Source organism: Euphorbia lathyris, chromosome 3, assembly GCF_963576675.1.
Source record: "Euphorbia lathyris chromosome 3, ddEupLath1.1, whole genome shotgun sequence".
Classification (NCBI taxonomy): domain Eukaryota; kingdom Viridiplantae; phylum Streptophyta; class Magnoliopsida; order Malpighiales; family Euphorbiaceae; genus Euphorbia; species Euphorbia lathyris.
In genome coordinates this window covers 29,069,495-29,141,583 of record NC_088912.1, presented here as the reverse complement: position 1 = coordinate 29,141,583, position 72,089 = coordinate 29,069,495, and the positions used below count along the sequence as shown (strand labels likewise).

General features: G+C 36.0%; 4 protein-coding genes across 12 annotated transcripts; 3 read left to right on the top strand and 1 right to left on the bottom strand.

Moving 5' to 3' along the window:
• The first annotated feature begins 34,088 nt into the window (after positions 1-34,088).
• LOC136222108 (uncharacterized) lies at positions 34,089-40,047 on the top strand. 2 transcript variants are annotated; one of them, XM_066009598.1, is made up of 7 exons: positions 34,089-34,658; positions 35,529-35,628; positions 35,944-36,006; positions 36,944-37,058; positions 38,423-38,505; positions 39,203-39,310; positions 39,515-40,047. In XM_066009598.1, the coding sequence occupies exons 1-6, from the start codon at positions 34,468-34,470 to the stop codon at positions 39,299-39,301; spliced, it is 651 nt and encodes a 216-aa protein (XP_065865670.1). In that variant the 5' UTR covers positions 34,089-34,467; the 3' UTR covers positions 39,302-39,310; positions 39,515-40,047. The 2 variants fall into 2 exon arrangements, with proteins under 2 accessions (XP_065865670.1, XP_065865669.1); XM_066009597.1 differs by having other exon boundaries at positions 34,091-34,658; positions 39,203-39,264.
• Positions 40,048-40,167: 120 nt separating this feature from the next.
• LOC136222107 (ankyrin repeat-containing protein ITN1-like) lies at positions 40,168-44,506 on the top strand. Of its 6 annotated transcripts, XM_066009596.1 has the most exons (6): positions 42,260-42,308; positions 42,427-42,929; positions 43,081-43,230; positions 43,307-43,510; positions 43,715-43,785; positions 43,886-44,506. In XM_066009596.1, the coding sequence occupies exons 1-6, from the start codon at positions 42,286-42,288 to the stop codon at positions 44,498-44,500; spliced, it is 1,566 nt and encodes a 521-aa protein (XP_065865668.1). In that variant the 5' UTR covers positions 42,260-42,285; the 3' UTR covers positions 44,501-44,506. The 6 variants fall into 6 exon arrangements, with proteins under 6 accessions (XP_065865665.1, XP_065865666.1, XP_065865667.1 ...); XM_066009593.1 differs by lacking the exon at positions 42,260-42,308 and adding an exon at positions 40,168-40,846 and having other exon boundaries at positions 43,307-43,785; XM_066009594.1 differs by lacking the exon at positions 42,260-42,308 and adding an exon at positions 40,168-41,558 and having other exon boundaries at positions 43,307-43,785.
• A 1,258-nt stretch (positions 44,507-45,764) lies between these two features.
• On the top strand, positions 45,765-47,789 carry LOC136224573 (uncharacterized). Of its 3 annotated transcripts, XR_010686491.1 has the most exons (3): positions 45,765-45,900; positions 46,103-47,271; positions 47,371-47,789. XR_010686491.1 is itself a non-coding variant. In XM_066012936.1 (2 exons), exon 2 carries the CDS (start codon positions 46,132-46,134, stop codon positions 46,708-46,710), a length of 579 nt encoding a protein of 192 aa, XP_065869008.1. In that variant the 5' UTR covers positions 45,765-45,900; positions 46,103-46,131; the 3' UTR covers positions 46,711-47,789. The 3 variants fall into 3 exon arrangements, 2 of the variants coding, with proteins under 2 accessions (XP_065869008.1, XP_065869009.1); XM_066012936.1 differs by having other exon boundaries at positions 46,103-47,789; XM_066012937.1 differs by having other exon boundaries at positions 45,806-45,986; positions 46,103-47,789.
• Positions 47,790-49,410: 1,621 nt separating this feature from the next.
• On the bottom strand, positions 49,411-55,543 carry LOC136224572 (uncharacterized). Its single transcript, XM_066012935.1, has 4 exons — positions 53,663-55,543; positions 52,775-53,086; positions 51,908-51,999; positions 49,411-50,662 (listed from the first exon to the last, which is right to left on the bottom strand). Exons 1-4 carry the CDS (start codon positions 54,617-54,619, stop codon positions 49,801-49,803), a joined length of 2,223 nt encoding a protein of 740 aa, XP_065869007.1. The 5' UTR covers positions 54,620-55,543; the 3' UTR covers positions 49,411-49,800.
• Between the last annotated feature and the right edge of the window lie 16,546 nt (positions 55,544-72,089).

The window sequence follows — 72,089 nt, the reverse complement described above, 5'->3', positions numbered from 1 at the left end:
GATGGAGGAGGTGGAGAGAATTTCTCAAGGTGGAAGCTAGGTTTTTACAAAGATAAAAGATATCTATTTTACAATTGAAAAATCCTATTTATAGACGCGGTTCGGGCCCTCTTTCCGACCTAATTTGTATCCTTTTGCAGGTGGGAAGACGTGGGGTTGATCGTGGCGTCGGAAATTAGTCTTTTGACTGATTCCCGCAGGGCAGCTCGCCGAGCTGGACGAGCCAGCTGGCCAGGGGCCAGCTCGACGCGAGTTGGCCATGCCAGCTCGCCCCTTAAGGGCCTGTTCGACGGGCTGGCAGTGCCAGCTCGCCGATCTGGCCCCAAAAAGGCCATTTCGACGAGCGGGAATGCCCAGAACGCCTTGCGTGACTGCGGGATGTCCCAATACGCAACTTTCACCCGAACTCGTTCCTGTTTTAGCCTACACATGCACGAAAGCTCCAAATAACATTAGTTCCGAGACTAAATTGACCCGCCAATCGCTTATTTTTAGTGAACACTCCGTTTGGTGCGACTTTTAGCGGATCAATTTGCGATAAAAGGTGATGAAGATTTAACGTACATGCTAATTTGGCCATATTTATCTAAAATAATCAAAAAACGAGCCTAAACAACGAAAAGTAAATAGAACATATACAATTCCTAACTAACTCACACAAAAGCATATAAATGCGAGAATTGTTCGCTTATTTATAAAATAACACTAAAAACCGTCTTAAAACCGTACCCAAAGATAGGGGTCAAACCCATATCAAACCTCCTCGCACTTAAAACTTTACTTGTCCCCAAGTAAACTAAAGAACTAAACCCGCAATCACAAGGAAGCTAGGAAACCTCCTGGTTTTACTAGGTGCTTGACACAATTTCGAGCATCTGTAGTCACATGCATTCGGAATTACAAAATAGAGACACGATATCCAAAAGCCGCATTTCAATTATCACAGGTCATATGTTTAAGAAAAAGGACACATGTTTAATTAAACGAGCTTAAGGGGATAGCTAAGTAAAACACCTCACCATAAGTAGTTCACTCGATTCACATAATTTTAGTGAGTAAAGTGTTTACTCTCGGCTTATGTTCTTGCTTAGGATTACGATGACTTTGCACGTTCATTCGAGTTCCCCTACTATGCTATATGACTCCGATGATATCAAAAACAGCCTCGAATTGGGGTTGTAATGTGGTTAGAGGGTTAAAGGTACAAAAGGTTAGGAGTTCTAGCACTAGAAAAACAAAGTTCAAAAATGACTTTAGCAAAATGTGAAGTGATTGAGCATTTTATTCATTATTTTTTCTGAGACGTTCTAATTTTAAGAACTGGGAGATAGAGTTCTCCCTCTTTTGTTCGACTCTTTTTTTTTCTTTTGGATAGTAATGCTCATTCACTTCTTAGCCTTTTGACTTGCTACTATGATGCTATAGACAAAGATAAAGCGCTTAGAAGAAAACAAATGCCCAAAAGCTCTGCAAAAACTCGGGTTAAGTAACAAACTAAGTGATAGTTTGCAAAAATTGGGTAAGAACGAAAGAAAATCTAGAAGATACAAAATACAGGCTCAAATGGGCTTCCTAGAGTAGATGAAAAAGATAAAATAAGGTAAAGAAAAGGTTAATTCTAATGAGGCTGATTCATCGTTTATCATCTCAAATCAATGCATGCAGGTTCAACTCAGTATTAGGTGCAAAATCTGTAATCTTTCCACAAGTCAAAACATTCACACAAAAATGTCAAGAAAAAGAGTTTTTTAATATTCGCTCTTGGGCTCAAATTCAACTCACAGTTCTTGGGTTTCAAATTTGTGCTTACTAGTTTTTCCCAAACTCAAGTTTAATATCACATACCTTCTTAAGTTATCTACCTAAGTAATGATTTTAGCATTTCTTCAAAAGTATGGTCTAAATGCAAACTTTAGCTCATGTTTTTTACATATACAGGGATTGTGTCCTACACCTAAACTAGTTGTCATGCAATCTTAGATTCGGTTTTCAGCCTTCAAAAACAAATAACGAAGTTTAGATTCGAAGGAGGTTCACGGCTTTAGGTCCTAAACATGCAAATGCATAAATAAAGTCTAAATAAAACCCGAAAACGTTAAACTATACTAGACACGACGCAACAAAAATTTAAAAATTATACAAATTTTTGTAAGTTTGTCTACCCCTCCCTCCTCCTCACACTTAAATTATGCAATAAGTTCCAACATTGCATCTAAAACCATAAAACACATGTGCAAAAAGTTAGGGTGGAGAAGACAACTTACTGATCGGCCGGGGGATACGGCCATGACATGTTATAGCGCTCGCAGTAGTCTGCCGCTATGTACTCGAGACCAGTGAGCCTCCGATCCATGTTCTGTTCAAAATTGGTGAACCATTGGTCCATCTGCTGAACAGTGTTGAAGGTTCAGAGGTTGAGATCCCGCATTTCTGCCATCATTGTGTTCATAGCTTGGAATTGAGCGTGTGCCCCCGGCTCTTGGTACTCCGCTCGGTACCCTTCTGCTGCAGCTCCTTCCCACTCAGCTCCTACTTGCGCTTCCTCTCTTTGTTGTGGTGGTCTTCGTGCTCATTTCCACGTCTGGCCGCTTGAGCTTGCTCCTGCAGATAGATCTCTATGCAAAACTGCCTGAAAAGTAGATCTTACTAGAAAATTGGCGTTAAGCAGTGTAGGATGGAAACCGTCTTCGTTAATGACCAAGTCTTTAAACTGGTCGTCAAGGAAGTGGGTCACCAAATAACCAAGCCAAATGGAGCCGCATTTCTTACTTATTTGGCTCCGGAAACCCTAAAAAATAGCCTTAACATTGTCAGCATGTTTATTATTTGCCACACACCACAATATAAGCAGTTCAATGCTAGAGACCTTGTTACTCTCGTGCTTGCCTAATAGGTTATGTGCTATAAATTTGTGTGCAAGATTTAAGAGTGTGTCTCGAAGAGATCTTGGGCTAGCAGTGCCGGAATCATACTTTGACGATCCAGTCAATTCGTACCAGGCGTCTTTCGTAGTCATGGGTTTTTCGAAACCCGAGACTACATCACTTGGGCTATAAACCCTCATGCAAGCCGCTATCTGTGCCTCACCGAGGCGATAAGGTTTACCGTTCAGTCGGAAGGAGTATTTATCAGTACCTATGGGTAGTTCTTTTTTCAGGGTACTTAGAAACTCTACGGTATAGTTGTCATAAGCGACAGTCCTTTTTGTGGCTAGGTGGTACCAGCCTTGGAACTTCAGGATTTCTTTGAAATCCTTATCCAACCCTATAGATGCTAAGTATTTTTGGTCAATGATAATTCGGGGGAATGTTCTTGCTTGGAAAAACGATCATATTTTTCCCCCTCGTCCTCACTAATCGACCCGAAATGAAAACCATACTTATCTTGTAAGGCGTCAATGAATTCGACGTCGGAATCGGCTTCATTTTCTACGACAACCTTAGCCTTGCCTTTTCTGCCCATAGTTCCTGAGAATCAGAAGGGAAACCAAAACGGACTAGTCAGAACACGCCTAGATACATAATTATACAAAAACCACCCAAATAATCAACCCATAAACATGATTAAAGGCAAGATTAGAGACTTAGGGACCCAAATGTAGCTTTTGGTCCCTAAAAATAGAGTAATTGACCCGTAACTCTCAACCCGTGCAAAATCAACGAGACCCAGTGACCAAAATGTGTTAAGAATGTGAAAAGGGGTCCTATTAACCAGTTTTCAAAGACTTGGTCATTAACGAAGACGGTTTCCATCCTACACTGCTTAACGCCAATTTTCTAGGAAGATCTACTTTTCAGGCAGTTTTGCATAGAGATCCATCTGCAGGAGCAAGCTCAAGCGGCCAGACGCAGAAACGAGCACGGAGACCACCACAACAAAGAGAGGAAGAGCAAGTAGGAGCTGAGGGGGAAGGACCTGCAGCAGAAGGGTACCGAGCAGAGTACCAAGAGCCGGGGGCACAGGCTCAATTCCAAGCTATGAACATAATGATGGCAGAAATGCGGGATCTCAACCTCCGAACCTTCAACACTGTTCAGCAGATGGACCAACGGTTCACCAATTTTGTACAGAACATGGATCGGAGGCTCACTGGTCTCGAGTACATAGCGGCAGACTACTGCGAGCGCTATAACATGTCATGGCCGTATCCCCCGGCCGATCAGTAAGTTGTCTTCTCCACCCTAACTTTTTGCACATGTGTTTTATGGTTTTAGATGCAATGTTGGAACTTATTGCATAATTTAAGTGTGAGGAGGAGGGGTAGACAAACTTACAAAAATTTGTATAATTTTTAAATTTTTGTTGCGTCGTGTCTAGTTTAGTTTAACGTTTTCGAGTTTTATTTAGACTTTATTTATGCCTTTGCATGTTTAGGACCTAAAGCCGTGAACCTCCTTCGAATCTAAACTTCGTTATTTGTTTTTGAAGGCTGAAAACCGAATCTAAGATTGCATGACAACTAGTTTAGGTGTAGGACACAATCCCTGTATATGTAAAAAGCATGAGCTAAACTTTGCATTTAGACCCTACTTTTGAAGAAATGCTAAAATCATTACTTAGGTAGATAACTTAAGAATTGAAGGCATGTGATATTAAACTTGAGTTTGGGAAAAACTAGTAAGCACAAATTTGAAACCCAAGAACTGTGAGTTGAATTTGAGCCCAAGAGCGAATATCAAAAAGCTAGTTTTCTTGACATTTTTGTGTGAATGCTTTGACTTGTGGAAAGATTACAGATTTTGTACCTAATACTGAGTTGAACCTGCATGCATTGATTTGAGATGATAAACGATGAATCAGCCTCATTAGAATTAACCTTTTCTTTACCTTATTTTATCTTTTTCATCTACTCTAGGAAGCCCCTTTGAGCCTGTATTTTGTATCTTCTAGATTTTCTTTCGTTCTAACCCAATTTTTGCAAACTATCACTACTTAACCCGAGTTTTTGCAGAGCTTTTGGGCCTTTGTTTTCTTCTAAGCGCTTTATCTTTGTCTATGGCATCATAGTAGCAAGCCAAAAGGCTAAAAAGTGAATGAGCATTACTATCCAAAAGAAAAAAAAAAGACGAACAAAAGAGGGAGAACTCTATCTCCCAATTCTTAAAATTTGAACGTCTCAGAAAAAATAATGAATAAAAAGCTCAATCACTTCACATTTTGCTAAAGCCATTTTTTAACTTTGTTTTTCTAGTGCTAGAACTCCTAACCTTTTGTACCTTTAACCCTCTAACCACATTACAACCCCAATTCGAGGCTGTTTTTGATATCATCAGAGTCATATAGCATAGTAGAGGAACTCGGATGAACGTGCAAAGTCAACGTAATCCTAAGCAAGAACATAAGCCGAGAGTAAACACTTCAGTCACTTGTGTGACTCGAGTGAACTACCTATGGTGAGGTGTTTTACTTAGCTATCCCCTTAAGCTCGTTTAATTAAACATGTGTCCTTTTTCTTAAACATATGACCTGTGATAATTGAAATGCAGCTTTTGGATATCGTGTCTCTATTTTGTAATTCCGAATGCATGTGACTACAGATGCTCGAAATTGTGTCAAGCACCTAGTAAAACCAGGAGGTTTCCTAGCTTGCTTGTGATTGCGGGTTTAGTTCTTTAGTTTACTTGGGGACAAGTAAAGTTTTAAGTGCGATTGCGGGTTTAGTTCTTTAGTTTACTTGGGGACAAGTAAAGTTTTAAGTGCAAGGAGGTTTGATAGGGGTCAAAAACCCCTATCTTTGGGTACGGTTTAGGACGGTTTTTAGCGTTATTTATGAATAAGCGAGCAATTCTCGCATTTATATGCTTTTGTGAGTTAGTTAGAAATTGTATATGTTCTATTTACTTTTCGTTGTTTAGGCTCGTTTTCTTATTATTTTAGGCAAATATGGCCAAATTAGCATGTACGTTAAATTTCCATCACCTTTTATAGCAAATTGATCCGCTAAAAGTCGCACCAAATGGAGTGTTCACTCAAAATAAGCGATTGGCGGGTCAATTTTGCCTCGGAACTAATGTTATTTGGAGTTTTCGTGCATGTGCAGGCTAAAACAGGAACGAGTTCGAGTGAAAGTTGCGTTTCGGAACATCCACCAGTCGCGCAAGGCGTTCTGGGCATTCCTGCTCGTCGAAATGGCCTTTTTGGGGTCAGCTCGGCAAGCTGGCATGGCCAACTCGCGTCGAGCTGGCCCTCAGGGAATTAATTTTGTTGTGAATTTTGGTTTGGGTTTGATTGTTGGTCTATTAATTTGATTTTGGGAAAGTTAGGGATTTGCATGTTTTAGGAGTTTACACTTGCTAATTCTTCTAACTTGTTTTTCATTTTGTTTTACACTATTTGTGTTAGGGGTTAATTTTTGCTTGTTTATTGTGGCAATTGAGTTTCTTGTTGTTAAATTAGCTTATCTTGAGCAATTTCACTAATTTCATTTTTAGGAGTTTTTTTGTTTACTTGTAGAAAACCAATTTAGCTGTTTTTGTTATTTTTGTGTGCTTGTATTTTCTTTTTTTGTAGATAACAATGGTAGATCCGACCGGAAGACGCCTCTGCCGCCGCATAGATACACTCCCCGAGGAGTTGGAACCAATTCCAGGATCAGTTCGTGCCCGAATTGTTGAGGAACCACCCCGCCCTCCTCATGTCCACGCACAAAACGCCAACCGACCTCACCCATGTGCGCTCTCACAAAGGTATAAATGTCCTTTCCTATTACTTTCTGTAGACGAGGGGAAACTGTACAAGAAAATTAAAAATTACCAATGTTCGATCCCTCGCTTCTTTGATTGGGAATGGTTAGAAACATGTGGGTTAAATGAGCGTGTTAACGCTCTCTTACGAAATATGGGGTGGCATGTGATTGATAGACGTCGTCGTCCCTTGTCTCCTTTCTATATCTTAGAGTTCAACACAACTCTTAGATATGAGACAAACGATGACGGGGACAAAATTTTAGAATTTCGTCTTAATAATACTCAGTATGCTTGGGATGAGGAAACATTTAACACGGCCTTCGAATTTAAGGAGACCGACGTTACTAAATGGGAAAACGATTTATCCCATAAAGAGTACTTCACTGAAATATCTAGAGAGGTTCGTTACAGTAAATCCACTGCCACGAATAAGAGTCTGACGGACCCAATGGACCGTCTAATGCACAAATGGATCTCATTTAATATGTGTGGTCAGAGAGATGCTGATAAGGTCAATGAAATGGACCTCCTTTTTTCGTGGTGTATGAAAAAGGGTTGTCCTGCGAGGATGGCCCACATCCTTTGTAGCCAAATGGCTAATTTCCGCTTCACTAAGCGGACTGCATTCCCCTTCGACTCTATCATTTCACGCATGACATTTTGTGAAAGGCTTACAGAGGAGTTGGACCAAAAGTCCAGCACTCCATTTTCATTACTTAGTCAATCTTATCTGCATAGGGCTGGTATTATTCACAACTCTGGTGTGTGGACTAGAGATTTTAACGCAGGTGCAGGAACAACTGGAGCCAGTTCTTCTGGTGCAGGTTCAGCAAATCTGATGCAGTCCAGTTCTGAGGAGGAAAACGAGGATTACCAGCCGGGTTATACTGGTGATTTAGAGGAGCGGGTGGAGCAGGCCATTGCTGTTGGCGAGCAAAATAGAGCGGATATCCAGGCGCTCAATTATGATTTTCAGGATTTCCGCTTAGATTTCAACAGCTTGGCGAGCGATATTCGGGGTTGGATGGACCGCCACCCCTAGGGAGTATTTTCTATCCTATTTTCTTTCTTGCACTTTACTTTATGCTTTTCTGGAATAAATGCATGTCGTAAGTGTGAGGAGGAGCGCAATAGGATAGAAAACTTTGGATTTCTGCCATTTTGCGTGAGTTTGCATGTTTTTACTTTTAGTTTACTTAGCATGGTTGTGTGTGTGTGTTTATTTTTAGAGTCTTTGCCTGTTTGCTTTCAATTTTTAGGATTTCTGAGATTTTTGTTTTTGCTTTTAGTTTTTAGGAATAAAAAAAATCTTAGGCAGTTGAATTTGATGCATTTAGCAAACATGACAATACAGTTGAAAATGCGCTTAAAAATTTGCACATTCTAAATGAAATTTATGCATGCGAAAAATCTTGAACAACGTTTGAGTCTCCAAAGAATATTATTTGTCTAAAATTGACATGGAACGGAACGTTAGTTGAGGCTGGAGTTGATACAAATAACCCTTAAATTGTGAGTTAGAGCCATAAAAATCAATATTTTAGACTCATAATTAGGAACAATTGATCAATTGATCTCTTAGGTGTGGGATTAGATTTATTGTCTTTGTGCTCATAGGAATTGCATCCAATACTGGTTGAATTTTGTGTTTCTATTAAACTTGAAATGATTAGACAACCTAGGTATAGCCCTTTGTGAAATTTAGCCTATTTATTTGTTTAGCCAAAAATTTCTGAACAAATCCACTAGATAAGCCCCTTTGAGCCTATATTTACCACTTTCTTTGATCAACCCTGTTACAAACTTTAGCCTTCTTAAATACCCTTTCTCACCCAAATTAATTTACTCAATTTAGTTTTGATAAATCCTTAGACACACCTATCCTTCAAATTCCCGCTAGCAATCATTAAAAGGTTGTAATTTTAATAGAAGAAGCAACCTGTACTCATTTGAATTTCACTCTTTTTCCCCTCTATTCAAAAGAAAAAAAAAAGGTTAAAAACCAAATCAAAAAAATAAATTATAGAGGAAATGATGAAAGACATGCTTATATTTTAGTTGCTTCCTGAATACTTCATTGAATCACAAAAACAACCTTGAGCTTAAACCTTCTTATACATAACGGAAAACGTGTCCCTTTTGGATTCTGACTTGCTTGAGGACAAGCAAGATTTAAGTGTAGGGAGGTGGTTGATAGCTCCCTAATTAGTGGAAAATGTGTCCTTTTTGCAAAAATCTTAACTATTTGAGTCAACTTTTTGCCTATAAATTCCATTTTTCCTACCCTAACCTTTAGAATACATTACAACCCTTAAAGACCTATGATTTTGTTTAATTTTAATGCATTAATTTCGACCGGATGGATGATGCAATCCCAACGTGACCACCTTGTGCGATGAATGTAAAGTGTTTACTAGATAAAATATTTACACCCAAACACTTAAGCGTTAGAGTGACCACTTGTGAGCTATCAATTTTAGTCAGCTTCTTTCGTTTTCATGAAGTGTTGATCGATAAAACCAATTAATCAGTTTGGGAGACTCATCTGAGGCTCATTATGTTTTTTTATTGCAAAATGAGTAGTATGAACTGTTGTGGATAATAAAGTGTCGTAGATTCTTGTCTTTGTACGGGAGTTATTTGTTGATTTTTCGCTGTTTTGGATTCTGTCTTGCTTGAGGACAAACAAGATTCAAGTGTGGGGAGGTTGATAGCTCTCTATTTTATAAGAGTTTTTAGGATTAATTTAGATGTTAATTTGATAGTTTTTAGTTAAATTCAGTATTTTCCATTATTTATGGCATTTTCAGTGTTTTCAGGGATTTCCAGGGACTATTCGAGCATTTCTGAACCAGACCAAAGCCCATTAGAGCATTTCCGGACTATTCAGGGATCATTGGAGCACTTTTGGGATTCATCAGGGACCATTAGAGCATCTTTCGGAAGCCTGGGGACCTAAACAGACAAAAGTCGGAGCAAAATCGGCCCAACTGGGACCTGTCTCATCGAGACACTCCTTGTCTCGACGAGACGAGGCCGGGAAAGGCACACCAGCGCCTTCCCCTTGCTGAAATCCGGGTATTTAGGCCCTGGAGCCCACTAAAACACTTTATAATTGCCTAAAATACCCTTGTTGCATTAGGGTTTCTCCCTAACTCTATAAATAGGAAGCTAATCTTAATCTTTGAGGCATTGATTATTCATTCTTGAGAGCCATCATAATGTAGACAATTAATTTTAGCTTTTAATTTAGCTTTATTTTCCAACTAGATTAGGTTTATTTCAGTCTTTATTTCTTTTATTGAAGAACAATTAATGGGAGAAACGCTTGATCTTCTACTTTGTAATTGAATCAGACAAACGGGTTCTAGATTTCTCTCTTTCCTTTTTATCTTTTGCTATTATATTTGATTGAAGATGTTTTCTATTAATCATATTTACCTTGCCTCTCTGATTAAGTTTGTCCATGAACTAATCTCCATCCAATCTGGGATGGGGATGAGATTGATTATATGATTTTGTATGATTAGGGATCTAAGGTTTATGTGTTTACCTTTAATTGATCAGATTATACATGCTTAATGTTTTTAAATTGTCAAGAATAGGATTATTGCTAGAATGAGACTCGATGACGATCAATTAGCCTGTTTTGTATATATATTTGTGCTTAATGCCTCTAACCTGACAAAGATAAGATTATAGATAGATAAGAACCTGACCATGGAATTATCTATACTGAACTTGTATGATCCCACCTCGCTAGAGACCACTAGGAGTGCGGCTTCGTGACTGGGCTACGGCTTTAGTCTTAATTGCCAAGGAACCTACGGGGCGTTTGGTATTCTATTGGGATATGGATATGGATAAAGGTTGGGATAGGGATAAGGATAAATGGTTGGGATAATGATAAAAATATGATAGTGGAGAATTATTATTCAATGTTTAATATGTGGGATAGAGATTGGGATAAAATAATACATTTTACTATTTTAACCTTATTTAAACTACACAACATTAATTTGAGGGATAAGATGGACTTTTCCATCCTATAAAAATCGCATGAGCTTATCCCACCTCCTTATACCACCCCTCTCCTGGGTATAGGATTTGAGGGATAAGAAGCTTATCCCTCATCCGTCTCACTCTTCTATCTCGCAAACAAACACGGGATAACTTATCTCGTGTTTTTTATCCCTATCCCACCTCCTATATCCCTTCTAACAAACACTCCGTTATTGCTTTGCATGCCCTAAGTTATATGCCTAATCAAGCCGTTAGCTGAATGCATGTGAATATGTTAGATAAATCTTGATCATATTTGTCTTTCTTATTAGGGTAATTACCGTTAATCACTGGTAAAACATAAATCTGAACTCCCTAGACCCATACATAGGATTTAATCAAAGGATTCCTCATCTTGGATTGTACCTTCCATTAATTCACCTTCTACCCTGTTAATTGTTCGCTTTATTGCTTATTTGTTGTTTCATTTAATTAGTTAATTAAACAAACACCAATTATTATTCAACCCTCTAAATAATTAGATCAGCCTAGGTAGATTTACTAATTATAACAAATAGTCTTTGTGGTTCGATCTCGTGCTTAGCACATTACTACTTGTTGCGATAGGATACACTTGTCCTATTAACTGCCATATATTTTGCGAGCATCGGTTGATAGCTCCCTATTTTATAGAGTTTTTAGGATTAATTTAGATTGTTTTAGTTTAGTCTTTAGTTAATTTAGATGTTAATTTGATAGTTTTTAGTTAAATTCAGTATTTTCCATTATTTATGGGATTATCAGTGTTTTCAGGGATTTCTAGGAACTATTCGAGCATTTCCGAACCAGACCAAAGCCCATTGGAGCATTTTCAGACTATTCAGGGACCATTAGAGCACTTTTGGAATTCATCAGGGACCATTATAGCATATTTCGGAAGTCTGGGGACCTAAACGGACAAAAACCGGAGCTCTGCCCCATTTTGGCACTTGTCTCGTCGAGACAGGCACTCGTCTCGTCGAGACACTCACTGTCTCGACGAGACGAGGCGGAGAAAGGCATCAGCGTCTTTTCCTTGCTGAAATCTCGAATTTTAAGCCCTGGAAGCCTCTCGTCGATTCGGGGGGAGTGGCCCTGTCTTGCAAAGCGGGCATACTTAACCCCCCTCTTCCTCACAAGTTAAACCAAAAAGGGGATTCATACTCATCTTGTAGTGAGTCGATGAATTCGACTTCGGACTTAACCTCGTCTTCCGCAATGACCTTGTCATTTCCTTTCCTTCCTACGGCTTCCTAAAAATAAGAAAGGTAGCCAAAAACAGACTAGTCAGAATATGAACATTTACATATTGTTAGTTAATAACACTACATTACCAAAATAATCAACTCACAAAGCATGATTAATCCTAAGATTAGAGACTTAGAGACCAACATTGCTGGGATGTTCTCCACCTACCCTTCCTTGCTTATCAATCTTTAATAAATAAAAAAAGACTAAGTTGGTAACTTTTTCAAAGTAGGGGACAATGAACTTTCTTAGACAAGTAGGGGGCTAAAGATCTACTAAGCCTTAATTTGAGGATTCTCTGTAATGCATCTTTAACTAACTTTGTCTAGTCACTTAATATATTTCATAGTTTCTTCTTTTCTGAGTGATCTAATAATTATATATTTATTAAAGATATTAAACTATAAAAGGTTGCTGATAAAATTTGACCTAGTATTTACTACAATTTATCAATTTGGCCCATGTATTACAATTTTTTTTGACACATTTTACTTATATACTTCAATTTTTCTCAGAATTTTATCTATCAATGGCTCTGTTAGCTGTGTACAGAGCGGCATATACCAAAATTAAAATAGAAGAGGCTAATGACAAATTGTAGAAAGTTAATGGTCCAAATGTGGCATTTGAAGTGCAGGAGATAGATACTATGACAAATTCGATCAAGATCCAAATCTTTTTATTTTTTTTTCAGGTAGAGCAGAAAAATGTAAATCACAGACCTACCTTTGTACAGCATTAGGCCTTTGCTACCATGACCAGGAAATCAAGCTTCAGATCGACGGCTGGGAAACGGCGACCTCTTTCTGGTAATCATCGCTAAATTGTTCCTCAATTCATCATCGCCGAATGGGCTTGTAAAATAAAAAAATTAAATTAGAACTCATTTAGTAAAGAAAATTCGAAATAAACTGAACAGAAATGAAATTGGTGCTAAAATGGTGAATAAATTGAACAAATCAAAACCCTAAAACCATACCTGGATTGCGACCTAGAAGAACCTGAGCGTTATCGGCGTTCTCTTTCTCGTGAGGAGCCGAGATAGCTAAGCAAGATCTGCACTTACAAAGAGAGCAGAGATAGCTAAATGTTTCTCTCTCTCTTTTAGTCGGTGAGAGGGGGGCGCTTGAAACGAGACTTTAACTTTGAAACCGCTCTCTGAAACAACAACGGCTAGTTTTCAAGGAATCCTTTACAGGAATATGCATTTGCTACTGATTTTTTTTAAAGAACTAAATTATGGGCCAGTAAATGCCAGTCAAGGGGTAAGCTGGGCTCAAGTCCATACCACCTAAACCATATTTTCAATTTTCTTTTTAAAAGATTTTTTTTTTTCTTTTATAAAAATTCATGCTAAATAAAGTAAACACGTCAATTTAAACTTAGGAGGTTTGATTCAACTTTGGAATTGAAATCGAGGGTGAGCCTTAATGTAACGGTAAACGTTGTTGTCGTGTGATTGGGAGATCATGGGTTTAAGTTTTAGGAGTGGTCTCTTGCCAACCAAAAAATGGTAGGGGAATGCTTACCCCAATACACCTTTATGCTGGAATCCCTCTCCGGATAATTAGACCGGGACACAGGTTAGCGGGTTTTACCGGTCTAAATGTATTCATTTTCTTCTTCTCTTCTCTATTACTCTACTTTTTCAATTATTTCTTTACAATTTCTTCTTCTACTTATTCTAAAGCTTTTAGTTCATAATTATTCTCTTTGTGAATTTGTGGTTTTCTAGTTTTATCTCAGGAACATTAAACAAAATTATTGAAAAAAAATTCAATCCTTGATAGTTTTAGCAATTAACCCTGAAGATTGAATTTGAATTTAGGAACATATAAGTGTTAATTTCCTTTTCAAAACCATGAAAGCAATATGACTCACAGACTGTAAAGTTTCATCAGGCAATCTAACACTTTGATGTCTTGTTACATGATGAAAAGTTGAGAGCGATTTATGTTGAGCACTTTGTGAAATTGCTCAATCATCAATAATCATTTAGGGGTGAGCATTGGTTCAGTTCGATTACTAACCAAACCGAACTTTCAGTTAACCGAATTAAAATTTGTGTTATTTTCATAACCGAACTGAATAAGATTGGTAACCGAATTTTATTTAACCGAAATTTTTTGTTCGGTTCAGTTACTGACTGAATAACCGAAAACTCATAATATTTAATTTTTGTATATTTTTGTTTAATTGATTTTCAAATAATGCTCTTATATAAAAGTTACAATTAAAGACTAATGAATCAAAATTTATATATATAAAGATAAAAGTATATTTTTTAGGGGTTGGATTTTATATTTTATAAGTTATTTATATATCTAAAAATAAAATTATATTTTTTATATTGATATAATAAGTTCAGTTCGATTATCGGTTATACCGATATATTTTTTCAGTAACCGAACTGATAACCGATTATCAAACTAAGCTAAAATTAAAACCGAACCAAACTAAAATTTTGGTTCAGTTATTGGTTTGGTATCATTATTTAAAAATCAAGATAGACATTTACCTTAATATCCAACAAAACAATTAAAGTATGTTCCATGAATAGGAGAATCTATAATTACATTCTTCCTTTTAACATACATCACTTGCCCCATGCTCGTCATTTGTTTCATGTTCCTGCTTTTATTTCATACTAAGGCCCCGTTTGTTTGGGGAAAAATATTCTGCAGGAAAATGTTTTTCCAATTTTCCACTGTTTGTTTGGACAGGAAAATAAGTCAAAGGAAAATAAGTAGTAAGTCAATGGAAAATGAATGAAGAAATAAGGAAAAATGTTTTACCATTTTCAAAAGGATAAAACATTTTCCCCAAAACATACACGTCTAGAAAAAAATGGGAAAAAAAGTTAAGAAATATAAAAAAATACAAAAATATGAAACACGGAAAAACATGAATAACGTGAAAACGTTACAAAACATGAAAATATGGAAAAAATCCCGCAAAAAAATGAAAAGGTGAACAAACGTGAAAAACACAAAAATGCAAAAAAAAAGCAAATACTTGAAAGCACAAAACATGAACAACGCGAAAAAGTGAGAAAACACGAATTATACAAAAACATGAAAAATACAAAAAACACGAAAATGTGAGAAAATATGAAAAATACGAAAACGCGAAAAATGTGAAAACACAAAAACGTGACAATAAGTGAAAAACGCGATAAACATGAAGAGACAAAAAATGCAAACAAAACACGAAATTGTAAAAAACACAAAAACGTGAAAAATACGAAAAACATGAAAACGTGAATAACACGAAAAAGTAACAAAATGCGAAAAATAAAAAACGGGAAAAAAGAAAAAACCGAAAAACTAAACGTGAAAATACGAAAAAATGAAGAAAAAATGTAAAAAAACACAAGAATGTTAATAACACGAGAAAACGTATAAAAAATGCTAAAAATGTGAAAAAAAACGTTTTTTCGGGTTTTTAACATTATTTTTTTTCACATTTTCATGGTTTTCCACTTTTTCCCATGTTTTTAATATTTTTTTTACTTTTCGTGATTTTCGTATTTTTCCACTTTTTGTGTTTTTAACAAAATTTCACTTTTTTTTTGTGTTTTCACGTTTTTAGTGGTTGGAAAATATTTTCCAGTGTTGTAGCCAAACACCGTAAAATATTTTTCAGTGTTGTTACCAAACACAGAAAAATATTTTATTTTCCTGCACAATATTTTCCCTGCATAAAATTTTTCAGAACACAATATTTTTTCCCAAACAAACGGAGCCTAAGTATCACTAAATCTTTATCTTCTTTAATTTTTCCTCAATCTTTAGATTATGTTGCATATACTCTAACAGTTGGTTTTTCCCTTTATATTGATCATTCTTTACTTTTACTTTTGACTCGTTCCACCAATAAAAATAACCAAATTGAAACATGTTACTTTAGTATGACCATGATTTTGGCAATCATCAGATGATTCATTTTCCTTCTTGCCTTCCTTTTTACCTTCATACGCTTTGTCAAGATTTCTTTCAAAACCAGTTATTTCAATGTGTTTTTCAACAACTATTTCATTTTGTTTTTCGATATTTTGAATAAGCTTTGTTTATATCTAGTAGGGGATCCATAAGAAATATTTGACTTCTTACATGGTCAAATGATCTTCCAATCCCATCAAGAATTGAATTTACTTGTCTTCCTCAATCAAATCAACAATTCTTAGAAAGGCATTACATGCTCATGGCCTTATTGCATTACAATGGCAACTTGGAAGTGGTCCAAGTAAAGATAATTCATCCCAATATCTTTTCAGCTTATCAAAATAGATCATGAGTGAAAGATTACCTTGATTGAAAATAACTATCTCTGGTTTGATCTTGTAAAGCATACGACAATTTCAATCCCTAAAAATTTGCTTCAATTCTTTCAAGCTTTCTCTTATTGATGCAGTGTAAACAAATCCTTCTCCAACATCCTTGGAAATGGTATTGATCATACAAGAAGACACGAGGAAATCATTTTTCTTCCATCTTTGATACTCTAGAATACCATTTGCTGGAATATCTTCATCTTTAAGAACATAATGAATTTTCTCTTTTGTCGTCAATACATTTCTCCATGACAAGTAATTGTTGTTTGCCAAAGCTATGTTGATTAATACTAATCCTCGATTCTCTGAAGATGAATTTGAAGCATTCAAAATCTGATTACTTTCTAAACTTTCTTCTTCTTCATCATCAGTGAAGACATCATTTTGTCTTAGTTCATGAATTATATTCCTCCTTTGTCATCGCACTATATTTAATTAAAAAATAAATAATTTAAGTGTGATTTGGTGCTCTAATATCATATAAAACTTACGAAGAAATTGTTCAATAATATTATTGAATTATCTTGAAGAGTACAAATAAGCTTAGCTCTTGCCTTATATAAAATGAAAACAAGAAGAAAAGAGACTTGAAAGATCAGGATGCAATTAGAGTTTGTTATAGAATTGGCGGAAAGAGCAACTGTTTGCTAACCAGCTCTTCTTGGAAAGAGCATATGCTAGTTGACCTAACATTCCAGAGTAGTTCAATACTAAAAAACGTTAGAGTTAAAAAAAAAAAAAATTTTGAATCAGAGTTAAAATTATTATTATCCGTCAACATCACGACTATTTTTTATTTTATCCAAAAATGAAAATTTAACAATTAGGAAAAACTCTAATTTGTGTAAAAAAAAAACCACCACCCACCGGAACTTGAAATTCTTATCCTCCTTCTTTGTTGACTATAATCCGCCGCTCGCGGCTGTCCTAAATTTACATGGCAGAGGTGAATTACTGGTTCCGCTCCGCCACTGGTTGCTTGGCAGTAGTGTTCACATGGACCCTAATGACCACGGTGAATTTGGTCATTCACCGTTAGATATAGGCTGATTAAATCTAAGGGCTTGTTTGGATGGGGGTTAAATAAAGTAAGGTAGAGTAAAGTAAGGTAAGTGAGGTTTAAAAAATAACTTGTTGTGTTTGGATAGAAGGTAAGGTAAGTGATGGTTAAATAATGTAAATGTGTTTGGTTTGAAGGTAAAATAAGGTAAGGTTATATACAAAATTACGCATATATCCTTAGTTTTAATTATAATTTTTATTTTTATTTCTCTATTAACTAATCAATAAATTCTAAAGTTAATTAAATTATTATATATTAATTTTACTAAATATGGAAAAACTAAATCCACATTATTATTCATCTTATTTACCCCCTAGAGAATAGTTTCAGCCATTTAACAAAAATTACAAAATTATCTTCATTTTGCTTAAAAAATTGATGTTATAAAAAATTATAAAGTTTCAGCAAAATGAACCAAATATAGTCAACTAAATTATAAAATTGTCTTCAACTCAAGTTGGGGCAGATGAACCAAGAAAAAGAAATGGAATAAAAAAAAAACATAGAAAGAAAACCCTTTTATTCTCTAAAAAATAGTCAATCAGCTCTTATGTTTGGATGAGGGCACTCTTGGAAAAAAAATTATTTCACCTTGCTTCACCCCCAAATTGGGGTGTATGAAAAATAAAGGAAAATTCACCCTCATCTACCCTCACTTACCTTACTCTTCCATTACACTTCAAAACAAACAAGATAACTCCCATACACTTACTTTACCTTACCTTAAATAACCTCCATCCAAACAATGCTTAAGTCTTACGATACTTTGAATCTCCACCTTAGAATTTTAATCAGTCTACATCTAACGGTGAATGATCAAATTCACCGTAGTCATTAGGGTCCATATGAACACTACTGGATTACTTGGATATGATTACGCCAAACATATGGAAAAATAAAATATTTATTAAATTAAAATGTTGAGACTCGAAAATGTCCGAATTAACAAAAATAATGTAGAAAATGTCAACAATGATTAAAAAAGAATCAACTTGATAGTTGAAAATTAGTGTTTATAGACATTACATAAAAATCAAATTTGCAATTGATCTGATCCACTACGAAGTCGCAGACAACAAACATTGATCGGCGATGTTTATCCTTTTGGCATCATGAATAAATAATTATAATATGCAAGTAATGAATTTGAAACTATTATTTATATATAGGTATTTTTCACGATTATTTCGTTTCCATGGTGTATTTATATTTGTTATTAAATTAATTTCTTATCATCCTATTATTAATAATAGCATTTGCAGGGGATAGAGTGTAAAAATATGTCTAGGCATTGACACTTTGGAGTAATTTAACTCTTAGGGTCCGTTTGGTATGCCGTAATGCAATGTAATGTAATCAAGATCGTAATGTAATCAAAGTTGTAATGTAATGGAATGGAATAGTGATTCTATTACCATGTTTGGTTGATAATTATGATGTAATGTAATAACCATTACAACACTTGTATTTTCCTAATTAAATACAATCATCAAATTTTATTTACATAATTAAAATCAACGAAAAATGTGAAAAATCGAATCGAAATCAAATACAAAATTAGATTAACCGAAATCAATAAATTAGTATATAGTTTTTCGTTTTTTCGTATTTTTTTACATTTTTCTCGTTTCTTTTAATTTTTATTTTCAACATTTTTCACCGTTTTTCTATTTTCTCATTTTTCCGGTTTTTCATTTTTTTTTCATTTTTCGCATTTTTTCAGTTTTTCATTTTTTTTTCATTTTTCTCGTTTTCATTTTTCATGTTTTTCTACTTGTTGCGTTTTTTACAAGAATGAGAGGTGAGATTTGAGAAATGAGAGGTTAGATGACAATGTAATGAGAATTCAATGCATTTTTTTTATGTAATGGGGATTACAAGATTTCTTCAAAAAAATTCAACTCAAGGTTTTCTCATTCCATTACAATGAAATTGTAATATGCAACCAAACGTGGTAATTAGCCTTCAATGTAATGGTCATTCCATTACGAAGGTCATTACATCTTACCAAACGGCACCTTAATGTTTAAAATTTTGCGATTTTACCTTTCAATAAGAACAAATTTATCTATAATATTGGCAAGTTGGGCCGATTTGAAAAATAATATCAAATTTTCTTTTCAGTTGTGAATCGTACCATTTACACTTCATATGTACGTAATTTTATTACTCATTATAGTAAGAGATCACAACCATATGAATAGACCTGAAAAAAATTAAAAATGGATGTATTTTGTACGAGTTAGATAAAAAAAAATCTAAATGTTTCGTCGAATTCAAAAATATTAATTTCCAATTATATTATTAAGTTATTTTTTTATAAAGCGACTGATGGACAACTAGTGTACGCTAACGAGCATAATATTTGTATTTTATAATAATATCTGAAATTGATCTACCTTACTAACTTTAACGGTAAAATTGTTCTTAGCTGCCAATCTTAGAATTAAAATTGCACTATTTTAAACGTTACGGGTGTTCTTATTGTCAATTTTAGAAGTATTTTTGCACGTTATCCATACTTTATAAAAATAAAGTAATTAATATCATGATATACTAATCTTGTTGTACGTGACCCAATGAAAGTAATATCTTTAAAAAAAGCAACTATCAGTGTCAGATAGACGAGTCAAGAAAAACTGTGAGGTCACAAACATTCAACTTCAGTCTTGCGCATTACATTATGGAACAATGATATTTGATACCACGATATACTAATCACGTGGCACAATGAAAATATCATCTCTCAAGGAAGTAAACGTCAGTGCCACGTGGACCAGACAAGAAAGACAGTAAGGTCACACACATTCAACCCTGGTCTTGCACCTTGAATTGCAGAACAATGGTGATGGCTGGTACAACTATTTCATATTAATAACAAACCTCTTCCATTCAGAAATTGACACATGAATCCAGCTCATCTAGGACTTACATGTCACTCTATAAATAGAAATGTACAAAGTGTAGAAAAAGATAACATTCTCTTTGCATATTCAGACCACACACATTTTTCAGTATTATTCCCTAGTTGAGCTTTTTTTACTTAAGCATCAGAGTGGAGTTATCACTCCTCAGTCTCTCCTTAATCCTTTTTTTTTTTTGTCTTATCTCAAACATTAGCAGGACACTAGAAAGCTCCCCTCAAATTATCCCACATCAAATTCGTGTGGTAAGCGTGGATGAAAAAATATAACCTTGACTCAACTAAACAACATCTTGATCCCTTCATCTTCAAACCCTCCGCAGCAAGGGTCAAAAACTCTTGTGGTTGTAAGTGGAAATCCAACCAATCTTTTAAAAAGGAGATATTAAAGCGGTGGATTCTTATCTTCTAAAAAGGAGATATTAAAGCGATGGATGTGAGAAAAGTTAATAATCATCATGTCATTTTGAAAAGATTCTAGATTCAAACCGATAGTTGAAACATGCTCATTAATTACACCGTTTAAAGAGAAAAGACATGCCCATTGACACTCGGGCGGAATTCAAAATTGGTCCTATTAAAATACTATAGTGACATCACACCTCAATCTTATGTGACGTGTCAGTATTAAAAAACAAGTTCTCTTATGTCTCCAACTTTTCCCTTACGTACTTTAAACGAGAAGTAGAACACACATACTAACATAGTCATAAAGATCACAAGGATGATTTGATAGGGAAATTGCTTCATTTCATACATTGATCAAAGCATTTCTTTGTCACACGTATAATTCGAAGCTCGACACAAAATTCGTTCCTTCAGTCATTCACACTAACAAAGCCATATAACACTTTGGTTATCGACTTTGAGGGGAATCAAAAATAATTTTTTCAAGTTTGAATTTGTTCATTTGAATTTGGGCTACATTGTTAAAAGCTTTTTTTTAGTAAGAATCGCTTTCGGAGCTAGGAGCAAACTCACACTATGGTGGAGGAGGGCAGATAGCGGGAATCAAACATGCGTCTTCTCCTTTAAGGGGCATATAATATCATAATATAATAATCACGCTACATGTGGCTCAATGAAGATAACATCTCTCAATGAAGTAACCACTAGTTCCACGTAGACAAGTCAAGAAAGACCATGGGCAAACATTCAACCCCGGTCTTGCATCTTGAATTACAGAACAATGGTATCTAATATCACGATATACTAATCACGCTACATGTGGACATAATGAAGATAACCTCTCTCAAAGAAGTAATAGTTAGTGCCACATGGACCAACCAAGAAAGTCTGTGGGGATGACACACATTCAACCCTAGTCTTGCGTTTTGAATTGCAGAATAGTGATTAAGGATGATACAACTGTTTCGGGTTGACAACAGACCTCTTCCATTAAGCAATTAATACATGAAATCCAACTTACTTATAGCGCACATCTTGTCACTCTATAAATAAAAAGGTATACAATGCATAAAAATGCAACATTCTATTTGCATATTCAAACTATATAGTTTTCAATACTATTCATTCTTTTATACCTTTTGTAACTTAAGCATCATAGTAAGGTTGCCGATTCCCGACTCCACTTTGATCATTTTTCCATTTTATATCAAATTATCCCACATCAACAACGATTTTGAAATTGAATGTTAATTTGATTGTAAAATTGAAAGGTCAACATTTCAATTACTAACCATTTAAGTAATTTTTTTTAAATAAATGGTCAAATTAGCTTCTTAAATTGGCATGAAGAGTCAATGTAATATAAATCAATATTTAGATATCAACTGAGTCAAAAACTTTATAATTTGATAAATTGGCCTAAGACAATTTGACAAATTGGCCTAAGACAAAATGAATCCTATAAATGCAATGTACCTTAACTTTATTATTTTGATATTTGAAATATGTTTTTACACTTAAAAACTATGATTTTATTTTTTTTTATATAAAAATGATTTTAAATTAAAAAATACACTTTTATATTTTTAATTTTGTTCTCAACATCTATTATCTATTTTTTTAAAATATATACAACTGTAATTCATAGATCCTTCATTTTCATATTTAAACACCAATTTGAATATAATATACTCTGATTAAGTAGTGTGATGTATGAGATTCACCATGCCATTTTTTATATTGTTATTTTTACAACCTTAACATATCATTTTTTTAATCTCACTCGTCGAAAAGATCAATAAACTCAATCAATTGATTATGACAAGTTGAGAGACATTTTACATTTCAATTCCTAAATATATATATATATATATATATATATATATATATGAAGATTGATATTTTCATGCAATATTCTTCATATATATTCATTGATTTTGCATCAAAATACCAATACTCATATGCATGTTTTTCGATATTTAGGAATTGAAAGGAAAAATGCCCCTTACTTTTCACTGGCAATGAATTGAGCTTTATTGATCTTTTCGAAGAGTGTGATTAAAAAAATGACATGTCAATGTTGTAAAAATAATGAAATATAAAAAAAAAATGGAATGATGAATCTTATACACTTCTTTACCTAATCAGAGTATATTATTTTCAAATTGGTGTTTAAGCATGAAAATGAATAATCTATGAATTATAATTGATATTTTAAAAATATTAAATAGTAGAGAAAGAAATGAAGTAAAGAGAGAGATGTCGAGAATTTGGACTAAATTGAGTTTTCATACTAATTTAAGGAGCTAATTTAACTTTTTCTTATTGATTTTTATTCAAAGAAATTTATTTAATTCTTATTTCGTACAAATTCATAGTTTGAAGTAATCACTAGATTTTATTGGTTGGCGGAGCAGTTCTGTGCTCTCTAAAAACTTTCTTCTTCTTCTCTTCAATTTTCCAAGCTTTTTACCAATTTTATCAAGGGTTAATTACAAAAAACTACCCTGTAGTTTCGCCGATTTACGATGTGGTACATGTGGTATTTTTTTACAAACAGGTACTCGTGGTTGACACCGTTACCAAAATCGCGGAAACGACAGAATTTTCGTCAGGGGCGATGACGTGGCCGAGGGTATTTGCGCCATTAAGAAAAATTGACGATATAAAAGGGCATAAATCGAAATTAAAAGCCCAAATTCATTAAATCCCCAAAATCCATTCGAAACCTAATTCCCGATTCTAGCAAATCCCCAAAATCCTTAAACCTAAATCGTTAATCGCAGCTATAATTCTTCAATTTTGTTCGCAGGAAGAAAAATCGACCCTCAGAAGTTGCAGGAAAACAAGGTAATTTGCCTTCGCCATCGTCATGAGCTCATCGTCTTCTTCGTCGAGCTTAAACACACGAAACACGTACTGGAATGGAGTTCACTGTTTTTGCGGGCATAGAGCTCGGAGAAGAACGGCTTGGTCTTTGATTAACATGGGTCGGAGGTACATAGGTTGTTCTAGATACCCCAATGAAGATGCATGTCGTTTTTTCGACTGGATTGATCCACCTGTATGTGCTAGAGGAAGAGACGTTATGAAAGAGATGAAACTGACAATCAACAAGTTCGAGGATGAAATCGAGCAATACCATGGTCGTGAGGTTGAACTGCAAAATGAAATTAGTAAATTAGCAGAGAAGAATAGGGAGTTGGAGGAGCTTAATGCTTGCAAAAATGCAGAAATCGTCTACTTGCAAGGCATGTTAGACCAGTACAAGAACACAAAATACCATTTCTCAAAGGCTTGGATAGTAGTTGTGATCTTGTGTTTCGTTGCTTTCTTGTGGTTTAGTTTCACAAATGTTAGGGAAAAAGATGAGCTAGCCAAGATTGGCATCATGCCTTGATGTAACTGTTGATTGAATGAATGAAAATGGGTTTTTTTTTGTGTTTATTGTGTGCTAATTGTCACTTTCTTTTTCGATCATTTTTTGTGTAAATTGCTAATTCAATTATTGTTTCAATACGATAAACTAGAGATGTAATTGTTGTTTCAATATAGTTTTGAGTTAATTGTCACTCATAAGTGTTGGTCCCGTGTGATTGGTTCCAAGGGGGGTTAGGAACAAATATAACTTTTTCGTGTTTAATTTGATAAGCTGACTTATAAATTTTTATGAGTTGGTGAACTCAGCTTTTGGTCAGCTTGGTGAGAAATGTTTCAAGACAGCTTTAGTCAGATGTTGACTAAGGTTGTTTTCTTGTAAGTTAGGAATTGACACTCTTGGAGGTCAGCTTCTAACTCAGCACCACTTATTTACTCAGGGTCAGCTTAGGCAATTTATATGCTGAGTAAATAAAACAAACAACACATGCAATTTATATATATATTAAGAGAGAGTTTAGAGATTACTCAGTATCACTTATCCTGGTTCGGCCTATCTGCCTAAGTCCAGTCCTCAGAGTCCTCCGGGCTTTTTGAATCCAATACTGAGCTCTTTAACGGTAGAGCACAAACCGATTACAAGGCAGTTGAATATGCAAGAGTACCTTCCTCTATTCGTCTACTCAACTCCTACTAAGTGCTACAACCCAGCACCTAGATTTCTCTACCACTGAATGCTTATAACCAAGCACTCAGCACGACACTCTCAATATTACAATTGATAAACACTTGTTCTCTTTTCAATAAAGAACACTTTAGAAGATTACAAAGAATCACTCTAGCATTTACACAGGGAATAGAAAGTTTGGTGTAAGATCTTTCTTGTATTTGAGTGCTTTGAAATTGTTTCTTTCTCTCTTGTATTTTTCTTTTTGTTGATCGGCAATGATCCAAGGTTCTTGATTGTCCTTTTATAGATGAAAATCTGCAGATGGATCATTTGAATTGTTAGGGAACATCTTCTGGTCAGCTAGGCCATTCCCTTCCTCTGTTTTCTTCAGGCGTCAGGCTTTGTCTTCTTGCGTCGGACTTGTCTTTTTGTGCCAGTTGTCTTTTACCAATAATCCATTGACCCATACATCTCGGAATCTGTCTTCTTTATATTTCCAAGATTTCAATTATTGGTACAGAGGGGCGGTAATCATTGTCCTTTAGCAAACGACTCTTTCATGCTGTCCTGAAGATACACTCAGCTTTGTTAGACGAACGTTAACGCGGCTTCTTATGCTGAGCTTGATTCTCTTGATGTTGGGTTGTTATGACTTGGTCTTTTGGTGCTAAGGTTAATTTCACTCAGCTTGATATTTTAGGCTTCCATGCTGACCTTCATTTCACTTAGCTTATTCTGTTCATCTCATGCTGACGTCGTCCTGTCCTTATCTTTATATATATATTTGTACTCAATATTGAACAAACAGATTAGTATAATAAAATCAAAGCACTTAAATTTAGTTATCCCTTAATCATGGATGATTTTGTCAAATCAAAGTCTTGTGGAAAGGTGTTTCAACAATAAGTTTGTGGTAATTGTGAAGTAGTTTATGTATTAGTTTGTGCCCTGTAATTGACACAGATGTAATGGTAAAACTGAAGAAGATCTGTAAACCACAGATGTAATAAAAAGAGTCAATAATACGTGTAAACCATTTTGTCATTCATGGACCTGATAAATACACAAAGATCTTGTCCAAAATACACAAAAACATGTCCAACTCTGCAGGACACAAAAACCTATTACCCATATACATGACACAAAAACATGTCAAAATTTGACAATCACAAAAACATGTCCAAATTTGACATTCACAAAAACATGTCCTAGCCTTCACAATCACAAAAACATGTTCACCATTTACATCACCCTAATACTTGTGAAACATTTACATGACACAAAATACATGTCACTTCTTATTAACTGGTGCCCCCGCACCCAATCTTGTTGCCATTCCTTCTAGGCATGATGTCCTCCTATAACGCATAAGCCTACTTGTCCCTGCTTGTTCAGAATCATTACTTATTGGTGGTCTAAAATGATATGTAGGCACTGATGTGGTACCATCTTGAAAATGGTTTGTCCGTCCTCTACCACGACCCCTACTTGTACCTCGTCCCCTACCACTGCCTATGTTTGATGTCGGTTGACTTTGAGCAATCCTTGCTCCTGCATCTGAATTCACCTGTTGATGTGGGTTGGTTGACTAGCACTTCCACCCTGTGCCATCCTCTGTCTGCCACTCCTATCTGGACTCAACTGTAACAACCAATGCAGATAAGTCAATACACAATTTGAATTGGGAAGCATAAGAAACCATAATACAACAATTACCTGTGCTCCAGTTCTTCTAGCATTTTCTCTTCGCATCCTTCTCTGCCATGGACTCTCACCAGTTACCCCTGCTTTACAACCTCTAGCATTGTGGCCAACTTGGTTGCATTTACCACACTTAACAACACCTCCAGCCCTAGACACCTTAAATGGATTTCTTGGCTCATTAACCCCTCTAATTCTTCTCTTTCTTGGCCTGCCAGGTGGTTTTTGAACTATCCATGGATGGATATCAGGGTAATTGGTCCTATCCCATTCTTCATGTGATGGGACTGGCCTGAATGGATGACTGTACACTGCTATATACGTTGACTTCAAAAAATATTTGTCAACATATTTTTCTGGTTGCTCCATGTGCATGTAAATGGCAGCAATAACATGCTGACACGGAATACCAGATAATTCCCATCTTCTACAAGTACACGTATGAAGATTCAGATCAACAGCAACTGTCCTATCAAAAGTGGTCACCTCATACAGTTTATCCCCAGCAGCAATGCAGAAGCAATTCCTACTTGCAACTTTCAATTTCTCCAAATGCTCTTGATATTTTGGACAAATGTCCCCTTTATATTTCAGCATTCCACACAATTTGATGTAATGTCTCTTCATACATGCTTTCCTAATGGTTTCCAAACATGAGACTATTGGCAAACACCTAGCTCCTTTGATAAATGAATTGAATGATTCAGCCATGTTGTTTTGAAGGATATCAGACTCGGTCCTTGTGCTGAAATGGCATCTAGCCCATGTTTTTGGATCATGCTTTTGTGCAGTCAGCCTGTAGTATATGTACTTGAACACCACAATCTCCCTAGGCATGCTCCTGATACCATTTGAAACTGTATTCTCATCTTGAACTAGTGTCAAGTATGTCCTTAGTACCACCTTGCTGTCTGGGTTGGATGTTTTGATTGTCTGTGCATAATCGTATAGACGATGATATTGTTCCTTTACCTCACCCTGGATAATATCACTTGCAATCTTCTTTGCTTTGTAACATTTGGCCATATTGACATTGAAACCCAGGTCTCTTTTGATCTTCCTCTGAACAACCTGAACTTTCCATTCTTCATCATCCCTAAATTCTTCTAGGTACTTATCAGCAATGAATCTTCTTGTAATCAAATGGTTATCATACTCCCTCGGACAACTGTGAACTGGTTTAAATGATTTTATCATAAAGGTACGGCTATCACCAACTTTAGATGCCCTTATGTAAAAGTCACAAGCTGGGAACTTGCACCCAACCACCATAAAATCCTTGCAATTCTTCTTGAAGTGATATGAATACCCTTTAACAACAGCCCATGATCTTAAAGCCTTTCTAAACTAGTCAGCAGAGACAAACCTCATACCAAGACTTAACTCAACATTCATGTTCTCCCTGTATTGAGCACTTGGATCAGGCCTCTCATTGTCTGAGCCATGTGGACTTTCCAATTCATCGTCCAAATCAGGAGTTGGTTCATTAAATTCTTTGAGGTGCTCTTCGTCCAGCTATTCGCCTACTGTAGATTGTGGCTCACTCATTGGTGCAGATTGTGGATCATTTTCATTTTGAGGTTGTGGCTCATTTGTTGGTGCAGGTTGTGGCTCATTTGTTGTTGCAGGTTGTGGCTCATTTGTTGTTGCATATTGTGGCACATCAGTTCGTGGCACGGATTGTGGTTCATCAGCAAACAACGAGCAATCCTCATACTCAAGTGACACATCCTCACCTAGACTAACAACATCATTTTCTGAACCCTCAACATAATCACTGTCATCGGAATCTTCAACATCTCCAAAATTCATTCTTGTCCCCATATACATATCATCACTAACATATTCATCTTCATCAGCATCACTAACAGACCCATTGTCATGCATCATTTGAGCCCTTACATTACCCTACATCATCTCATCCTATTCCTCAGCATCCCCTTGAGCAGCAACTCCATCATTAGCCCCTACATTACCCTGCATCATCTCATCCAATTCCTCATCAACCCCTTGATCAGTAACTCCATCTTTAGCCCCTACATTATTCCTCATCATCTCATCCAATTCCTCATCAACCCCTTGATCAGTAAATCCATCCTTAGCCCCTACATTATTCCTCATCATCTCATCCCATTCCTCATCATCCCCTTGATCAGTAACTCCATCCTTAGCCCCTACATTATTCCTCATCATCTCATCCCATTCCTCATCATCCCCTTGAGCAGCAACTCCATCCTTAGCCCCTACATTACCCTGCATCATCTCATCCCATTCCTCATCATCCCTTTGAGCAGCAACTCCATCATTAGCCCCTACATTACCCTGCATCATCTCATCCAATTCCTCATCAACACCTTCAGCACCAATTCCACAACTATCAGCCCCTTCCACAACCTACGGTGCAGCATCAGTCATATCCACATTGAGTGGTGGCCTAAGGGATTCAAAATAGATCTCCCATTCTGAATGATCCTTGTTTGCTATACACATGAAGGCTACGTTCTTATCATCCACTATCTCTTCATATGAGATCTCACCAGTTAAACCAATAACATGATACCATATACGACATCCATGTCTACACCCCAAGTCCCTGTAATACCCTAAAAGCTGAAAAAAGGACAACAAATCTTTATCCACATCAACCTCTACCACATCCCCTCCAACATACTCCATAGAATCATCATACGATGACCATTTCCCCCCGTAATGAAGTACCAGGGTTATAAATTCAGCCATAACCTAAAACCAATAACACGTACACACATTCAGTAATCGTACTAAGCATACAAAAACATAAATCACAACTTGCATCAATGACATGCAATCAACTAAAAGGGAATGGAAAGAACAAAAAAAGCTGCTCAACAACTCAAAAAATACGATAACTTTATCATCCAACACAGACGAAAACCCTAAATCGAACAATAAAAGCAAGAACGATAAGTTATAGAAGGAAGAATTTACCTTGTCTGGCACGTCAACTCAATCAAGCCCCCTCAACTTCCCTACTTGCGATGCAGGAACGAGGTAAGAACCATGCCCTTTAACACGAAATTACGGCGTAAAGCCTCTCACTTGATGCTTTACTACTCGCTTATAGTAATTTACTTCAATAATTTGTTGTCATTCATGTTTGTACTAGGGCTGGAGTTCGTAATGTTAGCTGGTTTTGTAGAGAAGATGAAGAGGAGTTAGAATATCAAAGGATAGGTGTTTAATGGGTTTTTAATTTCGATTTATGCCCTTTTATATTTTCAATTTTTCTTAATGACGCAAATACCCTCGGCCACATCATTGCCCCTGACGGAAATTCTGTCGTTTCCGCGATTTTGGTAACGGTGTCAACCACGAGTACCTGTTTGTAAAAAAAAATACCACAGGTACCACATCGCAAATCGGCGAAACCACAGGGTAGTTTTTTGTAATTAACCCTTTTATCAATAGATCTTCCCTGTTGATTGTATTTCTTCTCTTTCAAGTTGCAATTTTCTATTTGAGGAGAAAGAAGGAAGATTGTCTTTCTTTTTCCTCATTGCATCGTTCTGTTTTTTCTTTATTTTTCTTCTTTTCTTTTTTTCTTTATTTAGTAAGATTGTTTTAGTTGAATTGAATATATTTTTACCGAATCTCTTAATCTGCTTCAATTGCATTTGTTGCTTATTATTTTTTCATTTGTAACATTTTCTGTTTTAGCAAGAGCAGAAATGATAGATTTTATACGTAGATCACTACATCTACGTGGTTACAAAAGAAAGGACCCAGATCCGAAGATTCAGATAAATTTAAATGTTAAAGATTGGATTACAAGTGCTTATCTGCAAATTTGAAGTTTCAAAAAGTATATGTTTCATCGGTTGTTTGTTTTTCTTGTGCTTTTAATGATTTTTTTTTGTCATTGTAGTTCTTTTCTTACCTTTATGGTTTCTGTACTAAGCATAGTATATACTTAGTTAAGATATTGTTCCTTATTTTTCTTGTTTTACTTGATGTTTTCTTATCTATGAAATGATATACATATTTATAAAAAAAATCACTAGATTTGTACCGGCAATCATTAATTCTTTTTAGGCTTAACACATCAGCTATCTCATGAACTTGTTCAAAATGGTTGATTGGCCCCTTAAACTTATATGTTATCTCATTAGTCCCCTAAACTTGTTTAAAGTGTCATGATTAAGTCCCTAAATATATAAAAACACTATAAAAATGTACAAAACAGAAAGTTAATTTGTTTTAAAGACTTAAAATCACGAATTAGGCATTTGTTTTTTAAGTTTTGAATTTTTTACGGATTTAGACAACTTGCAATTTATATCACTTTAAACAAGTTCAGTGGACAAATGGATCACTATAAGGACAAATGGATCACTATAAGCAAGTTTAAGGAACCAATAAGTCACTTTAAATAAATTTATTTATAAATTTATTAAATAAATTTAGATAGCCAATGAATTATTTTAAGCAAATTGAGAGGACTAACGAGACACCATGTAAATTCAGGATGCCAATCAAACTTTTTAAACAATTAAGCGTTATGTTGATTTCTTTCGAAATCATTAATAAAATGGCTGACTCAACAATAACATTCAACTAAATTTTAATGTTTCCTTCATTTTTTTTTCAATGTTTCCTTGGGAAAAGACCATTAAACTAAATTTTACTAAAATATATTTTATATTGAATGAGAGACAGATTTGGAGGAAAGTACCATTTGTACAAATAAGAATCCCCTTCGTTACATGATTTCTTTTTCATATAGATAAGATATAGAATCTATGGGCAATTACTTAGAAATACATTTTGTGCAACAAATCTTTCTATCTAATAGAAAAGAATCCCATGATCCTGAACCGATCTTACCTGGAATCGCAATGTCACTCGATCATTATCAAACTGACTGCAATCTTTTCTGTCCGTGAGGATCCCACCAGAACGCCTTCTACTTCTAATAGACCATGAACTAGATCCGAATCATTCTCAACAAGTCCATAATAAGTGATTTCATTTTTTTCATCGGGTCGAGGTAGAGACTAAAGGTCTTGAGCAGCCGATCCGGTAGAAAAACTCAAAACGATTGAAAGGGGGTTTGGATATTCATTTGTAGAAATTTTTTACTCAATAGATAATAAAATTTATATTTTTAAGGTAAAATTACTCAAAATATTTTAATTAAACACCCATAAATATTAAAATATCTTTATTAATAAATTCTGAATTCGTGATTGCATGGAAGTAATTAGAGCATCTCCAACAGCCTCTTAAATTAGCTCTTAAGTTAAAATTTGAGGAGGGAGAATAAAAAATCAGCTCCAACAGTCTCTTAGTGGCTCATCAAATCAATAAGAGCCTCTCCATACTCTCTACCTCTTAGTGCCTCCTAACTTCATTTTTTATTAATAATTTATTATTGATGAGTCTCTTTCCTCACACTATTGGTAATGTAACAATAAATAATAATCTTAATAATAAAATAATAAATAAGAAGTGAATATAAGAATCATTGTTGGAGATGATATATCTTAGCTACTCTTAAATCACTAAGAGTGAATTATTTATATTATTTTTAGAGAGTTCACTAAGAGTCTCTTGGAGATGCTCTTAACATATATATTGAGATTAAGGTGCAAAAATACCACTAACGTTTTGGGCCAGAAGCAATTTTATCCTTAACGTCTAAAATTGTGCAATTTTACCCCGAATGTTGGAAGCCAAGAGCAATTTTACCCCTAACGTTGATAAATTGGGTCAATTTCAGACATTATTATAAAACACAGATATTTTTATTCATTATTCTGCGCCAATTGCATAATAATTCATTCTAAAAAAAGGATTTCATGTTTTTTATAATTTAATAATAGAATTTGATTAATATTTATAAATTCGGTGGATTTTTAAAATTTTTTTTGTCTAATCCGTACAAAAAGACAATATATTTTTTATTTTTTTTCACATCCTAACGAATTTTTGTAATTTGTTACTGATAAAAATGACACACGTATGAAGTGTAGATAAAAAGATTCATGACCAAGAAGACAGTTTGATGAATTATTTCTCAAATTGATCCAATTTATTAACGTTAGGGGTAAAATTGCTCTTGGCTTCCAACGTTAGGGGTAAAATTGCACCATTTTAGACGTTAAGGGTAAAATTACTCCTGACCCAAAACGTTAGGGGTATTTTTGTACCTTAACCCTATATGAAATAAAGAAAATGTTATATAAAATAATGAAGTTTGTACATAGATAGTTGAAGCCAATAACAATCGGAGTATTATTAGGAGAGGATAACCAAATAATAATATATCATGGAAATTCCTATCTTCTTTTAGATCAATAATTTGTTAGCTAGAGATTTTGAGTTGGATAAATTATAAAAATAATAATTCGTTAGCTAATTATTTTTTGAATAAATTCGTTAGCTATTATTGATTTCTAATCATTGGATGTTTTTAACTAAATTAAAGTGAAAAGTAAATTGCGGCGCAGGCGCTTTTTTTTTTCAAGAGCAGCTTTTTTTTTCAGAAGAATTTCAAGAGCAGCTTTATGCAACCTAGTATTTTTTTTTTATCTCCAAAAAAAACCATAAGATAATATAAAATACTTTTTAATATTAGCAGTGCAAAGTAATTTTATTTCAAACAATATAAACATAAATAGAGTAATTTCTTAGATACTATTTATTATATTTTCTGTTTTTTTTTGAACCACTTATATTTTCTGTTAGTAATCTATAAGATAATTATCAATATATTTTATTTATTAGTTTATGCCTTTTAAACCTTTATCTCTAACAGAAAATACTTGTTTAAAAAAAACAGAAAATACTAATAATTATCGTATTTAAAAAAGATAATTATTCTGTAGATAATTATTAGAAAATATAATTATTATTTTAAAAATAATTATTAATTATCTTTTAATATTTTTTTAATTTAAACAAATGGAAGATTTAATATTAATAAATTTAGTTAATTTTATATATTATTAAAAACAAAATTAACCATTTTTTTCTGCAAAAATAGCAGCTTGCAATTCCGCCATGTGTACCAAAGCATAATCAAGGGGGAAGACAAATGATCCAAGAGGACGTCCCTGACTATTTCGAAAAACCACCCCGCAACCAGCTCTACCCGAGGTTACGGATGTATCAGTGCTAGCTTTAATCCAATCAGATGGAGGGAGCTACCATCTAACTTCAATGATTCGAGAGACCTTATGATGACGAGCGTTTAATCCAAGATTATGAAGAATTGATAAAAAAAAATTAACCATTTAATTTATCTATCTAGTTTTTTTTTTAAAATTTAATCGAACATATTTTAGCTTTTAAAATAGTTTATAATAAATATAAAAAAATTATATTATTCTATTATTTTTTATATATTTATTTATGTTAAATATAATGGTTAAAAATTTAAAAAAAATAAATAGAAAGATCAAATAATTAATATTAATAAAAGATATAAATTTTATAATATATTTTTTAAAATACGAAGATTAAACAGTATAATAAGTTAAAAAATAATAAATTATTTACCCCTATTTTGTTATGTGTTAAATATATTTTTTTCACGCCGTGATTTGATGATTTAATGGATAATAACAATAAAAGCGCAGAAATTGAAAAACAACAAATTAATGTTTTCTTCCACCTCCAAACTTCAAATTCGATTCCGTACAGAGCCATCTCTCTCTTTCTCTCTCTCTCTCTCTCTCAAATTTCATTGTCATACGGAGCTTCCTTCTCTCTCGTATATTTCATCTCCGTTTCTATTTGTTATATATTGAGAATCAAACTCTTTTTCTTCTCCTGTTTCAAATGATTCTCAAATAGAGAAATCGAGAACAATACCTTCTCTCAATCTTTGTTTTGCCTCATTTTATGGCGGGAACATCGATACTGGCGGAATTTTGCGAACAATAACTGGCATCTTGAAATTGTTTTTCGCGAGGGTTTGAATTCTGTGGCTACAAGCATATAGAGAAATCTTGTTTGATTGTTTTGTTTTTAAGTATGGCGAACTCATCTGGAACTAATAATCAAGATGCTAATCATGCTCCAGCTTCTTTCAATGGAGTCAATCCTACCAACGGGAACGGTAATTCAGGGCATGAGAGTTCTGGTACGCCTTTGAGACATAATCCTGGTATTTCAACAGATTGGAGCTTGGAAGAGCAAAGAATTCTTGAAGATGGTTTGAAAGAGTAGGTTTTCATTCTCTCCGTATTTTTTAGCGCCTTGTTGCTTCACTTGAATTAGATTCTTTGATTTTTTTTGTTAATTCTGTTGAAATTCTGTTCAGTGCTTCTGTTGGGTGTTTTGACCTTTTTGTTGCTTCTTTGAATCGTGTTTCTGGGTTCTTCGTAAGTTCTGCGTTTGTTTTGACTTTTGCGGCCAGAGCAATAAATTGAGTTAGTGTAATTTAGCTGATAGCTTTGCAGGAACTGGATTGTATTTTCGGGAAATTACTTAAGTTCCAGAAGAAAGCATTCCGCAATATTAAGTTGATTTTATGCTTTGTACAGCTAAATTTACCAATACGAGCTAGACACGGAGTTAAAGACCGTACTGTTGCACTTGAAACAGTCCAATATGGATTAAATGCGTCATTATACAAGCTTAGTTTTCTTCTGTTCTAGAAAATGTTTTCAGCAATTTAGTTATCTTTGCAGATAAGGAAGAAGAAGGATAATGTTTCTGATGCTTAGTATTGATAAGAAATTTAGCCAAAATATAATTTGGATTTACCTAACCTTCTTGTTCTTGCTCTTGTATTTGAGTAACTTCATCTTTCCATTGTTAAGATCCTGCATATATTAAACCTTTGGATATCATTATTTGGTTTTCTTATTATGAAATAAAATTATTATTAACATGCATATATATGAAAATTACTTTGAGGCTCTTGCATTAATCATATAAGCTGTCATGTAGTATCTACTCTATATTTATATGTTTTAAAGCTGTCATGAATCATTCTTTTCTATTTGGTAAAAGATATTTAGTTTGGGTCTAACCAGTAATGGCGTGCCATTTATTTATTTAAGAGATGTGATTTTTCAATTATACTGCAGAAATAAAAAAGAACAGATCATAAGACGTTATGCCATGATAGCCATGCAGCTGCCAAATAAGACTGTCCGCGATGTTGCATTGCGCTGCCGATGGATGACGGTATGCCATCTTTCTCTCCTGTTCTTGCTTGAAGCATCTGATACTATTTGTATTTAATGTTATCGAGATTTGGTTTTATGTGTTCCTGAAACCTGCAATTTCAGTTGTCCAATAACCAATTCACCTTTTGAAAGGTGTCTATAATTAGTCCCTTTAATCTGATCATATGTTGAGAAAATAATTCAATCATTGAGTTACTTTCCATGGTTTAGGGTTCTCTTCTTGGAGTTTTACTTAAGAACATGTGCTTTTTACTGAATAATATATGTGATGTCTGATGTTTTAGCTTACTTACTGGTTTAATCCTTTGTCCAGAAAAAAGAGAATAGCAAGAGAAGGAAGGAGGATGTTTTAGCAAGGAAAAGCAAAGAAAAAAAGGTACAAGTTGCTGTCAATTAGTGACGTATTTCATGTTAGGAACTTGCAAATCTTTAATAATTATGTGTCTGATTTTCTTCTATTTTTAATGCACTTTATGCCGGTTCATCTATAGAGTAATTTGATGTCTTGAAAACCTTGCACCTATCCTGTCTGTATCTCTCACCCTAAGACATCAACAACATAATAAGCAAGGAGATATTTGTATTTCATTGCATAGTTTCAGGAAGGTGGCTATTTCATATTACCTATATTTCATGATTGAAAGCATGTTAGATGAACTTTGTTTTTTTATGACTAGTATATTATCGTTATATACTGCTCTTTGTTGCTTTGAATGTTTTACTGTACCCATTCACATGTCTACTTGAATTGGATTTCATACAAATTTGTTCTAATTTTGTTACAATCTCAAACTATATCATCCTTAGATGTATCCCAGTTTCTTAAATAAGCAACTGAATGGATTTGTTCTACTGTTGGAATACTTTTTGAACTTGACACTATTTCAATATTATTGAAAAGACTGAGAAGCATGCATGAATTAAAAATGGTAGTTTCATAGGGTAGAGATAATAAATGGTGTTTGTATATATGCTGTGTGTGTATATATATTTGTAGATGGTACACAGAGTCGCATACTTTGGACTGCCTAAGATATATTTAATTTGCATTTTTCACATCGTCATAAGTGCTCAACAAAGTGTAGCACAATGCTTTCATTTCATAGCTAGGGTACCTTCTAACGTTAATGTGGTTTACACAGTGATTCCCAAACAAATTGATAATGACTAGTGCCCCATAGAAGATTGTTTGTGATGTATATTAGCTTGTGGCATCATAGGATACAGGATAGACAACTTGTAATCTATAAGATGTGATTGGTAGTGTCTTGTATTGGTAAGTGCTAAGACATATTTCTATTTTTATTTCTCAGGAGAGAGCATCTGATCCTTCTTTGAAACAATCTCACTTCATGGCCAGTCCTAATGTTCTTCCATATGCAACAACAATGGTACCAGTGGATTACAATGATGGAATTTCATACAGTGGTGAGGTTCTATGCTCTTACTGAATATAACCTCATTTTTCTGGATGGTTTGGCAGGAAACACGTTTTTTTTCTAAATAAATGAAGGTCGATCTACACACGATGATTTTGTTCAGTTCATCAGCTTTTGATATGGTGCTTTCTTATAAATATAATAAATAGACATTTAAGAGCTGAAGTGCAAAACCTCTATGCCTTAATACGAATGATTTTTTACTTTCAATTTAAAAATAATATCCAGCTAGTCTAGGAATTTTTCACTTCCCCTCTTTTGGCTATAAAATCTTGCGGTCACTCAACTGTATGAAAGCTCGACGGAAATCAAGTATGCTTCGGTTAGGGCCAAGATTTTGTTTTGTTGTTTTGTGGATGATATGAGTTTGCACCTTGCAGCATCAGACTTGTATGCTTTTGTTGACACTGACACCACCTGTTCAGATTGAAGATGTGCCACTGTTTTATCTTGAACATACAAAAATAGAAAATTATTTTCAGGCAGGAAAATTATAACAAGCATGTTATTTTGGACGTATATAGTGAAGATACTCTTGAAGATTCTGAATTAACTTGCTCAAGTCAAATGGATCTTGAATTTTCAGTTTATTTAAGGTTGGGGTCTGTACCTGTCTGCATGTGCTACATTAAAAATTAATTTGTTGAAGATAGTGAAGATAGTCTTGAAGATTCTGAATTAATTTCCTCAAGTCAAATGGATCTTGTATTTTCAGTTTATTGGGTCTGTACCTGTCTGCATGTGCTACATTAAGTGAGTGTGTTGTATCTAATTTAAGTTATGGTTGAGTCATGGACGAGTTTAACTAGGTTAGTGATTGAAAGTAGTTCATTATTCAGATTATAAACAGATCTGTTGAACAATCAAAATACCAATTAAGTTCGCATTGTCCAATTTAAGATATGACACTTATTTGTTAAATAAAATATCTTGTATGTGCGAGTATGTCTTTGTTGTTGAGAAATGTCAATTGAACTTGCTGATTTTGTTTGTTACCTGGAATGCTGACAGCTCTTGCAATGTTGAGCAACTTAAGTTATGTTTACAGGATGTAATTCATGAATGCTATCTCACTAATGGGTCTTAGGATAAAGGAGAGAGTTTGGGCTGGGAGCATTGGAAATTCAGAATATTTTTTTCATGTATTGGTAGCTTGTGTTTAATGTAGAAATCTAAAGTAGTAATGTGTTGTAAGGTTAGGTCTGATCTGATTCCCAAGTTATGCAGGACTAAAATAGTGCTCAATCTGTTAAGTGGTCATTTCTTTTATTGCAAATGAAGCCTTTCATTAATTATTTCTATGACAGTGTTATTTTATTGAGTTTTTTATAAGTTGCATTTTGCTGCTTTCAGTGATTGGTGGAGTTACAGGCGAGCTTCTTGAGCAAAATGCGAAGGCATTCAATCTTATATCTGCTAATCTTTCTGCAATGAAGGTGACTGCTTTTGTCCTATCAAATCATTGTCTGTGTTAGTAGATATTTATAGGTTAATTGGAATATACATGATTCTCAACTAAATGAATGTATTGTTTACCTGAAATCCAAATTTTTCAAACTACTGCATTATTCATTGTTGACTAATATCTGGTTTCTGTGATGCATATTTGGTAGGAGGGATGAATTTATGTTTTCTCTATAGCATTGTTGATTAATATTTGGCTTCCTTATTCAGATTGTGATGCATTTATCTATTTTTATGTCTCAAAAAGTGTGCATCATTTGCTGACCCTGACAAAGGGGAAAGGGCACTGGGATTTCCCATAAATGTATATAACATCACTGTTTTGGAGAAAACATTTTTTTGTCCTCTGATGCAACTATGTATTTGGCCCGAGAAATTGTAGATGTAGCCTAAAAATGAAATATGATTCGTTCTTAGATTCTGCATTTACATAGCATTGCCATATGTTTTTTCTTTTTGGACACTATTTTTCCCCATTGATGTTTGGATATTTGAATGCACATGAATGAACGAGTGGGCTGTGCATAACAAAAAAACATTTTTAATGTACTTGATTGACTCACTGCATTGAGAAGCATTTGCAAAGATTTTAATTTGATAATAATAGTAAATGAATATTACCTGTCCAACTGAGAACTTTTTTTTTTCTCTATCTTTTTACTTTTTCAGGTACAGGATAATATTAGTCTCCTCTGCCAAACTCGGGATAACATTCTTAAGATTACGAACGAGTATGTCCAACTTCTTCCTTCAACTGTTAATATGTAACTTTAATAGGTGGTTATTGCAATTCTTTTCCCTTGATCTATCTGTGTTATAGAATTTATCTGCTTTATGCACCTTCTGCAGCACTTTTCTTTGTTAAGATCTGGAATTCCTACATGCAAGGAATTGGCCCAAGCTCGGGCTGATTGAGCATAATGCAGATTGCAGCTAGATTCCGTTTACCATTTAAGCTCATCTGTTTACGTCGATTTGCAGGTTGAATGACTTGCCAGAAGTAATGAAGCAGATGCCACCACTTCCAGTCAAGATAAATGAAGAACTCGCTAACAGTATCCTACCCCGCCCGAATCTTCCCATGAAATGACCATAACCTTGCATGTTTACTGATATCTTGAGATATAACCCGGCCTTGGATACGTACATCAACACATACATTTAGAGGAGCAAATGACCTTCGCCCACTTGAGCTGTTATTTGCGTTGGAAATGGCTTTTAGTTCAGCGTACTGTAAATGGTAGCTTTTTTCTAAAATTATTTCATTATAGTTGAGCTTGAAGAGATAGTTGTTACTACAGTAAGCAGTTTGGTTTATGCCTAGGAATTAGGTTATGTTGAGTAATAAATAGTGCTCTTTTTATGTTTTGTCATCTTGGTAAGTGATCTGAGTGCGTATTTATTCATTGATTAGTTTCTTACCCGTAATAAACACAATTGTACAAGCATAGAGAGAAGGTAATTGAGGATTTTTGTTTACACATCATGAATTTTGAACTTGTTTTGTTCAACTATTCACATCTGTTGTTTGCTTTTTAGCAGGTAGAAGTTGATTCACCTTCTAAAATAATTATTATTGTTTGTGGTGAAAAAAATAAAAAAGAAGTACAGAAAGGAGAACCAAACAGACATTTAGTTGGAGAATAAAATCATATGTACATTTAGTTGTATTACCGCTAAGAGTTGTATTGCGACTCACTCTCTCTCAAGATCGTTTTCGATAGTGTTACATTAGCTCTTTCTTCAAACCTGTTTTTGTCCATAACAAATTGGACTCCAAGCATAAAATGCTATGCTTATTGCTAGAGCAAAGAAAAGTATAAAGGCTATATATGCTTAATGGCGCATCTTCTCTAACTAGTACAGTTTCAGGCATGAATAAGACAGCTTTTCACATGGCAGTGTGTGCGCGTCACTCGATATATGGTTTCACGAGGGACTAGCTAATAGTTACTACAAATTGGCTCATATGAGATATATAGCTTGGAAAAAGATGGGTCTAATTCACTCTTTAATTAGTTAATCCAAATTAGAAGAATTGTGCTCACTATTAAGAAAACTTGTGAAGTACCTCAACAAAAAAGATGAATGCGATGTTTCTTCTATTCTTTTCTTTGGCAAAGTGAGCTAAAACGTGAAGTAACTCCACATAAAAGATCAATCAAATGTTTCTTTTATTCTTTTCTTTGGCTTAGACCATTTTGGACTTGAATTAGAGATCTGGTCAAGTTAGGCCATCCTGACTTGAATTGGAGATCCCGTCCTTGACCATGGACAATGCAACCAAGAGCTCAAATTGCTTATAATGTCAAGGTAAGATGGGTAATTTTTTATTTTTATTTTTCCATCTTATCCCTTAATTTAAACAACTTTCGTTTGACAAAACCCTCCTTCGGTGTTTAAACCCTCTCTTCTCCTTTCCCAAATCATTCAATTTCATCCCCAACAACCCTTGCCCCCTCCATCGCCCGCTTCTTCTTCTTCTGATGCAGAAGATTCACCATTACGGAAACATATCAATAATGTGACAGACCCTAAATTCTCAGTGGTACCAGTGCTCGATCGATGGATCAGAGAAGGAAACAAAGTTAAGAAACCCCTTCTCCGGTCTCTCATTTGGCTTCTGCAGCCAGACTCATGCTTTGGAGGTAATACAATGGAACCTTCTGTTGCTGCATCTCACATTTCTGGAATGGAAAAAATCTTGGATCGGATAGGGGCCAGAGAGTATTCTGAGTATCTGAATGCCTATCAGAAAAAGGATGATCTGAAAATGCATATCTGGAAGCTCAGTCGATTGATGGATGGCCAATATATGCAATGGCTTTTAATGCGTATCTGAATTTTGGGGTTGATTGTGCCAGCTTTGACAGTGTTAAGAAAAATGGAGAAGTTAATGCTGTTTAGAAAGGATTTTGATGCTAAGACTGGTAGATTGGATCTGTGAAGGGAACATCGAAGAAGAATTGTAGCAATCATGCTACTGAGATATTTTGCTTTTCTTTCGTGGAATTGTAGCAATCAGGTTCATTAAAGAAGAATTTCATTGTTCTTATTTTTCCTCTTTTCTGATGTCTTTTGTGCATTTAATTAACAATCTCAAGTTTCATTGTGATTCTCTGAAACCAATAATCATTAGAAAGCTCATTGATTATACTTGCAAATGCAATACATCTGTCTCTATGCTCTTGTCATTGTTGAATGGCTCTTCTTCTCTTAAAGTTAGTTCCTGAATCATTACTTTTTCATATGCCAAGTACCCCTCCAAAACCTAGATTTGTATCTTATTGCTCTTTTTTGCAATTTCAGACCTTTTCTCTTATTGTTCAGATATCACATTAGATGCATGATTGTCAGTATGCGACTTTATCACCTAGTTCTTGTGGTACTTCTGTTCGACTGCGTCTATTTCATAGAACTCGTGGATTTGGATATGCAGAAACAAACTTCAATGAACTTTTCGATGAGTTAAATTTAAAGACTTACCATGTGTATTATGCTCTTCTCTGCTGCTATATGATTGAAAATCCTGTTAAAAAAGCAGAAGCCATTATGCAGGAGATTAGATAGAAGATTGCACAACTCATTCTTTCTCAGAATCCTTTTTGATATATAGTGTTACTCTGGCTTGTTCTTCAAACCTCTTTTGGCATAACAATTTGCACTCAAAAGGAAAAAGGTATTGGTTTGAAAAGCATAAAATGCTATGCTTGTTTTTGGAGCAAAGAAAAGTATAATCTGCTATATGCTTAATGTTAGAACACGCAAATGGAAGGTGAAAGCTTTATTTGCTCACTTAATAATTAAAGAATTTTCAAGTTGTTTTGATGTTGGCCTATATATGGCTTTCAAATTTCAGATTACTTACAATATATACCGTTGTCCAATTCCAGTACAGGGAGCAAGAAAATGCAGGATGGGAACGAAAATCCCCACTTGCCACTGCATAGAGCAGCACTACATGGCGATTGGCTCAGCTTTGAAAGATTTCTTGAAAATGACACATCCGCTTTAACTGGTACAATTTCAGGCAGGAATGAGACAGCTCTTTTCGTGGCAGTGGGCGCTGGTCACTCCATTGAATTCGTTCAGAAGCTTGTGGAAAAGATGCCTGCAGATTCCGTGGCAATACCGAATATGTGGGGCGACAATCCTCTACACAATGCTGCTTATGCTGGAAATATAGAAGCTGCAAAGATATTAGTGGAAAAGAATCCTTGCTTGACTCAAGCAAGAAACTTTTCTAATAACACTCCTCTCCATGTTGCAGCTGCTTATGCTCATAAGGAAACTGTTTTGTATCTTCTTTCAGTCACTCTTGATGAATACCCGAGTCCTTTCGATGATAAAGATGGTGCCCGGCTTATGATCTCACTCATCTTGGCTGGTTTTTACGGTATGTGCAATCTTAATTAGCGGTGGCAGTAATCGTGTTATGTATTGCATACGATTATATATGATGTAAATGCAACAAACAAAGATGCCAAATATCAGAAATTGGCACCCGTATATACTTTAGTAATTATCAGCTGATTGTTGATGAGCAGGCATAGCAATTGACCTATTGAAGTATAAACCCATACTAGCACAACGAAGAAATGACTGGGGATATACGGCTTTGGATATGTTAGCCAAAAAGCCTCAGGCATTTGCTACCGGAAGTGGGTTTGGACGAGTCCGACGGTTGTTAATTCAATGTTGGTATATAATTCTGATTCCTTTACACCATCTTTAACTTGGCTTTGTATATTGAATACTCATTTTATAATGCAGATTTTGCAGATATAAATAGTATGGAGGAAAACCGAAACAAAACTGACCGGTTTCCAATATTTATACAAGACATACAAAATACCATCTTGATACAGAAGCAAGCAAAGGAGCTACTCAGACTTTTGCTTTTTGAGGCTACCAAAGCCAAACCGGTAGAAGCGGATAATCTAGTAGGAAATGCAGCACTAATTGCTGTTGAATCGGGTATTACTGAGTTTGTTGAGGAGTCTATTAACGCTTGTCCTACTATAATTTTTTGCCAAAATTTGGAGGGCCATAATATTTTTCTTCTAGCTGTAAAATACCGCCAAGAAATGATTTTTAATCTTCTACATCAAATGGGTAAGAATAAATTTGTTGCAACAGCACAAGTTGATTACTTAGGCAACAATATGCTACATTTGGCAGCGAAATTGTCACCATCAAACAAGATTTCTGGTGCTACTCTGCAAATGCAACGAGAGTTGCAATGGTTTAAGGTCGTATCCTCACATTTGCATTGATGCTAATTTGTACGTGATTTCTCAGTGCCACAATTGACTTCCCTTGCATTTTTTCTTCCATACATGTAAAGAACAGGAAGTGGAAAAGTTCGTTCAACCGGCATTCAAGGAATTGAAAAATAATGATAGAAGAACTCCAAGGATGTTGTTTACGGAGGAGCATGAAAAACTACTTGAAAAAGGAGAGAAATGGATGAAGAATACAGCTACATCATGCGCAACAGTTGCTGCACTTATTGTGACAGTTGTTTTTGCTGCAGCTTTTACAGTCCCCGGAGGCAATATCGACAATGAAGGGACTCCAATATACTTAAATCAAACACCTTTCATGGTATTTGCAATAGCAGATGCTTTAGCACTGTTTTCTTCATCAACCTCATTGCTAATGTTTCTCGGAATCCTGACATCGCGTTATGCGGAAGAAGATTTTGTCAAGGCATTACCAATGAGGATGAGTATCGGTCTGATCACGTTATTTTGTTCAATAGCCTCTATGCTTGCAGCGTTTTGTGCATCGTTTTACTTGGTTTTGTTTCACAGAGTGAATTGGATTGCAGTTCCAATTGGATTAGTAGCTTGTGCACCTGTTACCTTATTTGCTCTTCTGCAGTTTCCTCTCTTGATTGAGATTGTTCATTCAACATTCGGGCCTAGTATTTTTGGCAAACAAAGCAATCAAATTATCTTGTAGCTCACACATGGAAACATCTTCACTTGCTTCATTTCTGTGCTATATTTGTGGCTTGTTGATTCATATTGAAACAGTTTTTCCTTTGATCTATGTAGGGTCGCAATAACGCTAGGCGAAGTTAAACGATTATAGTGTTTGGGTTTAGTTTAGTAGCTAAGCTAATAGGTCATTTTGGAATTGATATGAAATTGACAGAAGTTTTTGGGTTGGGTTGGGATGGATTGGGTTAAGGTTGACATTAATTTAAAATTGTTACTTATATTTGAATTTATTATCTTTTACATGTCACAACTTAATTAATAAAAGTACTAAAATTAAAATTATTATGTGTAAATACAATTCTTTTTTTTTTTTTGGTAGAAAAATACAATTCTTTTTTATACTTTTCGAATATCTCATATTTTTGCATGTCATCCTTAATAGAAATAGTAAAATTATACGCGACTTGTAATTAAATTACACTAATTTAACATGATATTAATTAGTTTTTCGAATGTTAATCTAAAAATGACAATATTTCAAATAATTGATACCAACTGGGCTAGATCGTACTGTTATGACATTCGTTTTTATGGATTAAGGTTGATTTATTTGATATTAACACAATAATTGATACGATACAATTACGACATTACATTAATCTAAAAATTACCGCCCCAAAAGTTGAAATTGGGTTGGATGAATGACATGCGTAATTTAGATCACAATTTTAATTCTTAAAATATGATGATTTTGGAAATTAAAAATATATAATTTTTTAAAATAAAAAATGTGATTTTATTGTAAATGTTGTTCAAACAATTTTAATTCTTATATATTTTTATTTTGAGGTTGTTAATCACTTGAGGCCTTAATTAAAATTTTGTGGCCATAAAGAAAGAGTAAAATTGAGTAATTTTTATATTATGATTTTAAGTTCAGTTGTCGTCGTACTGTAAGGTATAACTAAAGTTAAATGGCCACTTATGTAATTTACCCTAAAAAGAATACATTTAGAAAGATACACGTTATTCATTTTAGGCATTATATCTATTTGGGTTCTCAAACTAAAATTTTAAAGTCAATTAGGATCCTAAACTATCAAAATCATCAATCAGGTCGTTGAATTAAGCAAAAATCATCAATTGAGTCTCTATTCTATCATAAAATCAGAAATTGTGACTATTTAACATAAATAGTAATAATACTAATAATATCAGTGTTGGTTCAAAATGAGTTTATGATTTTTTATTAGGTCGGGAATCAAGATCATAATTTGTTATGCCTTCCTTCTACCTTTGACTGTAACAATTTTAAAAAATTCTAATTTTTCCTCTTTCTATAGATAGGCGTCGTTCACTTTACCATTGAATTCAGAATTCAGATTTTCTCGCTTTTTCCGTCTGTCCGTCCGTTTTCCGGTAAAAATCTCTTCTCTTTGCATTGTCCTTTTCTCTCAATTTCATTTAGCTAGTCGTTTGTTGTGGAATCGACTCATAAAATCCAGGTTTATACATGATACGATCAAACCTGCTTTAGGTTTCAATTAATTTGTAGAAAATTAGGGTTTTTGTTTAGCATTTTTAATTCAGTGTACCGATAATACCATTTGCTTTGTCTCAGGATCATAGCTTCACAAATAAATTGTAATCATGAAAAGAGGAAGGATTTCTACAATTATAGACTCTAATGCAAAGAGAGGCAGAAAAGAAACAGCGGAAGTTAGACACATACAGACTCAAGCTTCAATTCCTGATCTTCCAAAGGATATTTTGGTAAATATCCTACTTCGGCTGTCTAGTAGTAAGAACATTTTTGTATGCAAATGTGTGTGCAGAACTTGGTATGATATCATTTCGGAGGCTGAATTTGCAAAGCATATTAATGTAGTTAAAGAAGAGTTTTATCCTCATTTTGGTTCTAATTCTGGTTGTAGTTTTAGTTCTTATTCTTATTCGGATTCTAGTTCTGAAACGGATTCTGAAGATATCGATATAGTTGAAGAAAAGGATATAGTTGAAGAAGATGACATATATGAAGAAGATGATGTAGTTGAAGAAGAGGAGCTAGATGATGAAGATGATATAGTTGCAGAAGATGATCTATTTGGAGAAGATGATATAGTTGCAGAAGATGAGATAGTTGAAGAAGAGGATGTAGTTTTAGAAGAGCTTTATCCTAGTTCTGATTCTGATCTCGAACCTACTTCTGATTCTGATTCTTACATATGATTCTGAGATAGGGGCTTGGAGGTTGATTCTGGTTTCGATCCCCGCATTGAGTCTGAAGATAATGATATAGATGAAGAAGATGATGTAGTTGAAGAAGATAGTTCTGATTCTGATCCCGATCCTAGTTCTGATTCTGATCTTGATCCTAGTTCTGATTATGATCTTGATCCTAGTTCTGATTATGATTCTTTGTTGGCTGCTTGACCCTAGTAGAAAATTTCTCAAATGAACTAGGAAGTCAATAACAACTTTTGAAACATTCGGTGTTTCTCCTTCATCCTTGCTTGATCCAATCTCATCTAACCAGTCATTCACACTCTTCAGCTGACTCAACAAACCCCCAGGAACCAATCAGCATCCAAGAACCTCTCCTCCACAAACCCCCAGGAACCAATCTTAGGATTCCATCTGCACCATTTCAGCCTAGTCCACAGCTTCATCGAGACTGTTTCCTCTGATCCACTTGAACGGAGGTTGGGGTTGCATCTTCTGACTGGCAGAAGAGTTATCCACAGAATTGCGGAAGGCTCCCATTGCTACAAGCTTGAAAACAACTGATGGGTGAGTTTTCGCTGGAGCTTTTGCAGTTCCATTCTTAAAGAGTTCTCAAGGACTAAAACAGGTTGATTTACTTTTTTTGGCCTTGATTGAGAGCTGCAGATGTTTCTTTGGTGAATAAGGAAAAGGGTCAGAGGTTTGTGGCCAATGCAGCTTGGACCCAGGTGGTGGCTTGTTTACCCTTATCGGATGTGACCTTTATGACTTCTTGTGATAGGTTATCATTGGAATGTAAGGATGAACCATCCAGACTATTTTAGACAAGGAATCTGCAACTGTGCGGGCATTGTTCAAGCTCGTATGAAGTGCCAAGAACTGCTCGACAGCAGGTTGCGGGTTTATCTTATTTAGCCGAGGAAGTTAGCTCAGAATATATACTTCAAGAAGCGGCAGAACAAAGAAAGTTAAGACAATGGTTCAAATGAGGTGCATTAGATATAGAAAGAATGTATTATCTATTGCATCTGAAATTGCCAAATAAAAAAGACAATCATTTCAGAATTACTTATATGAAAATCAAATTTATCTACTTATTTTTTTTATGGAAGTCCATACAAAATTTAGCACGGGTAATAGTACTACTGCACCTATCGAACCTATCTGTGCTGATACAACAGGTGCGACGGGTTGCAAGTTTAAGGAAAAGATGAATTGACAAACTAGGAAAAAATATAAGTAGTGATATTACAACATTGATAGAGAAATAATCCTAATTAAGTGAAGTTATAGAACAAGAAAAGATAAAATTAATCTAGATTCCTAGGTAATATAATCATATCTAGCTAACTGATACAGTAAAACAATAGGATCTTTTGAATTACCAAATTAAATAACAACTCCATTTAAACATCCAGTTCTTTAGAAAGCAACAAATAGAGGGCATTCAACAAGGAAAAGTGAATCAGATTTGATTCCTTGGGGTGCAGGGAGGAATGGGTGGGTCCCATATAAGAGGGAATCAGATTCTCATTCTTTCTTTCGTATTCTGTGTAACCAAACGTTAACAAAAGAATTAAGCGTTCATTTTGTATTTCATATCATATTCTCATCTAATTAAAATAAACACCTCCTAAATATATCATCTTCAAAAGTTAATATTAATAACAATAAAAAGAATGAATGGAAAACTTGTGCAAATTAAAGTTTTGGATGATAATAAATCATAAAAATATAACATTAGGCATAATGCATTAGTATCTATAAATGTGGTCTACATATTGGTTAGACTTTTTAATTTTAAAAATGTCTCGTTAGCTTATTAAACTTACTTAAAGTAGCATGACTTTTAAAGCACTAAGTAATAGAATAAAACTAGATTTAGACAATGTTGAAATAAAAATGACTTTAAACAAATTCATAAAGACTGTAGAGATCACTTGGCGGCGGCAGGCCATGAGGAGGTGTTAGGTGTTTCTACCCTTACCGTTCTCCTATCGCTCTTTCTCCTCTTCTTTTAGAGGATAGGATTGGAGTTAGCTTTCCTAGGCTCTTTTAGAGGATAGGATTGGGGTTAGCTTTCCTAGGCTAATCCCGGTGTAGTTGCTTGTTTTGCTTTGCTTTCCTTTCCTTTTCTACCAAAAAAAAAAAAAAGACCGTAGAGAAACATAACTATAAATTGATGGAAATTCTCATTAACTAAATCAACGATTATACAGTATTTTCATATACAAGTTCCAATACAATGGAAGGATGAAGAAGAAGCAAAAATGCAAATTCAACTATATCTATCTAATTCTCAAGATCTTTCACCATAGTCCTAGAGTAATAATAAACGGTGAAGATAACGAACTAACTAAAATAATTAACAGTCACCATGAAGTACAAACTAACACAATGTACGAATCGGTCATTAAAACACAATTATCATTAAATAACTAACTGCAATCTCGATTGCTGTAAATGTAGCTCTGATTATTAATGTAGATACATATAGGAACAATGTAAAAATGAAGAAAATGTACCATTTTGGAAGATGACCTTTTACATATATGCTTTTGAAAATACTGGTAGTATTCACATTGATTCTAATCTAACATTGAATGACAAAATGACAAAATTCATTTGGTTATCAGAATTCACGAGAACCCCACTGTTGAGAAAGAATGAGAAACTGATAAAGAGAGAGAAAGAGGGACACGAAGAGAGTTGAAAATCTTACAGAAACTATATTCTTGTGAGCCCTCACAAAACATACAAGTGAGACTTGTCTGTATCTGTTACATTTCTGTTACTGCTGAAATATGCTTTTTTTTTTCACAACAATACAATTAAGCACCATGAATGAAAATTTCCTTCTCAACTACAAAATAACCCAATCAATTTCTATAATCTCAGAACAAAAATCAAATGCTTTGCTAGAAAACTCCTTAAATTTTTCATCTTTTAATGCTTTTCTTTCACAACTATACCTCAAACCCATTTAGGATTTATGTACATAAATTAGAACACCTTGCAGTCCTTAACCCAATTGGTGGTTAAGGACACAACTAAAACAAGAATGCTTCTGTATTATATGCATAATAACCAATCAATTCACCTTTTTGTTTTTGTTTCTATGTTTCGGGTCCTTGGCGATGATTGTGATCCCCCACCACCACCGCCTAGTGCAGCAGCCGCAGATTCAACATGTGTCAGAAGATATTCATATATCTTCTTCCGTAGCCTATCAATTGTCTCTGCTGAGACGTTCAGTGTTTCCCCTTCATCCTTGCTTGATCCAATCTCATCTAACCAGTCATTCACACTCTTCAGATGACTCAACATGCCCGCTATTTGCCCGTTATCCGACAACGTTGACGAATCTACATCAGCATCCAAGAACCTCTCCACAAATCCCAGGAACCAGTCTTGGGATTCCATCTGCAACATTTCAGCCAAGTCCACAGCTTCGTCGAGACTGTTTCCTCTGATCCACTCGGGCGGAGGTTGGGGTTGCAACTTCTGACTGACAGCAGAGTTATCCACAGATTTGCGGAAGGCTCCCGTTGCTACAAGCTTGGAAACAACTGCTGGCCGAGTTTTCCCCGGAGCTTTGGCAGGCCCATTCTTGGAAGAGTTTTCAAGGACTAAGACGGGTTGATTACCAGTAGATGTTTTTTGGCCTTGGCTGTGAGCAGGAGAAGTTTCTTTGGTGAATACCGAGAAGGGTGAAAGGTTGGTGGACAGCGCAGCTTGGACCCAAGTGGCGGCTTGTTTACGCCTATGGGATGTGACCTTTAGGACTTCTTCTGATGGGTTATCATTAGAATCCAAGGATGAACCAGCTGGAACTATTTTAGACAAGGAATCTGCAACTGTGCGAGCATTGTTCAAGCTCGTATGAAGTGTCAAGAACTGCTCGACAGCAGGTTGTGGGTTATCTTCTTTAGCCGAGGAAGTTAGCTCAGAGTATATACTGCAAGAAGTGGCAGAAGAAAGAGAGTTAAAACAACGGTTCAAATGAGCTGCATACATGTAGAAAGAATGTACTATCTATTGGAGCAATCAATCTTTGTCTTACTAGCGCATATCCCGTATAAATAGATGTAATCCCTCAATGATAATAGATAGAAATGATTCTTCTCTTTCTTTGTTTCAAAGACTAACACAACATATACATGATCATGATGGATAAATTATCTTTTAAGAAATTCATTTAATCCTAAAAATATCAATAACTGCTTTGCTACGTTATTAAGCTACATCTAAGGTGCTGGTCCTAAAAACCGAAGCTAATTATTCTTGAATGCTTAGAAAGAAGGCACAACCATTGAATATAATGTCCCAATCATACCCATCATCTATCTATGTTTTTCTTTTTATGGATATGGAGAGTAGGACGGGGAGGGCATTTCCTACAGCAAATTTAATGAAAGGACACTAAGGAGTTCCAAATTGATCCCCTTTTTTGGTAATAAATCCGACTGATCGGTTCGAGGTTGATTAGGCACTCTTTAAGTGGCTCCTCTCCCAATTAAAATTTGTTGCATACACTAAGACTCCAACTCGAGATATTTAACTTAACCTACCTAAGACCCCCTTTAGTGAAGCTACGAACATATATATTGTGAAGGCTAGTGCAAGTCCATATAGATAATTTGCAATTGTAATGAGAATCTAATGGGAAATAGCTGCCAATAAGGGTTATACAAAGTTCGTTATCATCAACCTGGCATTTATCATTCTGATTTTCAGTAATCCCAAAACTATTTTTGCGGAAAAAGAATACAAACCATTCATGAAAATTGTCGGTATATATTCAGATCCTAATATGTATTCAGTAAAGCGGATACAGGTTCAAGGTCAGTTTTATAAAGCACCTGACTCACCCAACATGAGAGACGGATTTTGTATCTTAGAAAATAAACCCCTGGCAGTTCACTATAGCAATATTATGGATGTACTGCTACTTAGCATTTAGAAGAACACGGATGCAACATTTCAATCTACAGAAATAAATCAATAATTCATAAATGCTTCACAGTAAGCAATTCCTGCCTGGAGTATCCATTTCATATGAAATTCAATTCGATTAGATGTTATTTGACTGAAAATAGCATATCAGAACTCCTAGAATCTTGCTCAAGTAATAAAAAAAACTATTACCAACAAGACGCTAAACTATAATATTATGAATCTTCATTATTGATCAGTATCGTACCTTAGACATCGAAGTAAGCTCTCCGAAGCAGAAGCCTCTTGCATAGCCTCTACTGCTGCTGCCTGTGCAGCATCTCTGTGCCTCAGAACTTCCTATAGTAAAAATATATGAAAGAAATGAGAAAATGGAAACAAAGTGTGGGACTTAACAAATCTTATGGCACAATAGAAAACCAAATGAATAAAGAACGAACAACACATGGAAGTCAATCGGAGTTTGCTCCTGATGACCAGAGCAGTTAAAGTAAGAATGATGATGCAGTCGGCTGCAACTTCCTCTGCTAGATAATTTGCAGAGAAAGTTACAATTTCTCATGTATAAAAAAAAATCTTAATTGGGAGAGGGGCCACTTAAAAGGTGTATGATCAACCTCGAAGTCTCGAACCGAGTAATTGGATCCATTTACCAAAAAAACATTATGGGAGATTTTATTGGTCTGCATCTCGCAAGTGGTTAATGTAGGAATAATGTTACAGGGTATCTTTTTGATTAATTTGAGATACAGTCTAATAGAGTATATTACCCTAGAAAATGGCTAAATGATAAAGATAGCCCAGGACTCAAATAAGAATTATAGAGGTCCAAACAACTTATTTGGTAGTCAGGATTTGATTCTACTAAGACTGTCTTACGCTTCTACTTAGCTTGTTTTATTAAATACCACAAGTAAAAAATCTAATCATTTCTATGCTTCTATTTAATCTAACAAAATAGCTAAACGCAATTGGCTAATATTTGATCAATATGGTAACAATGCTATACAAGTGAAGTGAGTGCCTTCCAGAAAAATATAAAGAAAAGGCATTATAGAAAAATGTTAAAAATGACCAAGAACCTATGAAGAGCAATGCCGTCCAGAAATTTTACCTTTCCAAGCTTGGAAAGAGAAGATGGCAGCGCACTCCATGAAACACTTCCCTCAGTTAGTCTCTTACTATTTATCGGAACCTTGACCAAATTCCCGGGAAAGCCATGACTAGCAATATCTCCTGATGATTTCTTTCCGGCAGACATTCTTATCTTATTTGACTTTTCTTGGTCATCCAAAATCCCATTCGTGGTAACTTTCTTTGTAGCTATTGGATTTCTGTTCTCCTCTTTAAATGATTTTGCGGATAATTGAGATTTATAATCCTCTTTTGATGGCAATCTCTCACTCGAGGTGCTTTTTCTAGGAGTCTGCCCAAAATAAATTTAGATCAGATGTAAATCTAGCAGTTTCACTTCAAAAGAACAGGGCACCGTCACGAAAAACTGAATAGAAGAATACAGCAAGCAACAAAAGACATTCCAAACTAGTAGACAAAAGGGACTAATCACGAACCGAAAGAGAGTATTAAAGATACAATCATCAATTCACTATTTTATTCTCTTAAAAAATTATAAAATCATCCTAATACAATAAGCCACATCAATATACCACCAATAAACATCTATACCAATAAAACAAACACTATGTTGCATGGACACGGACACGGATACGGGCATGGACACGGAAACAGACACGGGAACCGTTATTTCTAAAACATAACCTTCATAAAGTAGCCTAAAAACCAAAATGGACAGAGACAGGAAATGGACACGGACACAGACACAGACACGAAACGCACAAACGCTACTAACTAGAAGTGTCCGTGCAACATACAGTCCAAAATTCTAACATAATTTTAAGAACAACAAAAGGAAGTAATCTTTGAGTGCATCAACTGAATCATATTAAATTGAATGTCATAATCTATAAATGGTTACACTTACAGAAATGCTTCGATGATCAGTCTTCGGATCACATTTAGAAGCCCTTAATTTTGAATTCTCCCTGTTCTTCACTTCCGTATTCCCTTCCCAACTCTTCCTTAGAGCTTTGGCCCCAAGCTCAAATCCATGAACTATATTCTTAATGACCGGTACCCTCTTTGCAGTAGGACTTGCTCCACGGGTAGAACTTGCCCTTTCCAGAGGGCCCGATTTATTGGAACCTTTAACCTTTGTTTGCTGCTTGACCCCAGTAGAAAATTTCTCAAATGAAGTAGGAAGTGAATAACAACTTGTTGGAGAAGAAGGAATCGACCTTGAACTTGATGATTTCAATTTTCCTGAACTTTCTTTCTTCAAATCCAAATTTAGAGCAGTTTTTGACAACTGAGACTTAGTCCTACTCAGAGAAGAGGTTTTCTTATCTGATGAATCCTCCTTATAACCATTCCCATTTACTCTAACCCCAACTGGTTTCTCCTTATCACCTAAATTAAGGCCTAATTTCCCTTTTCTAGGTGAATTGACTTTCGAACCCGAACCCGAACCCGGACCCGAATCATGATTGTTATCATTATTGAGGAATCCAAGAGAGCGAGTTGCTACAATATCTTCAGGGCTCCCTACACAAGGGTGTCTCCCTGGAACAGGCCTAACACCTCTAAGAATAGGAACAGGTGAGGCTGCTTCAAGCCTCTCAACATGAATAAATTGACCCAATTGGAGTTTATCACTAAGAATTAGATCATCGTGTTCATCAGGTAAAGACACATAAGTTGCATGAGATGAATCTGATACCTTAACATAAAACCCTTGGTTAGAGAAAAGCTCACCTCCTGCTAGGGCTGGCACAATGCCCACAACTTGCAATAAAGATGACCTATATTCACCAGCAACCTTCACATCTGTGTTCATATGTTGCAGAAGTTTGAGAAGAACCCCAGGAACAAGATTTGCCATTTCTTACCAGCCCTCCTTCAATTTGCAGGTATACCCAGATGGAGAAAACAAGACCTTTAAGGGTTTTTGTCAATGGCATGAGAAATTGGGATTCAAAAAGATAGCAGAGATTGGAAATGAAGGATTATACTTTATAGCCAGATGAAATATGTTACCAAAAAAGGATTAATTTGTGAGATTCAGAAAATGCAAAATAATGGTCAACAAATCCAATAATCAAAGAAGGAAATGAGATAATTAAGAAATAAAAGTAATGATATTTCTAAGAATGTTAAGAAGAATATGGTAGTAATAATGGTGTACAGCTTGGATAGGAAACAAGTGAAGTGTACCAGAAAAACTCAACAACCCAGATGAGAAAATGACTATAAATCTTCAACTGATAATACCATTTGCCCTTTTACTCATAAAAAACAAACAAAGAGCAATTTCTATACGAAACCCCAAACTTGGAAACCCAACAAATTTTGGGAATTTGTTTAGAGAGAGAAACCCAAATGGGTACTAAAAAGGCAGACTTTTTTCCCTTTTAAACGTGAAAGAAGATAAGAACAGGAAAAAACACAAACAAATTCAAATCATTTCATTCATATTCGCTGAAAACTTGAACAAAAGGGAATAATTGAAATTGAAATTGCACAATACAGAAAGAAAGAGGAGTTGTCAGACTGACACAGACCCATAGATCACACATGCACTAATTCTCTAAATGACTCCAAAATAAAAAAAAAGGAACTTGAATTGAATTGACCCACTTTAGCTTAAGCTTGGATTGGATTCAGAGTTTAAAATGAAAAAGATTCAATCTTGCAGAATGCAAACAAAAGGGTTACTACCTCTAGAGTAGAATTGTTTCCTGCTGAAACTGGCTAGGAATATAAACAGGGAATTTTTTAATAGTGGTATTTTTATGATTAAAGATTAAAACTTTATTTAAATTAGGTTAATAGCCATGAATTATTATTTAAAAAGGGAATTAATAATTTAAGTGAATGGGTGCATGTGCATAGTAATGGGGAGCTGTGGAACAATGTAATGGCGTTGGCGTGTCGGCTACCTGATGAAAAGGTGTCACATCTATCACAATGAGAGAAGCAGTTGCGATGTCTTGTTATCATTTATTTTTTTTTTTTTATAACATAAATTCTTCATTTTCTATTAAATTTTTTTTAAAGTATAGTATTTTTATTATTATGGAATACGAATTGAGAAAAAAAAATTATTATAAAAAATAAAACAAAAATGTTAACAGTAACATTATCCCCACACTAATTAAAATTGTGTATAACCAAATTTACTTAGCCAGTGTGAAAACCACCGTCCCAACCAATTATCCTTAAAGTTATATATAAAGATATCTATCAATACGGTTAGGCTATGCTTTATTTTTAACAAAGTAAGCTCATCCATAGAAAAAACAAAGTAATATTTACTTTGTCAAAAACAAAGTAAGCATAGAAGGCACCCTCTTAATATAATCTTTTTTATACGATGGACGAATTGATTTTAATTTTAAATCAACCTTCTTTATTTAAATTAAAAGGAGTTAATTTCTGATTTTACAGACTAAATCTGTAGAAAATAGCAATTTCTCATTGTTTAAAGTTAGAAACCTTAACAAAACTTCAAAGAAGAAGACTATAATTTTGATTCAATAAAAATTAATCATCTTTACAAAGAAAGAGGCTTATATAACTCTTCAAATAAAGTGTAAAAGACCAAAAGCCCTAACTAAGGTTACAACATAATAGAAAGTGATATGGGTAGAATAGGACGAAAGTGCACAAATGGCATTTGGGTTATTAACCCCTAATGACAAGACAGTAAATACATAAGTGGCAAAACAGTAAATTCTGGAAAAGGACAGAAAACTGACGACATTATCCCAAGGTCTTTTGTGCTGAAATTCAACCTCACACGGTGTGTGATTGAGTTTCTGCCTTCGGCGTGCGATATCGTTCTTCCCAGCTCCACGTACCATCTTCACTCAGACCAGAACCTACTCCACACGGCATGTGGGGCATTTTTACCTATTTTCTCCGCGTGATTGCTTGTGCTTCGTTTCTCCTTCAACTCCCTTCACCCGGATTGAACCCTTGAAGGAGATACCCCACATCATTCACTCTCTCTTAAAAAGAACCTGGCCTCAAGTTACTCCTAACGTGTGGACGAAGTTTGTTAGTTTGAATGGACTCCAAGCTTTCAAATCGAACCAATGTGTTGTTCGAAGTGAATTCAAGAAGCCTATTCCACATATTTCCGGATTTTCCCTCTTCAAACGAACTTCCTCCCACATCTTAATTTGTGCCTCGCCCCAATTCTCATCCTCCGTGACACTCATCTCCCACTGCTTACCGACATTAAATGGTATATCTCGACGAAGCTTGTCAAACCACTTCTCAATGGTATCTTGCATTCTCTTCCAACCTCCATTGGCATGTCAAATGGACCACCTCCGGACCCTCTTAGTCTCCACATCACTAACTTGAAGATTCACCATAACCTTCTCTCGCTCATAGCCTACCTCGGATGAAATGTCCCGATGAAACATATCAACCCAATTTGGAGCAACCCTTTTAGCACTCTTCAAGACTCCATCATGACTTTGATTAACAACTTCATATGATGATCAAACTTCCTTAGAACCAGTTTTGGAGAAAATGCAATCACCTATAGGATGGACAATGAGAGGAAATACACACTTGTTTTAGATGAGAGATTCAGGTGCAATGGCATCCTCCGGCCGCTAACATGTTCAAGATAAATACTGATGGTTGTAGCAAAAGCAACTCCGGGCCAGCAGGGGGTGGGGGAGTTATCAGAAATCAAAAAGGAAATTGAATTTCAGGTTTTGTGCTCAACATCGGTATTTGTTTAGCTATTCAAGCGAAGTTGCTATCTATAAAGGTCTGGAGCTTGCATGGAGCTTAGACATTGGTCATCTTGTTATGGAGAGTGATTCTAATTTAGCAGCTTCTTAGATCAACAATAGAGATAGTAACTCAAGTACATGTAACAATTTTATTTCTTGTCTGTTTTGAGCTCATTAATAGAAGCTGGGATGTCAGAATTCTTCATGTCTCTGGCTAGCTATATGCTGACTTTGTCCACAAGCATCCATGAGTTTCAAAATTGCCCCTTTAATGTCAGTCGTGAGTTCTGACAAGACGTTAGTGGCTTGCCCCAGAGTGGCGACCTTTTAGTAGTGTCTCTCTATTTTGTTTTTAGCTTTGTATTGTTTGTTTGTCTTTCGTGGCTGGTTGAGCCATCCATTGTATGAAGAAAAAAAAAATTCAACTATTTCATGGGTTAAAATTAAATTTTTAATTTTGAAAAACAAATTGTACTCTATCTTGTTTTATATATTATTTATTTGTTATTTGGGTTATATTTATTTATATTTTGTCTTGACCCCTTATGCTTCTTCTTCACTGTTACATACATGTGGTAGATACTGGAAGTGGACCCAATAAATCCTCTTATTAAAAAAAAGGCAGTTATCCATTATTTTTGGGGTTTTAGATACCCAATATTTTTTTTTTTTTTTGGTAGAAAAGGAAAAGAAAAATGAATAACAACAAACTACCCAGGAATTAGCCTAGGGAAGCTAACCCCAATCCTATCTTCTAAGAGAAGATGAGAGATGAAACTAGGGGAAACAGGAAGGGTAGTAACGCCTAACGTCCCTTCATGGCCCGCCACCGCCAAGCGATCAGCAACACGATTCTGCTCTCTAAAAATGTGTCTGAACTCTACGAACTCAAAGGAGGAGCAAAGCCTTATAATAGCTTTGATGAGGTTGCGACTGTTAAGACCCATAGAATGATTCTCAGAAATCATTTTGATTGCTTCCAAATTATCAGACTCCACAGAGAGCCTCTTAACACCCAGCCTTTTAGCAAGATTGATTCCAGTAAGAATAGCCCAGAGCTCCGCAGAAAAGGAAGAACCCAACCCTAAATTCTGGGAGAACCCAGAAAGCCAGACGCCCCCTACATCTCTAAGCACACCTCCAGCCGCAATCTTACCGTTACTGAGGCAGGAACCATCAGTATTCAGCTTCACAACCCCCTCTCTTGGCCTGCTCCATCCCACGAGATGGACATCACAACACTGAGAGGCTCTGGCAAGGGACTCTCCTTTGAAACTATCGATAATAGAGAAAAGTTTTTTCGAGAAGAAATCAGCTAAGTTTGTCATAAAAACAGTTTTATCTCCAAAAATCTCCTCGTTTCTCCATTTCCAAACTTGGTGACAGATAATAGCAAAGAAAATGTCACCATGCTCCATGTATGGAAGCAACTTTCCTCTAACACCATCAGAGAACCAGTCGACCTCAGAATGTGCCATGAAGGAAGAGAAAATATGGTGTGGGAGAATTTTCCTCCAAACCTCTTTACTATTAGAGCAATCTCTAAGAGCATGGCACAAAGTCTCAACATGGCCTCTGCATCTACTGCAAGCTCCAGAATCAGCCAAGTGCCTTCTGTGCCTATCCGAATTAGTAAGAAGCCTGTCCTTAACGCCCAGCCACAGGAAACTCCTAATACGGAAAGGAACTTTAAGGGTCCAAATCGACTTCCACACATCCGAGGGAGGATCAGATCTAAAGAGAGAGAAAGCTTCAAAGGCCGATTTGCAAGAATAAACTCCATTGTTAGTCAGCGCCCAACAGTGCCTATCCAAGTCTTCCTCTTGATTACTCACCTTCACTCCCCGCATTCTAAGGAGAGTCTCAAGGCTAAAGAAAGTATCAAACTTTGACCAGATCCAGTCCCCTTCCGAGTCAACCACATCGGCAATCCTCCAGTTGCATATATCACTAGGCGGGGGGGAAGAACACACCTCAATTAACGGTTTATCCCCAATCCAGTTATCAAACCAGAAACTAATGGACTTACCATTCCCCACCTCCAGGCCAACTCCCGAGCAGAACTCATCAAACACAGCACTAAGTCCTTTCCAGAGGAAGGAACAATTAGCAACTCTCTCTTTCGGGCCCCCGAAGATTTTGTCTTTCCGATACTTACCACAAAAGAGGCGAACCCAAAGAGAGGAGGGGTTTTGCCACATACGCCAAAGGAGTTTCATTAATAAAACTTTATTATTGTCCTTTGCTTTCCTAATACCCAGACCCCCAGAATCTTTAGGCTGGCAAACCTCACTCCAAGGCACAAGATGGATCTTCCTGCCCTCCGCAGCTTCCCCCCACAGGAACCTACGGTTAATCTTGTCAAGATCATTAAGCACAGGATCCGGAAGCTTACAAGCCTGCATGATGTGATTGGGAGCAGCACAATTAACAGATTGAATTAACGTGAGGCGGCCAGCGAGAGACAGAGTCTTGGCTTTCCAAGTGGCACACTTCGAATTAGCTTTATCCAAAGTCTCTTTGAAGGAGCCTTTAGACACACGCTCACTATGGAGGGGAACGCCCAGATACTTCCCAAGAGAATCAGTAAGAGGAATACCTGAGAGATCACTTAATCTCTTACAGACTCTCTGATTCATATTCTTAGAGCACATCATCCTAGATTTCTGGATATTAAGCTTCTGCCCAGAGGCCGAACAAAAACAATCCAGAATATCCATAATGACTCTCAACTGCTCCTCATTACCCTCAAGAAAGATAAGGACATCATCTGCAAAGAATAAGTGAGTCACCTGGGGACAGAAGCTGTTGATCGCCACAGGGTGGAAACTCCCATTATCAATCGCATCCTGAATCAGGTGAGAGAGCCTCTCCATAGCAATAACAAAAAGGAAAGGGCTCATAGGATCCCCCTGACGGATTCCTCTGCCCGGGGAAAATTCCTCCGACATATCCCCATTGACCATAACTTGAAACACAGGAGAAGAAATACATACCTTAATTAAACTTCTCCAGCTGTCCGGGATTCTAGCTCTCTCAAGGCTCTCCATCAAGAAATCCCAATTAATTCGATCATAGGCCTTCTCTAAATCCAGCTTCAGAGCCACAATGCCTTTCCTCCCCTTCCTAATCTTCATCGTGTGGACCATCTCTTGGGCGATCACCACATTATCCATCATTTGTCTACCAGGCACAAAGCTACCCTGATTCTGACAAATGATCGCAGGAAGAATGCCACGGATTCTATTAGCCACAATCTTTGTAACAGTTTTGTAAAGAACATTACAAAGACTGATAGGTCTCATATGCAAAAAGGAAGAAGGCTTATCAATCTTAGGAATCAGAACCAGGAGGGTTCTATTAACCAGCTCAATATCCTTCGAACCACTGAACACCCCCAAGACAAAATTATAGATGCCTTCCTTCACTACATCCCAATGCTTATGGTAAAAGCCCGCCGGAAGACCATCAATCCCAGGAGCTTTAGAAGCCCCAATGCTGAAGATAGCTTGGTCAATCTCTTTTCGGGAAATAGGTTGAAAGGCCTCTTGACTACAATCCTCACTGATTAAAGGAAATGTAGCAATAGAGTGAGCCCTCTCCAAAAGAACAGGTTCCTCTTTGAACAGCTCTCTGTAGAAATCCAGGGCTAAGTTTCGAATAACCTCATCTTCATAAACCCAATCACCATTAGAATCCTTAATGGCCTCAATTCTATTTCTCTGCCTTCTAACCAGGGTAGAGAGATGGAAGTATTTGGTATTACGATCGCCATCTCTAATCCAGGACTTCCGAGACTTCTGGAACCAAAGGAACTCCTCCTGCCTAAGCACAGCCTCCAGCTCCTTCTGAAGGGTTCTGAGGAGGCCCTCAAGGCTATGATCAAACCTCCCCTCCAACCTGCGTTGAATGCCCTCCATCCTCTTTAATAACTTGTTCTTCCTTCTGATAATATGCCCAAACACATTCCTATTCCACCCCTGCACCTTATTCCTGAACCCTTCAGCAGCTTGCAGTACATACGAATGAGGTCTCCAACTCTCATGAACGAACTCTTTAAACTTAGGATGGGACTCCCAAGCCAACTGATACCGGAACGGTCTCTTACCCCTAGGATGCTTACCTCTCAAAAGTCTAAATAAAATAGGACAATGATCCGAATGACGGAATGGGAGGTTCAACACAGAGCACTCGGGGAAGGAAGTTAGAGCTAAAACATTAGCGTAGACTTTGTCCAATCGAACAAAAGTATTATTACGCTTCCAAGTGAATTTATGACCAGAAGCCCCCAGATCGGAAAGCCCACATAAATCCATACTATTCTTGTGATGCAGACAGCGATTAACATAATGATTGGATCCCCCTCTCTGATCACTCATAAAGGCGATATCATTGAAGTCACCCGCCACAAACCAGGGCTCCGAAATGCTGACACTCATAGAATAGAGAACCTCCCAGAGCCGTTTTCGATTAGACAAGATAGGGTCAGCATACACAAGGGTAATAAAAAAGGGAGTATTGCCGGAAATACTCACTTTACAATGAATGAACTGCTTATCCATGCTAAGAATATCAAAATGAATCCGATCTGGCCTCCAAAAAAGCCAAATCCCCCCAGCCCGGCCAGTTGCCTCCGATCTAACACAGTGCCAGTTCTTAAACTTCTTAACCACCTCATCTGCTTTCTCACCACTAATCTTAGTTTCCAAAAGAGCAAAACAAGATGGATTAAACTGCTTAATAAGATCATTAATATGGATACGGGTAGCCTTGCTAGCCGCACCCCTAACATTCCAAAATAACAAATCCATAGAAAGGAGGACAACTGACCACACCCCTACCCTAAGCTAGGTATTTACTAGGGGCTCCTGAGAGCCTTACCGAGGTACCCCCGGGCCCCCTCTTATCTGGAAACGCCAAAGTGTTAAGGCCACTTTTTTGTTTTCCTTTAAGCTTTTTCATATTAGTTTTGTTAACTCCCATAGATTTCCCAATCCCAGGATCAATACCAGGAACAGGAATACTAACCTCATTTGAATTCTTCATCCTTCTAGCTGCAAGGGTCAGGGTCCCCCCCTGGGCTTCATCCTTAGAGACAAAAAGCGGGTTCACAGATTCAACCACCTTCTCGACTGGATCTACAGACTCTAATCCTGGAATACTCTCATCCATATGATTCTCATCTTGGTCTGACTCTTGAACTTCCTCAATCATCAGGGCCCCAAATCTGGACCCAGGCAAGGCTACTGAAGAAACCCCAGCCTCCTTTCTAGCTTTGAGGACAGGCTTCTCCTTGACATTTGGAATAACAGTAGCTTTAGGAGAAAGGGACTTAGAATTTGTGTTGATATCAGGAGGACGATTGTAAACCACTGCAGGTTGATTCCTACGTCTAGCGGGCCTCTTTGCCACCATCCAGGGACCAAAGTTCCCTTCATACCCCTGGTTCCCTCCAGTAATCCGCACACTACTCTCAACCCTCTCTATAACAACCCTCTCCCTTTTAGGGCAACCCTCCTGAGAATGACCATACATGCCACAATCATAACAGATGTTATGTAAACCTTCATACTCAATAAAGAACACTTTATCCTGAACACAGAACTTAGAAAGTAAAGGTTTAGCCAGATCAACATCTATACATACCCTAGCAAACTTACCCCTAATGGCCCCAATTGTAGTCTTGTCCACATGGTGGACCTTACCAACCAAACCTCCTATTTTACTCAGAAAGTTTTCACTGTAGTACTCAATGGGAAGGCCCGGGAATCTTACCCAAGTCAAGATCCTGTTAACCGAACAGTCGTGAGGATTAAAATTAGGAACCCAAGGCCTTAAGGCCAAAACATGATTGGAAATGATATATGGGCCTCCCTTGATAACCGAATTATAATCCTCAACCCTAGTAAATTTAATGACATAGTAGTCATTTTCCAGGTCAGTAATACTGACTTTACCTTTCCTTGCCCACTGCGCTTGTATTCTTTGGGAAAAATAGTTAAAACTAATTCGCTTACCCAGGACAGTAACAATCAAAGACACCTTCCACTTCTCTCTAAGCTCACGCTTCTCTGCAGCGGAAAGTCTAATGACCGGACAGAGAGGATCCTCCTGGCCATTATCTTCCTCATCAGAATCCGAGAACATATCATCAGAATCTCCCACCATTAAAACTTCCTCTAAAACCGGCTCTTCCTCAGCCACCCCCATGACCGTGTCCTTCCAAGAGTTTTTACCGATCTCGCTCATCTGAACCCTAGGTCTGGGGGAGACCGTCTTCCCATGAGCTACTCCTACAACACCCACCCTTCCCGAATTATTAGAAACATCCAGACCCGAGGCAGCCTGCCTCCCCGTCGTAGCCCCTGCCTGCCCCTCACAGCCCGGAGGAGAGGATCCCGCGCAAGGCACTGCGCCGACAGCCCCAGCCCACTGCCCGACCGAGGAGCCGGCAGCGCCTGGGCAGTGCCCGGCACTATTGGCGCATAGCCCTGCGCCAGGCACCCCCGGCCCCACTTCTCCCCTCGAGATTGGGGAAGCCTTACCCCCGGCATCAGAAAACCCAGCCGCCCGTATCTCCCATTGATCCGCACCCAGCCGCGACAACCTTGTCGAATCTGCCGCCTGTGGATCGCAAAGATCCGTCCCCAGCCGCACGGGCGGCGCCCGCGAGAACCCTGCCGATGCACCATCCATGCCCACGAGATCCCTACCGACGCCCCTGGATTCCCCTGCCTCCACCCCGCCAAGCGCCCCGCCCCGATCTACACTAGGTGCACGCTCGCCGCCAACAAAACTTGCCTCACCCTTCTCGCCCCAAACCACCAGGCCACCGCCCCCTTCCTTGCCGCAAATCCCCTCCAGATCCGACCCCCCCTCGCCGGCCACAGCCCCCCTCTCCCTAGATCTATCCCTAACACGCTTTACCATGAACCCTAGCCGAGAGAGAGAGAGAGAGAGAGAGAGAGAGAGAGGAGATAGATCTAAAAGAGAGAAAAAGATCTAAAAGAGAGAAAAAGATATAAAAGAGAGAAATTTAGATACCCAATATTAAATATGTGCCTTCATTTTCTACCTTTTGTTTTGTGTTCACAATTCCTATTAATTCATTATGAAAAGAGCATAATGATTCTCATCTAATTTGTAAATTATCTATCATACAAGACATCTATATTTTTATTTTATAATTTAAAATTTCAATATTTTTTTATGACAAATTTAGGTGAAAATTAATATCTTATTTTCTACATTTTCTTATGAAAATTATTTTTTACTTTTTAAATTGAGAAAAAAATACTTTTTTGTCATCCTCCTTTTAGTTCGATTTTTGTTTATTGATATGCGACAAGTTTTGACAAAATGAAACTTAACAATAAGTTAATTAAATTAAGTACTACATGTGATAAAAGTTTATAAATAAGGTCTAGATATATTCTATTAACAAAATATAGTACTTTAAATAACAACACTGAGGATGTGTTTGGGGGTTGTGTTTTGTCGATATGTAATAAAAAAAATTTAAAAGACAAAAAGACCATTAGTTATCAATTATATACATCATCAAAACTTAATGATGTTATTTAAAATACTGTATTTTATTAACAGGATATATCACATACAGAACCGATCCTGAGATTCTAAAGGCCTAAGGGTGAAGTAGAAAATGAGGGCCCTTAAATAAAAATAAAGTAAAAAAATCAATTGTGTAAAGTTTTCACAATTTACTGTTTTGACAAACTCAAAAATTTTAAATACTAATATCAACAATTTTGATAAAATCATTTGCAATAATTTTGTATTTTTTTAATAAAATTTTATTTTTTTGGCCCCTCTCCCTCCTTGTGTCTAGATGTATTCTAGTATTATTTCTCTAACTGTTGTATCTTTTAAGATTTAATTCTATATTATTATTATTTTTTTAAATATTATTTTTGGGCCCTACATCACTTGGACCCTGGACAGACGTCCATCCTGTCTATGCCCAGGAACAACCTTGACCACATTTTTATTTATAAACTTCTAAACTACATACATATATTTGCAAACAGTCAAACCACAGTTATATAAAAATATAACGTTAAAGGAAAACTAAAAAACAAGAGGATTGACTTAGTTATGTAAAGCACTGTTATGTTCTTATGTTGATTTATAAGAATAACAATTTATTTTGGCTTCGTTTATTTTGTAAATGTCGGGATGATTACATACATAATCTGAATGCATATATGGGTTCACGAATTATCTCTTATAGCGTGGAATTCATTTATATTAGTTGTAGCGGAAGAACGAACATTGATTGCAACGAATCAACTACACCGAGATACACCGGGAGGAGATACAATGATCCACTAACTAAAAACGAGCGAACGGGACAAAGAGGGAAATGGGGGTGGTGACGAATACATAAGGAGAGGAGAGGGAAAAGGATTTTCTAATTGACATTGATTAGGTTTGTTATGTTATATTATGTTAACTTAAGTTGAGAGTTAAGGTTTCTTAAGTATGCTAACATACTTAAGCAAGTGGGCTAACCTAATCCATTTACTTGAACCCGCTCCATCTCCATCATACGCAGACTATTTAGCTCATGTCAAATTTCCTGCATCTCCCACTCGCACATTTAAACCTCAAGGTATCTATTTGACAACTTTTAAACCACGTAGTTTATATTTGAAAATGACCCAAACCATAAGGTTTATTTTTGTATTTTTCCCAAAAAAAATACTTACTTGTTTTTCTTCAAGGATGAAACGTATATTCTTGCTTCTCTTTATCCTAGGTCACAAGACTGTCCCATTGAGAAAGGACTTCAAAGTGAACCAATACTTCCACTTCTTCAACAGAATCCTTAATAGGACCTGCATGTACTCCTTTTCTGCCTCCATCAACTCGGATCTTGTTACCTTAATTGAATTCCCTCACATATTCCATAAAGGAACTTCTGATTTTCCATCACCTCGATGAAAAAGTACTCATCCTTCCATCCCTTAATTAAAGAGGCTCAGTCCGAGAAGTACCAAAAGCCCTCCACTTTGGTGAAGTAAAAATGGTCCTCTATCTTGGTCTGGATATCTAAAGAGACCATGTTCCTAAATAGACGTCCTGATAGAAAAATGTCTAGTCCCTACCAAATCTAATAGACAGACACCATCTCCATCCAAATGTTGGGATGAATCTAGACTGGAAAAAATCCTAGGTATGAAAGCAACATCGACGAGTGGTTTCGAGAGAAAGCAAGAGAAGCCGTTGACAATGTGGATGGGGAAGATTGATTTTTTTTACTAGAGAGCGGTGCACTCTTTTAGTGGTCGTTTGAGCTCTATACTGGCAGTCCTTAAACGAGGAGTAGGATTCCTTTAGTTCATTAATCCTCGCTGGAGTGACCAAGGAAGTCATTCCTTCTATTCTGGGAGGCATACTGTTTGACTAGAAGAGGAAGGTTGTGATTTAGAGACCTAAGAGTAAAAGACAAGTAAAGAAAATAACTTGAATTTTTTGGAAAACCCAAAGATCGAAAGACAGTTTGTAGAAGAAGTGCTTGAAAAATTGAGAAGTGATGAAATGAAAATTTCACCGACTCACACCTTCTATAAAGTGGCAAGAACAAGGCTTCGCATTCCCGAACTCTCATCGGGCATATATCATGTTTTTACTACAGGAAAGACCTGAAAAGAATGAAACAATGTGCTGCTTTGTGAACAAGAAAACACAGTCCTCAATCTAGTTTTGTCTTATGTGGGACTTCTAATAACATAAGTGAATATTTGAGATTTGGTCCTCAATAGACCCAGATTCCCTCCTCATGTTGGTTGGATATCCCATTTGTGCTTTTAAAAGCCTCTACTTCCGTCGGGTCGGTTTAGGGAGTCTTTCCATGAATAGGAACCCTTAGCGCGCAAAGGTAGCGCCAAACAGATAAGGAATGCTAACAATACCGGTTCAATTTTCTAATCGAACACATAATGAGTTTTCTCATAATTAGATTAGGAGTCTTCACTCCTAGGTCAAACTCCCTTGACAAAGAAACAAAAGATTTCTCTCTCTAAAGATTAATTTGAACGTTGCAGAATCCCTCATCGGAGATCTAGACAAGTGTTTTCTTGCCTTGCAGACATTCACCTTAAAAGCTCAGAGTCAAGCCTCGTCAAACGCTCTCTTATATTAGTCCAACACACAATATTAAGGTTCGCTCAAACTTACGTCTCAATCTCTAAAAAAGACTCTAAAAAGACAGAATTTCATACTTTTGTTTTGTCATTAAAAAAATTAGATTTAATTTCAACCAAAAATATATAAATTTATATATTTTTTACATACACATATTATTTGAATTAATGGCTAGAAAGAAATAGCTAGCCTCATCTCTTCATTTTGGTGAAAAAGAAAGAAGAACAACCGAGGCCATACTTTCTCAGCATTGTCATCTTCCAACCATAACCATATCACATATTATTAGCAAAGCTTTTACTTTTATTTTTTATTTTATTTTAATTTGTACCATTACTAATAGTAAATTAATTAGATTTCAGAAAATGATGGCTGCATTCACTTCACCTTCTTTAATAATCTCTAACTTTTTGAATATATGATTAAAATTCTCAAAATTATAATGTATATGCTTTTTCCCACCCAATCATATATTTCATCCTAAATTTTAGTGGGCATGGTGTTATCTAATTAACATACTTCATTAGTTTAATAAATTATTTTAGAAACTAATAATGATCTCTACTATTTATTAATTTTTTCTATTATATTGTAACAAAAAAAAAATATATTATAGGACTTTCTTTTAAGCATGCATGGAATAGTAATATAGATTTTTTTTTTTTTGTTACATGGGTAAAGCGGGTAAAGCTCACATACCATTAAGATAAGTCTGAATAAAAATATGGATGCCTACAGGAGACACATCGCACTCATGAAAATCTAAGGACAACTGTCCTGCATAGTTCGTCATCCAATCTGTTGCACGGTTCCCCTCCCTATAAACACGATTCAGTTTTACCTCTCATTCCTTACCCAGTAGCTCTTGGCATCACAAAATGAGCCAATAAAACACATGATGATTAAGTGAGCCTTCAGACACTAAGTTAATAACCACCTGGAAATCTAATTCCACTTTCACCCTTCTAAACCCTTTATTCCAAGCTAACTCCAAGCTAAAAAAACACCCAAAGCTCCGTAAGAATAGACAAACAAAAATCAAGATTAACTGCAAAACCACCTAGCCACCCCCACACACTCCGCAGACAAGACTACCAACTGATGCAAGCCCTAGGTTTACCTTGTTGGTCCTATCACAATTAAGTTTAACCCAACCCGTATCTGGAGGTTCCCAAGCAACTAAAAACTGCCATCAAACACCTAGGCATAGATACCCTAGAAGACAAGAAAGCTCTCACCAAGTCAAAAGCTTGCACCTGAAGAAACCCAATTTTGTTGGAAGGAGGGGCATTATTGCTTTCGAACACTTTCTCACACCTCCACCGCCACAACCACCAAATTACTATGGTAAATACCACTGGCCAAGCATTACCCTCCCATTTGATAGTAGCCTCTAAGTTGGACCAAAAACACTCAACCCGTCCCAATGAATAGAAGCTCATTTGCAAGTCGACCGGAACAAGCAGATTGCACACCCCTTTTGTAATTCGACAATCACAGGTAATGTGTAGAAGCATCCTCTTGTAAAGAGCAGGAACCACATATGTAAGAGGTATTCAGATGCCATGAGACCCTATTCGCATTATACAATATTCTATCATGGGCTAGCAGCCAAAGGAAGAAGCGGAATTTCTCAAGAACGGGCGCACCAACCGATTGATGATCTTGCAATAATCCAAAGGTTGTTGCAACAAAGAAGCACGCCAACTCCACTCGTCACCACCGTTTGCATCTGGGTATAAAACCACTGAGGCAATTTTTAACACCCACGTCATAAGCAATTTTTACCGGAGCCATAGAAAAAATCATGTTATTAACTTCAGTCATAGAGAACGGTAGTGTCGGATTCACTAAGGCCGATCCCTCCCAATCCAGAAATGACGTCTGAGTAATTAGTCGGGGCCTCTAAATCTGCTCATCAGTGTACAGATAAAGGAATAATTCACGGGCCATGCACTGAAGTAGAACTTTATCCCATACCCAGCCACCTAAAGCATCCTGTAACCCCTCAAATTTATTTTTACGCCTTCAGATAAGGGTGGAAGAATGAAAAAACTTTGTGTTACGGTCCCTAAGTGTAACCTATTTTACCATTGACTTTTAAGACCAAAGCATCTCCTCATGACACAAAACATCATTAAGTTCATTCATGAGTTTCCGCTCGAGCTTCAACATATTTCATGCCCTCGATTGACAAAACAGGCCTTGCACTCCTGTTTAACGAGCCAACAACCACCTCTTTATGTAGAAAATATTTCCAAACACCTCCCAGTTCCAATTGCTTAGCTTACCCACAACCCCCTTCAAATTCCCCATCAACGCATTCCTATTCCGCCAATATTCAGTAAAGAAACTTATAGAACCGGAGTATTGTAGCCATGTTACCTAGAAGAAAAGTGGAGTCACTACCCGCCTAGGAGCATCCCCTTTTAGATCAATCATAATCAAAACATGGTCAAAATTGTGCAGGGAGAGATGACGAATAACTGCGTCGGGAAAAAGTAAACGCCAATCCAAGCTATTCATCCCTCTATCAAGCGACAAATATAGGGCAAATTCCCCCTAAATCACATAAAAGGAGGACCCACAAACTCGAGATCCACAAGAGTAAATTCATTTATCCAATTAGCAAATTTTGTATACCGATTAGCAAGGCACTGGGCACCACCCATCTTCTCTTCAATAACCTTGATGCAATTGAAATCACTAGTAATGAGCCAAGGGTTGTGAATAGACTGTTGGAGAGTTTGCATACCCTCCATAAAAGCCCACTTAGCTGCAATTTGGCACTGAACATAAACTGTCGTAAACTGAAAAGGCATCATATGCGAACTACCCCCTAAAATGGTAACTTGAGAGTGAGAAACTGCTCATTTTAGTAATAACTGAGACCCGAACCCTAGTATCATCCAAGAACATCCAAATGCCACCTCTAAACCCATTAGTTTCCATAATTTCCAACAAACTAGACTTAAGCTTTCATTGTAGAGGCAAGGCCCAAACACCGGAAAGTAGTCTCAAGCAGCACAAGCATCGAGAGATCCTGAGATTTAATCAAATGTAACAACGACCATTGAAAGTTACTCCCACCAACCATATTCGAAATGATGTATATTTCATTACAATAGAAAAAAGGAAACAAGTAGGGCTTAATAATCCCACCCTAAAAATCAATCGGTGGAGTTTGGTACCTCTTCCTTCACAAGATAACTCTCAATATCATCATGTTTATAACACCCAATATCCATGCAATCAGAATTCAAAGCTTGTAGAGTACCAAAATCTGGTGGCTGGCTGCTCCCACAGTTCTGATGATTACCAATAAGGTCACACGAGTCTATTTCCCTCTATTGATACTATCATGCGCCTCTTGAGTAGTAACCATTGCACTCTCTGTAACGGTCTCCATTGAACTTTTGGGTACATTCTGTTCTTATTTTGAGAGTTATTATTAGACACAACAAATTGGTAATATAAATTAAATACGTGAAAAGAGTTATTTTTTTTAGCATATTATTTTTTACAATTAAAAACCTAAGTCATGGACATTAGGGGTGTGTATTGGTCAAAACCGAACCGAACCGAAACTACCAAAATAATCCGACACCGAACCGAATTTAGTTAAAATAAAATAAAAATCACTATATTTCCTCATTAAATTTACCTCAAAAAAATGAAATACTTTCAAAATATATTTATATTGGCTTATTATCTTAACAACAATAAAAAAAAATTAAACGTGTATATAATAATTTATAATTCAGTGCAGTTCAGGTTTTTTACATTTTTTATCAAACCGAGCCGAACTGAACCGAATACCGAAATACACCTAAAAATAAAATCGATACCAAACCGAAAAATCAAATTTAATCGATTCGGTTTGGTATGTGGTTTAAACCGAACCAGAACATAATTTTATAAAAAGAAAAAAAAAATGTAAATGTGGAACATCCCATAAATGCTTGATATTAGGAGTGCCCCACAAATATATATGTACAATACAGCATTAATGCAAATATTTTTGGGGTTTTTCAGCACTAAGTTGTTTAGATTCATGATATCTATTGTACTTTTCGAAAAATAAAAAGGAATTTTACTTTGTGAGATTCTGTTTACATTTCATGAAATTAATTAGCAACATGTGCTCATTTTACGTATATACAGAGTACTTCTTCACATCATGATAGGATCATTAATGGAACTTTCGGACGGATTATATGTGGTACCATTTCCAATCTCTCTATTCTAAATTTTCCTCAATTTCAAATTATATAAATAATCGCACGTGAAAATGGAAATCAAAATTTAAAGAAATAATATGAATAATGTGTCACATTTTTTATCGAAATCTAAACTGGTACTTTTTTTTAAACGTTAAACATATATTATTATTATTTTATATGTAAAGCCTAAATTGATACTTTTCCAAAA

Coding starts and splice junctions, on each gene's coding strand:
- LOC136222108 (XM_066009597.1), top strand. CDS start 34,468: ATGGCGAACTCATCTGGAACTAATAATCAAGATGCTAATCATGCTCCA. Junction 35,629..35,943: donor TGCGCTGCCGATGGATGACG/GTATGCCATCTT, acceptor TCCTTTGTCCAG/AAAAAAGAGAATAGCAAGAG. Junction 37,059..38,422: donor TGATGGAATTTCATACAGTG/GTGAGGTTCTAT, acceptor TGCTGCTTTCAG/TGATTGGTGGAGTTACAGGC.
- LOC136222107 (XM_066009591.1), top strand. CDS start 42,286: ATGTTAGAACACGCAAATGGAAG. Junction 42,309..42,426: donor TTAGAACACGCAAATGGAAG/GTGAAAGCTTTA, acceptor GTCCAATTCCAG/TACAGGGAGCAAGAAAATGC. Junction 43,231..43,306: donor CCGACGGTTGTTAATTCAAT/GTTGGTATATAA, acceptor TTTATAATGCAG/ATTTTGCAGATATAAATAGT.
- LOC136224573 (XM_066012936.1), top strand. CDS start 46,132: ATGAAAAGAGGAAGGATTTCTACAATTATAGACTCTAATGCAAAGAGA.
- LOC136224572 (XM_066012935.1), bottom strand. CDS start 54,619: ATGGCAAATCTTGTTCCTGGGGTTCTTCTCAAACTTCTGCAACATATG. Junction 52,000..52,774: donor CTCTTTCCAAGCTTGGAAAG/GTAAAATTTCTG, acceptor TTTTTACTATAG/GAAGTTCTGAGGCACAGAGA. Junction 50,663..51,907: donor AGCTTACTTCGATGTCTAAG/GTACGATACTGA, acceptor CACTTCTTGCAG/TATATACTCTGAGCTAACTT.